The sequence below is a fragment of the Nelumbo nucifera genome, chromosome 6, assembly GCF_055504915.1.
Source record: "Nelumbo nucifera cultivar China Antique chromosome 6, China Antique-T2T, whole genome shotgun sequence".
Taxonomy (NCBI): Eukaryota; Viridiplantae; Streptophyta; class Magnoliopsida; order Proteales; family Nelumbonaceae; genus Nelumbo; species Nelumbo nucifera.
The window spans coordinates 5,976,862-6,048,950 of record NC_142654.1 but is presented as its reverse complement, the minus strand read 5'-3'; the positions used below and the strand labels follow the sequence as shown (position 1 = coordinate 6,048,950).

The following is a 72,089-nucleotide window of genomic DNA, read 5'->3' as shown; positions in this document are numbered from 1 at the left end:
TGGCCCGACCATTCGGGTCAAGGTGATTTGAAAACCATGGATCAAACACCAAATTCATAATTCTTTTTTGTGGACCAACTATAGAAAATGTTGCCTTTGTGGGTTACCCTGAATCCCATTTCTAGTGAACTCATGGTTTTTTAGAAATGCTTTTTTTTTTTATTTGTATGATACGAAAAAGCTTTTGGGTTAGAAAAAATTGTGCAGTATAACCAGCTTTGGCTATACATTTAGGCTGTGTTTGGTTTGATGGGAAAGGTAGGAAAACCTATGCATACCTTGAATAGATTTCCTATCTTTTCTTTCAAACCAAACACAGCCTTAGAGGGTGTTCTTAGAACATGAATGTTTTTTTTTTTCTTTTTTTTTTTGTTTTGAAAAGTAAAATCAAGTTGGTTTTGTTTCAGTAAACAATTCAACTACACTATATAATGTCTATCTTTATTTTTCTCTTCCCATCTATATTCATGCATTCAATTAGTGGTTCAAAAGCAACAGAATGATGGTTTAAAACAAAAATAAATTTTGTAATACAGATATTATATGATTTATGGAATATGATATTAGATAATTAGACGAAGAACATGCTTATTCAAGAACAAACCTTTCAAATTAGGTGGCTTTGAAACTCACAATAAGATGGTTTTGATTTGTTTTTGGAACTCACAACAGGAAAACCAATTCACATCGGATACCCCCGCCCCCCTAATTAAAAACTTGCATGAAAATGGTATGTCATTATTATAAAAAAAAGTTTTGACTAAAGTATTTTTTGTCGATATTCATGGGAAGATGTTTTCAATGTACAGCTGTAGTATCGTGTGAGTAGACATTGTGAGCAGAAAATCTAAATTCCAAGTTGCCTGACCAAATTTCCAAGCTCTTTAATTACCACAAGAGAAAAACTCCAATCTCTTTAGTTTACTGTAGATTTTATAGAAGAAAACAGCCTGATTTCCAAGGAATTCGTATCAAATTCCAAGTGGAAAATATAATAGAGGGAAAACTGAAAAGATCCATAGCTTGTGCCTTAGCCTGTTCAAAATTCAAAGACAAATTGAATATTCCCACACTGGCACATATAACACACTATTAACTGTAAGCCAAGTGTGGACTCTACGGCTCTACCACTGCCCCCGTCCCTAGAACCAAATCTTCAAAACAAAATGTCGGTTCAATCAGCTTAGTGCTATGAGAATGAATCAATATTCACAAGCACACCAGTGACTTGGGCGCAATTACCTTCGAAACCTGATGTCCACGCCACCTATTAACACACTAGCCCTGTGCTGTTTGCTGTGTGTAAGTTGCAAGTATTCCATACATACGATAATAATATTGTGGGTTGTATTTATTCACAGACATATTCACTCGTGATTGGTTACATATAGCTGGTTGTATATAATATTACAAGAACTAGGTTCTCTTCCTCACAGCCACATTGGGGATAATGACATCTCCCATGAATAAATAATTACAAGTACAGCAGATATTCCCGAAGTGCGACTGTAAGGTCAGTTTGAAGAACGCTCTGTGTGGAATAGATCCAGACTCGCGCATCACGAGCAAGAGATCCCAACTCCAAAGGGAAAAAGAAAAGAGCTCATCCAGTTCCACATGGCAAAATATTGTGGAGTGGGAGAAGATGTGGTTGTCAAGATGAAGAGGTCCAAGCGTCCAGAAGCCAGTAGTGAATAATAAATTATAAATATGATGTGGACTGACATCTATAGAGATTATCCAAGCGTCCCGCCCTGTCTTGGGCACATCGACACATCCAATCTAGCTGAACCTGACCCTTTTTTGGATGACTTCTTCTTTTAGGCCTTAGCCATGTTACTCATGTCAATGTGGGGTATAAGCCCAATTGAATTAACGCACAATCCATCTACCGACAACCCTCCCCTGTATGGGAAAGGAGAGGTGGGTTTAGGGTTGGACACGACACTCATAAGTTCTGTCCCCCCTGGACCGCACCACTCTTTGCTTTTACAGTTCAAACCCAAAACTTTGTGAGGGACTGGGGGGCTGCATCTGTTGCATTGTTCCAGGTTCCTCGCAAGTCGCAATACATCTGTTTGCTTTGTTTTGGGCAAACAGATTCGACCAACCAACCCAACTCACTGCTCGTGCCTAAGATTTGAACCCATTACCAATAGTAATCAGTCCTGATTTTTCTCTGCAATGGAAACAGTCCCCATCCTCCTCCTACTCTTACCTATCTTCCCTTACCCTAAAGAAGTGGGGAAAAAAATCTGACTTATCTTGACCAACATGTATGCTGAATCATCCAAACTCCAACCCATCCATCTGGAGGCGATGTGCTAGTCGTTTCTCTTGATAGACAATTTTATTCTGTCTTAATTCACTTGGGTCATCAAGAAACTATGTGTCTACAGTTATGAACATTGTATGGGACGATTACAACAAGAGAAAGCTCCAAACATACATTGAATTATGGTGGTGAAGTGAAGCAAAGGAACAGTCCAATTTTCTGGACCACAAAGTGTGATCTGGTCTATAGTTTGAGTTTGTGTTACTGTAATCAATAATTGAGGTTATGTGCATTGCTCCTGACAGCATATACATACACTCATTTTTAAAGGGAAACCAACGAAATGGGCTATTAGATGGGTCGTCCAATCGGGCCGAGGCTGACCCGATCCGATATTGATAAGACTGAGATTTGGTAATTGGTACCCTGAACCAGAACATGGAAGATAAAACTAGCTCTACTTTCCAACCAAGTGGTCTGTCCTTTTTTCTCAGATTTCAAATATTCTATCAGGTTTTTATCCCAGGCAAGAAAAGCGCTATTTACCAAACTGACATGGACGCTTTTTTTTTTTTTTTATCCGTAAAGATTCATTAAAGGAAATCAAGGGAACATTTGGGTCCCTTTCTACAAGATTCCAAAAAAAGATGAGTTAGGGTCATCTTGCTGGCAGTACTATTTACAAAAGACTTTCTATGCCTAGCTTGTTTTGCCAGATCATGGGCTGGTTTTACTAAGTTCCTGTTTACATACAGAATTATAATATTATCAAAAAATGAGAGAAGTTCAGATGTATGATCATATAAGGCTTGTAGACCCCATGTAATATGCATGTCTGTTCCTTTCACCTTCATTAAAACCTCCTTGGCATCCGAGAGCAAAAAACATGCTTTAACACTCATACAAAAAAACTTGCGTAAGCCTCTAATCGCTACTCAGAGCTCAGCTGCTACTGGTGATCTTGCCAAAAATGGTTGTCCTTCTGCAATGATAAGAGGAGACCTTCGAGAGAACATATATATGCCAGTGGATATAGTTTGTGTGGTGGCACACCAAAAACCATCCACTAAGATGATAGGGAGGTTTGTAAGGAGAGCTTGTTGCAAATCTCAATCTGATTGCAGATGCGGTGAATTCGAGATTTTGAGCTCGGTTTCTTTATAGATATAGTAACCTTCAACCTTTCTTAGAATTTGAAGAGGGTGTGGGTTTTCTTTGTTAAAAATTTGATCATTTTTTGCATTCCATAAACTTCTGAAAATGGCACATATTTTTGCAATATAGTTATACTTTAGAACTTTGTTCTGCAAGCGAGAATTATGTTGCCACCTCCATTGGATCATATCCTCTTGTCCAGAGTTAAGAAAATACTCCGGAACAAGACCAATCTGGGCATGCATCCAAACAGCCCTTGAAAGAGGGTATTCCAAGAATAGGTGCTCTTGGGGTCTCTAGAGATTCCTTACAGAATGTGCACCAAGTGTCTTCTTTTCTTCTATAGATCCATATTTCTATTTTTATTCGAACAACTTTATGGAGAAACTTCTACATGAAGATTTGACATCTATGGGAGCATGGGCTTTTCCAGATTCTGGGCCAACTCACTATACTTGATTGTATTTGAGGTGGGATTTCTAAGAGTGAATGGTAAGCTGAGTTCACAGTGAATTCCCCATTGCTTGTGTTCTTCTAGAGAAGCCTATCAGGCTGTTATAGAGTCCTTAAGAGAATTGCTCCCGACAGCATATACATACACTCATTTTTAAGGGAAACCAATGAAATGGGCTATTAGATGGGTCGTCCAATCGGGCCGAGGCTGACCCGATCTGATATTGATAAGACTGAGATTTGGTAATTGGTACCCTGGACCTGAACATGGAAGATAAAACTAGTTCTACTTTCCAACCAAGTGGTCGGTCCTTCTCTCTCAGCTTTCAAATATTCTATCAGGTTTTATCCCCAAGGCAAGAAAAGCACTATTTACCAAACTGACATGGACGCTTGTGATATGAGTTAAGATACATTTTTCCAAAATTCATCATCTATTGGAGTTGGAGCACTGTTAATCAGCCCCCCATAACGTCTCACAATACATTTCCGCTATGTATTGGAAATATCTCTCAATGATGACATCCTCATTGGGAGATGTTTGCAATATACGGCGAGGATGTATTGTGGAACGTTGTGGGAGGCTGATTTAAACTCTTAATAACGATGGATAGAAGTTGTCAATGTAAAAAAATTTACCAACTTTTTAGCAGAGTGACGATAACTTCTTCTTAATCCCTCCGATTCCCCCACCTGTTTTTTTCCTTCTCTTGTTGCATCGAGTCGTCAAGTTCATCCATACGTGACCTTGTATCCCCGTGAAACAACTTCTGGTATTAATTCCCAACTGGCCAATACAAAGTGTCAAACTCTAATTTCTAATGCCTGCTTGCCAATGGAAGGAAAAATAATGAGAATGTAAACTTGCAAACTGCAGTTGGAGAGTTCCGTGAAACCCTAGACCTGTCAATGTCCCTCCTCTGCTCCATCTTCTTTCTGGCTCTAGCTCTGGGGTTTTCAGGTGTGATTTCATCACTCGTTTTGGGCGGTTGTGTCCCAGAAAGAATTCTCGCTAGTGCTTCATGTCCCTTGAACTTGGATGTTCTCCGGAATCTTGTCCAACGCTTCAAGCGACCTCCGCTTCTCGATGCATCCACTCAATGTCGATGCATATTCCAAGGAATTCGATCATCTGGTTTAATCCGTCTATCTTCAGACTTCTAGGCTCTTCCTCTATGCGTTGAATGCCTTGGGCAATGATTTTATTCCAAATTTTGACATCCACACTCAGTAAACAAGCCGAGGCATTTTTTTATGCCTCTAAAAACTTAAGAAACATCAGAGACAAAAGTCTGGAGTAGATGACCTTGATGGCAATCCTGATGCTAAACGCTTGAAGGCACCAAAGCAGGAACCACCTTGTTAAAAGCGAACTGTATCACATCACATTTTAGATTCCGATTCATCTATGGATGTGGAAAAACAAAAGTCACAGCCAAACGGCCCAAAGCAGATAGGCAGTGGAAACTTTAACAAAGGGTAAAATTGTAATGACTGAGGTGGTGGTTTTTGGACGTTTTAAAAAGTAATCGTGAATAGGCCCCGTTGGTTTGCAACAGTACAGATTACATGTAAGTGCACTTACTCATTTTTATTTTATTTCTAGGATTCCCAAATAAATAATAAAATGATATTTTTATTCATAAAAAATAACTTTTAAAATAGGTAAAATGGTTCCATCATGTTTTATAAAAGTAATTCTTAAAATGGGTAACTTTATCACTTGGGAGATATACAAGTTTTACCTTGGGAAAATAAGGATATTGTGGGGTACATTGTTTAATGTAAAAACAACATAGAAAAGTAGGTCAACAGGTAAAGTCAATGATAAAAATTTACCGATACATATTTACTTGCAAAGAAAGGAGGCCTAAGAAAAAAGCTAAAAAGTTGTGATGAGTTTTAGACAATTTCCCTCCAAACATAGGTGGGTATTATATGAATTTCCGGTAACGTTTCTAGTTGCCGGCAATTGAAGTGAAAAACCATTACTTGGGAGGGTGGAGGGATCCCCAGCCAATCAGCGACTTTTGTATTCATTCTCTCTCGATCAGGAGCTGCGAAGTTGTGGGGGGATGAACCTCATCATCAAAGCCAAAGGTGGGTTTCCATTTAAGTACGGCAATGCGATTACTCCTCCGTATGAAGATGTATCCACGTTTTCCGGGGAGAAGGAAAGCCTAAACAGAAGCTCTACGTTTGTGCTGTTGCCGAATTCATTGAACTTCCGTTGTTCTCGGACCAAATTGCATACTCGCGTTAACGCAACGCCTTAATTATGCAACGTTTTATCCCAAACATATTTGCTATTGACATCTGCTGGCCACACAATTCAATGTGTATTATAGTTTTATTCCACATGATAGATCTGTTGCAGTTGCAGCAGAGTCCGGATCTCCTCCTCAGAGAGCGCTTTTCGATCCATTTTTCCTGCAAATTTTAAACAACTAGTTGAAATGAATATCTCGAATTGGGCTTCTGAATAGGCAATAAATTTGAATAAATTAATCTCACGATATCATTCAATCCTCAAGCATACATTTCTTCACCGAAAAGTTCATTGGGCTTGAAGCATCGACAAACACAGTCCGCCATTTATATTTTGTACTAAAAATTAATTAATTATAATAAAGGTGCTAAGGATCAAACGCTAGACCATTTAGTCAAACAAAAACTTTGAATACAGAATGTCCTCCATAAGTATTTATTCTCTAACAATTAAAAAAAAAAATCTACATTTTAGATTGCTTTCCCGCTGGGTGAGAGAGCAACTTGTTTGATTTTGGGGTGCGTGTAATATCTTCAATTCATCCAGGCATGGATCTTTGCCAATTATATCATTCTTTTTTATTTTCTTTGATTTTTTAAAAAGGGAAAGTGGATAATCTCAATCTTTTCTTTTCCATGTTTTTTCCCACCTTTTCTAGTAGAAGAATGAGATCATTCCCCACCTTTTCTGATAGAAAGTGTACAACTTAATAAACAATTCAAAACTAATAAATTAGAAAAGCAGGAAGTTCCCACTAGAAATATTCTGTTTTCTTTTCTGGTAGTCTTTTTCTTGTTTTATATATTTTGCTAGTTTCCAAAATTATTAGTTCTGCAACAACTAGAACAACATTGTATTTAGCGGTGTCAATTGGGTTGGATTTGGTACAATCCGATCCAGTCAAATGTGAGTCCATTATAAATGGATCAGGTCCAATCCAATTTAATGAATATTTTGGATCAGTCCAATTCAATGTCTGGACCGTTCAATCTGTTCAAATTTGTTTTGATTTAGATTAGTTTCAACCCAAATCCAGTTTATTGACACTTATATATTCTTATCTTAGATCAATGTATCAGATATTTGCTTAATGAGAAAGGAAATCTCAGTCAAATTGTTAACTTCTCGTTTAATTGTCATATCAAAAGTTGATAAAATAATTTTGGTCCATTGCGTGGATTTTGTCCCTCAATTATTCTTTCTATCATGCCACATGCTTTTTGTTAAAAAACAAGCTAACTGATCTGTTCGTATGTCTTAATTCTGTCTTTCTGGCTCTTTAGCTAGTTTTTGAATTTGCAAAAGAAATTAAAAAATATATTTATTCTGATTATAAGTGCATTCATTTGTCTTCACTTACATGACACCAGAAAATCAAAATTTACTTCCCCATCATTTATAATTTTATCCATCCAAATATTTAAACCATATTTAATATGACTGTTATTTGTCAAGTAAATGTATCGTATATAACTAGACAGAAAGAAGATCCAATAATTGATTTGATGAAATATTTGCCAAAAATCTATTAATTTGTGTGAAAGAATCGTTGAAATTTGAAAACCCACACAAAAAAAAAATGCTCAGTGTCAATTAATTAAAGCAAGCATTCTTGAAGCCAAAGAAATAAATATTTATCAACCATAAATATTTATTTCTTTATTTCAAGAAGACAAGGTAGTTTTTGAAGAAATTCATTTTCTTTCATATTAACTATTAAAATTGTATTATATATGAAGGCATACATGACACTGTAGATTGATGTTCTCATGAAATAGTTATAATAAAGGAAAATCATATCTCAGATTATATCAATAATGTATTAATTATCTCTCCTGTTGGGCATTGTTTATCTTCGTATTTCTTTCATGCTATTTTTGGTTCTCTTTGTCGAAACTATGGTTATTGGTTCACAGGTTTGAATTTATTTCAAATCATTTTTAGTGCTAGAGTTATAAAAGGAAACTTGGGTTTCATTTCTGAAGATCAAACAATGGGTGCTTTCATGGTATCCTCTCCCAGTTATATAGGCTGTGTTTGGTTGCAATGCAAATAAATTTGCACTGGTGCAAAACTATAGCAGCATAAATGCTTTGGGTGTAAATAAAATTACACCCCAACCAAATACAGTCATAAGATTTTGTTTTGGAAAATGGTATGATCAATATCTAGTTAATATGCTTGGGTAGTTTCATATTTTGGTTGGTCTATACAGTTGGGATCAGTTTATTTCATTATTATCAACTTTATTATATTAGTAATTTAGTAGTAGCGTAGTACCATTGATCATTCTCTAAATCTTTATTCTTTTATTCCCATTTAATTTTATATATACTTGTCTTCTTGCATTGAAGAAAAAATTAATTAATTAACTTAGCTTAAACTAATACAACAAGAAAAAAAAAAAAACAAAATGAGAAAATTAATTCTTGACGTAGGTCTACTGTGTCATTAAAAGTACTTCTCATCAGTCCACCCCATCAATTCCTCCATACTATTGATTTATTTTCAAGGCACGTTTTAATTAATTAATATAAATGCATTCAGTTGAAGATACTTGTCAAAGCATGAACCAACAGAAAATTAAAATTTTTCACACAAGCAGTTCGCCAGAAATTAAACTTAATTATATTGCCATCCTTCCTTCAATTCATAGTTCGAACACTTGGTTTCCTGTTGAGATGAATGCAAGACACGATAAGGGATTCAAAAACGGGTTCAGAAAGATGTAAAGCAAGTCATGAGAGGTGGAATACTCAATACTGGAATGATCAGTTCCAGTTAAGAGTAAAACTAGGGATTAGTTTGTGGTAATGAAACCAAAACTAATTATCCATTTCGGAGTAATTATCACGTTAGGCTTAGAAAGAAACGTTTTCAACTCACTGTTGACTCGATTGGTTCAGGATTCTGGGTGTGGTTCAGTCAAAATTCGTTAGATGGTCAAAAACTGTTTGACCCAGTTGGTTCAACCGTTAATCATTCCACCCGGTCATCAGGTCGCGGATTATCACATTCAATACATGCAAAACTTTCTAAGATCATAAATTAAATATAGAATAAAACATATAACATATTGGAAATATATTTATATATTATTTATTATTAAAAAAAAATATATATATATATATACACTAATATATACTTAACACATATATGCACTTACATGACACGATCTGAACTGTTCGACCTGATAAGTTGAACAGGTGACCCACGACCCGGAGGCAAAAACAGTTCGACCTCCCAATCGGATTTTAAAACATTGCTAATAAGTCTTAACTAGAAGTTATTGGCATGTAGAAATGGAAGAGTTGGCAGCTCTGAATGCCTGAAGGCTGAAACAGCGAATTAACCGGATTCAGTTCGATGAAGATCCAAATACGTACCGTGCAAATAGAAGGTTTAGAAATACCTTATATAACGTTTGGCACTGCACGCATTTGTATTAGTACTTTCTTAATGGGAAGATTGATGCATCAGTAGCGGCTAAAACGGCCCTCTGTTTTATGGTTAATTTGGAAAGGATATAAATTCATTATACTTTGGTTGGATCCGTAACGGGGATCATCGTCATCTCACAGAGAGAGAAAGAGAGAGAGAGAGAGACAACAGGCCCAACACCAACTGTGCCCATTCCCTTCAAAGCCCAGCGTCCCCGAGACCGATCCAAGCGTAGGCTGAGCCTCTCTGAAGGGCCTCAACTAAATGAGTAGCAACAGCAATACCGCCATACCGGGGCTCTCCTCATAAAGAAGGAATTCGGATTAGCTGAACGCTTTGGCTGTTCAGCCGGCTGTGGAACCAGTGATAAGGTTTTTTTTTTTTTTAATGCAAACTACAACAGAAAAAAGGGGAGGGGTTTGGATAGAGTACAAATCCAAATATGTATAATGCAAATACAAGGTTTGCACTGACATAACAGAGAGTGCAAATACAAATAAAGGTACAAATATTCACAACAAAAGCTGTTTTGCCAACACCTTGGAAAATAGCATATGAAATAAAATGCCCATTATGGGAATCTGTGTTGGTCAAGAGAAATCAATTCTCAGCTAAAGGAATTCGTCAATCTCCAAGGCTGTGTTGGGCTTTGAAAAAAAAAAGGGTAGGGAAAGGTAGGAAAACCTGGTACAATGCTTCCCTACCATGTTGTAGTCCTAGCAGTAGAGCTCTTACGGCCAGCAATCCTACAATTGGTAGCCTATGTGGCTGCTCAGGCCCAATTCTCTTTCCTTGAAAAATTCTGCAGGAATCTCTTTCTTGCATTGATTTTCTTAAATTTCGATCCCATTATATATGCCAATAGGAACAAAGTTAGTAACCAGTGGAGTTGTATTGGGAACATTTATCAAGCAGTTTGTGGCTAATCCAGAGACTTATTTCAATAACTATCACTGGCAGTGGCAAGCAGATCATCACCAGATTAGAGCCTTGGGAATGTACACAACCTGCCAGTTTAATTCATTGCTTATCAATATATGACCCGGGTTCTTCTCCAACAGGACCCACTCACTGGACTTAATCAAGGATACCCAAAGAAACAGGCCTACATGTGGACCACAAGCACAAAGTCGCTTAGCATTTCTAGGACCATCAAAGCCTCTCAGTCCCAACATTCCAGGCCCTTCCCACGGCCCTAAACTCGGCCCAAGATGTACAAAATCCTAAGTTATTAAAGCTTAACGTGTTCTATTATTAATTCCTTAATTGTTTGCATACTTGTAACTCACGCTTGCTAGCCCTAAATTTTATCTTTCGTACAGATCAATGGCCTCAGTCTTCACAAATTGTGGATCCAAAGAGAAAAGGCAAAACTAGAACACTGCATGTCCATATGTCACTATTGTCACGATGGAGTCATCCTTAGACTAGTTAATCTGTCCTTTTTGGGGGTTCATTTGTTAATTAACAGCTGAAATGGCTGAAGTGAATTTCTTATTAAGGATGAGAATAGACTAATTAATTGTTGAAGGTGAAGCTAAATTGATTATTAAGGTTGCCTTTGGATAAGCTTTAGGATTTGTTTCTTTTAAAGCCGGAAAGCATAAAATCCCAACTTTAGGGCTTAAAAGTGTTTTAACTTCAGATCGTTGCGCTTTTTAAAAGAAGTCTTATCAAATGCTGGAAACATTTTTTTGATTGATTTTTGTTTCCCATGATTCAATTCAAATCTCAAAAGCAAAAAATGTACCCAGATGGAGCCTAATTTACTGTACTTTGAATGATGTAGTATTAATTATTATTTTATCATGAAAAAGATTAAAAGTCATTCAGTTCAACCTCATATGATCTCTGGCGTTAATAGGGAAGAAGTTGGCGTGGTCATAATGAAGGATATCAATTGAAAAGTTCCAATCCTACAGAGATTTGGCTTAATTGATCAGAAGTATAACGTCAGTCACTTCTCTTGAGGTGAGGGGATGACACAGTCATAGCTCAGACTCGACTCAGACTCAGACTCGAGAGGGTTCTAAAAAGTAAAATGAGTGAGAAAAATGATGGAACAAGTAAACAAAAGCCATGTTACATAGTCATCGATCAATGACACAATCTCTAGATAATATTGACGGGGTCGTCTGGTCAGCTGGTGCTCAACTCAAGAGCTTTAGCTTGCCGATCAGGATTCAGTCTTTCTGGAATTAATCATAACACACCTTCTGGGAGGGTGTTGTCCAAGTCCATCCATTGCTTTATTAATGCCATGCACCCACCCTCGTTAATTTCATCCCTAAATCATGGCTTTGAACGTATATTTAATTAAAACCTTTATTAATAAAACAATTAAGAGATAACGTATCAATAATAAGCTCATATTTTATTTTTATTTGACTTGTTATTTTTTCTATAAAAAAATTATTGTTAATTTTTGTTCTAGAAACGTGACGCGTGGCTAGTTTTTCTTGATGGTGCATAACTGCATATAACAAAACACCCAATACGTACCCACGTGAGACGCGGGTGACGTTGCTCTATATGCACCATTGAAAGGAGCATCTGCTCCTTTTCATCAGGAACAAAAGTTTTTTTTTTTTTTTTTTTTTACTTACTTATAATGTAGACATCTGATCTAGCGTATGTTCTCAATGACATGTTTATGATATCCACAGTTCCTCACTTCTCAGAAACCTATTCTGGGTAAGGTGGCTTTCGTTTTTATTTTTCATAATAATTAGTTATATGTCATGTTTTGCTAAAAGAGGAAATAGTTATCGAATTGAAAATCGTATTGACAAACGGTATATCTTTTGAAGCCCAGCCCAAGCCATGATCACCCCCTACTCAAAGAGTGTATTATAAGGCCCAAATCCAATGATATCAAGTTAACTCATTCAGTTGTGATTTGGCATTTTGTGGGTAAAGAAATTTACCAATAATACCTTAAAGGCATAATACTAAAAAGAGTTTTGATCAATCAAAACCTCACAAAATGAATTTTTATGAATACCACCTTAGTTTAAATGAATTGGCATGATATCATTGGCCCAGTAGAAACAGCCTGGACTGTTCGGAATGTTTATGGGTGACAAATTTTCATGGATATTGAATAAAAGAGTAATTGCAATCAATATTTTTTTAGCCAAAAAGACAAGTGATGAAGGGAAATTTGGCCCGACCTCGCGATCGCCCGACGCGTGGCAAAGGCAAGCAGCTCGGGACAGTAGAGCACCCAAAGCGAACATCGGAAGCAAGTCTAAACTCACTACCGAGCCTCAACTCCAGATCGCTGTGTTTAGTCCGAGCTCCTTGTTAAGAGCGAACTCCCCGTTGAAGGTCCAAGCTCCCTAAAACCCGATCTCCCCAAGTCCTAGCTCGGTACTAGGAGCCCGAGCTCCCTAAAGAACCCTAACTAAAGAACCCGAGCTCCCTAAAGAACCTGAGCTTCCTAAGTCTGAGCTCCCTACTAGGAGCCCGAGCTCCCTGATAAGAGCGAGCTCCCTCTTGAGAACCCGAGCTCCCTGCGAGGAGCACGAACTGTACTGGGCCCCAAGCCTCACGAAGCTGACCCGGGCTGACCCGTGGCAGCTCGAAACATTCCAAACCGAACTCAAGGCACCTCGCTCGCCACTCCAACACTTCACTTCCAAAACACCAGGCCCGCCAGACGTACCCGATGCCAAGGACGTCCCTATCCAAGGGCGGCATACCTGACTGATTTGGGATCTGACGCCTGACAGCCGCATTTCAAACGGCTTCCTGCCACCGCCACCTGCAACCGTCGTCACTAGCCGCAGAGACGGCTTCGACAGAAGGAACAGTGGCGGTTCTGTCCGACCAGAGGAAGTGACGCCCGAACTGGCAGGAGTTCAGAAGTAATCATGTCCGACCTGACGGAGGCCTGGAAGTGAGTGCGCGAAGTGGTTATAAAAGGCTTCTACCCCCCCAGGAAGGAGGTATGCTAACTTCCGCGCTATCTGGTTATTCTTGCCTTTGAAGGATTCTAACTTGAGCTTCGAAGCCCTTACGCCGGGTTCTCCCCGGAGCTTCTCTTCTCCTCCCGTTTCTGGTCCCCGTTACCCATTTCAGAGGCAAGATTATCAACAGCTAAGACTGGCCAGATCGTGCATCATCAACAAGTAAGGGACTGAGTGGGTAGATGTATTGGGCATTTAGGTCTTTTACCCACAGGACCCTACCCATAAGACATTATAGCTGCACGTTGACAACATCTTCCTTATTTGCATGTTACCATTTATTGGAAGATATTCCTAATATACAGTTGTAGTGTCTTATGGGTAGGGGATACGGAATAGATGTATTGGCCCCCACACCAAAAGTTTTCTCGGAGGATGTGGAGCCAGTAGTAATACCTTAGGAGGCTAGGGTCGTTTTTGGTATAATACTGCAGAAACATTTCTTTATGTCAATGTGGAACAGAAATGCGTTGGAAACACATGTAGAATGAGAAATAGCCTGGTTATTTGGCATTACATTTTGTCCACTTCTGATTTATGGAATGAATATATATATGTGTGATGGACAAGGCTTGTAATACAAAAATTGCAGAGTTCAAACTAAGATAGCATCAAGGAATTGAGCACAGCTACGTGAATACAAAAGGTTGACGAGTAAATTGATGTGATGATATGACATTACTTATTGTTTGGATTTTTCTTACGAGTAGGGCCTTGATAATTTGTTTCTCTGATTCACAAAATGAGAGACATGTCTCTCAGCCGAACCTAAATTAAGGGTTTTATTGCAGGGTGGGTGGGATCCTAAATCCTCTCTCACAAAATATATTTACAACAGAATTTGGATTGGACAAGTTCAAAGTATGACTTTAAAATTATAGTTGACCTGGGTGGTCGAACCATTCGATTTGGTTTCACTTTTTGTTCAGCCTGTATGTTTTTTTCCCCATAAAAACCATTGGATCAGTCAATAAATTGCTGATTCAGACGGTTGCACGAACCATTAAGTCTACCAATCCCGACAATAATTTTTGGGTCATTTTTTATTTTTAAAAATATCACGGGATGGGAGCATTTGAACCCAATGGTCTGCCCATTTGACCCAAAGAGGTTCCGTTTCAAAATGGGTCTTTAAAACCTTAATTAAAAAGATAGAATTTAGATAACAAATTAATTAATGCAAGTTGCATGACATGAAAACATTATTTTGTATGTTTCATACGCTATCTCATGGAGAAACCCTTGGCCTCCCCTATTCCCTTTAATCTTGATTTATGGGAATTGGTAGTAAATTTTCGTTCTTGTGGGAGATTTTCTCATTTCAACTTTCTTTGTTTGAGGCAGATGCCCTCCCTTTTATTTGGCGTTCTCCATTTGCTGACTTCGTATGCAGAGGGTTCATGAGTTTTCTCTCCCGATGCTCAATATCTGATTCTTCAGCATTTTGTTTGCTACTTAGTGATAGGTTTTTCTTATTATTTACTAGTCACTTTGTACTGATGACTTACTTGAAGTTTGTTACTTCATGGTTGTATTACGAGCATTTGCCTGAATGGAATTTGCCTTATCAGACTTCAAAAAAAAAAAAAAACTCCCATATAATAGAAAAAACTTGGACAATAAATAAATTGCTAATGATATATACTTTTTTTGGAGTGTATTTGGTAATACACCGAAATTCCCTCCACAGCACTAATAATTCCCCCCTAAAGTTGATGGTAGTGATAATTGAATCACACATCTCTATTATAGACTTTAATTCGAGCCATCACCATCAATTGTTGAGTGATGGTGATGATCAAAATTGAGAGTCGAAAACTCCCTAGTCTCCGTTTTCCATCAGCAGCCCCACCCCCGGTTGGTAGCTGACTCTAGCTGCCGCTCCTTGATTGGACATATACGTTTTGCAATTTGGAAGTATTAGCCAGCCCCCAGCCACAGTGGTCTTACTCTCCATCTTTGTCATTCTCCTGCCACCCAAAAACAAACAAATAAATCAAAAACATAAAAAACAAACCTTAATTGTGTATATTGTATTTTGTCGGCATATGTTATATAAGTATTATAGCATACATAGATTCAATAATGCTGGACTTCGATGCCTGCGCTGAGATTTGTCGTGTCAAGAAGTGACATGGATTATTTATATTCAGACCATTTTCTACTATAATACTAGCCATTTATTCATATGAGTTAAATCACATTACTTGCATTCATATAAATTAGTCTTACACATGTATTATTAGTGCAGTTTCGATTTCCAACCCACAAAACCCTACCCCCACTTATCAACGTTTCACTATAGTTGTACATTTAGAATATCTCCCATGTTTGCATGTTAAACATATCATAATAGATGGAGAGATATTCCTAATATGCATCTGTAATATCATGTGGGTAAGTTTGTGGGCAGGAGATCTGAATTGCTACTAGTATGCCTATATTTGATTTGAGTTTAGATGCAGCTTAAAAAAGGTAAATCAAACCATATCATATAAGGTTAATAGTAATATATTAATATCTTTGTCATTTTATCTTTATATATACATGTGACAAATATTTGGAATATGAGAACTCGTAATCACCAAAAACCAACATTAAATCATATGGTTTGGATGAGATCTTAAGATGAGTACTAGACTAATTATTCTTTAAGGTGGGGTGCAATTTTGTGTTTTTGTCCCCAAACCCAAGAATGCATTTTTGTTGGGAATGTGGGGAGTCAAGGTTTCTTTGCACCCACAAACTGACAAAAGGATCAATATAAAATTTGAAGTGATTATACTTTACTCAATCCTTGAAACTCCCGAAAGAAAGAAGAAGAGGAGGAAGAGGTAAAGGAGACGGCAATTAGAAAACAACCTTCGACCTAACTACTCTATAGACTACGTGAGGCCACGCCGTCGTCAAAAGTTGCAGAATCTTCATCAGTAGTTTGGATTGATGTTAGGCGGCATATAACTTGAACCATGGAAAAGGTCAATTGCCAAATCGCTAATACATTGTCAAATCCCTCTCTCAAGTAGAAAACTTGTGCCCACAGATAGAATCGGTCTGTACTTCAAAGTGGGTAACATATTAGATCATCTAAATATTCAATATTGACTACACGTCAGCCATACAAGAGTAGTTCTTTCTTCAAAGGAAGTCACGAGTTGTAGAGAGAAAAACTAAGTAAGAGAAAAACTAACAGGAGTAAATGGACAAGTCATAAGAACTAAAACTTAATTTGACATTTAATCTATCACGATAATGACCTTCCCTAATATAAAACCTGCCTTAGATGACCTTTGTATAGTCAAACAATGACTAGTGTTGTCATTTTGTTTTTTCTTTCAACCTTATAACTAAAATTTTTTCAGGCTCAAATATTTCATCTTATTTCCTCTCTTTTTATGGAGAAAAAAAAAAACCCCATTAGATTTGTTTTGATGTAAATAGGGCAACTAAAACAACATTTTCATTGTGAAAAGGGATGGAAATGTAATTTAGATTTTTCAAATTTAATTTTTCCTTATATTTTAGACCTTTAGTAAAACGGAAATGCAATTTTTAATTTCTTCTTTTTAGTGTTTATGAGCTAAAAATGGACAAAAAAGAGAAGAAAAAGGCAAAGTAATTTGTTAATTATTAATTAAAATTTACAAAATAATTTAAAGGAGTTAAAGATTCTAATAATTAAAAGACAAAAGAAGAAACAAAAACAAAACAGGCGCAAATAAACAAAGAAAGACCCCACACTTTATCGAATCTTGCAAAGCACGCCGCCCACGTTGTGTACTCTGAACCTCAGTATGAATGTATTCTTCCGAATCCAAAGTCACCTGTCAAAAAGGGTCCCCCGCCCTCCCCCCGATTGCTATTCTAAGGGACTGTTTGGAAAGACAGGTTGAAAATTCCAGTAAATTATTCAAAAAGGTTGATGCAAACGGTCCTGACTGACATTTGATTTGGGCTCTGTGGATTTTTTACCAAACATAGTTTATCGGCTGTCCATGTGAGCCCCATCTCAGAAAGCTAGAATTAGGGCTGCAACTTGGGCCGGGTTGGCCCGAGCCCAACTCGAAAAAGTTGGGTTGGGTTGGGCCGGGTTGATCATCGGGTTAGGGTTAGGGTTAGGGTTGAAATTCTTGAACCCAATCTTAATTTGTGTTGGGTAAGGGTTAACCCCTTGGGCAACCCGAAAACGACCCCCTATAGTACTAGACTACTAGTCTACTAGTCTACAACTCTACTACATGTCATATATATAATTATATATATAACATACATTGATTTGTTTAGATGCATGATAGTTGTATAGCCCCCTTTCTTTAAATTATTCACAGGTACTTGACTACTTGTCTTTTCCTTTTTGTCTTGTAATTTTTATGTGTGATCTATCTAACATATTCAAACTATTTGCTTGATCCTATGAACTGTTATTAGTGATTTTATTTCCATAATTTTGTGTTTCATTATTGTTGATTTCATGAATTTATATTTTTGAGAAAAAAACTATCATAAGTCATAACTCACGATAAACAAATACTTATTTTTCTACTAGATTTTAAGGGATGGGAAGGTTGGGTTGGGCCCAAACCCGAGCCCAACCCAATTAGGGTTGAAAGAATTAGTTAGGGTTAGGGTAAGGGTTGGGTAGGTCGAGTTGAAGGTCGGGTTGGGGGTTTAGAACATAGGGTTGGGCTAGGGTTGGCCTCAACCTGACCTAACCCGGCCTGACTTGCAGCCCTAGCTAGAACTCATTGCATTTCAGCCCTCCCAAACGGGCACTAAGTGGCCTGCACTGTCAGAACCAAGTGGGTATGTGTCGTTCACCCTCGGAGTCCCAATAGTATAGTCAAACATAGAAAAAAGAGTTTGAGAGTGAGATTTAGCCATTTGGGACACCTTATGGGCTGGTACATTATAAGTTCGGTGAACAAAATGAAACTTAACATTTGTAAAGATTGTAACTAAGGTTGTGTTTGGAAACGATGCAAATGGAGTGTAAATTCCGGTTCAGGGTAAATTTGCACTTTGGTTCACTTTTGCCTGTATCTAGCAACATTACATTTATGCATTGACAAATGATAGACCAATGTCTATTTACATTGATAATAAGATGTAAAAATACATCAATAAAAAAGAAGTAAATTTGCATTCAAGTGGGCTTTTGATAAAAAAAAAAAAAAGCATATGCTTTATTAAAATTTTTGTTTGCATCCATTACAGCTAAAAGTCTGTTTGGTAAGAAGGTAAATTTTTCAGTGCAAAAATAACTCAACTTTGCAATTTATATGAACCATTTTACACTCTACATATTTGCATTCACACTTATTTGCATCGTTTCCAAACGCAACCTAAGGCTCAGTTTGGAAGGAGTACAAATACAAATATGTAGAGTGTAAAACCATATATTTTGTTCTATTTTGTATGTATGTGCACTGTACATATTTGTATTCGTACTCCTTCCAAACTGAGCCTAAATTCCAAGTCTTTAACAAAAGCCAATGGCCTCTCCTGTAAAATCCATACAACTGTTTGCGCACTAGAGCATATAACTATATCTCCACACCAAGTGAGTATAAGTTGTGATCGGGTTATTCACTTATAGCACGTTGAAGTCAACCCTAACTTGACCCGAACTGTTGAACCCCCAAACCTAAAACTTTGGATTGGATTTGAGTTAGCCCAACTTCACTACTTCCTTTAAACTAGATGTTCTTATTTCTTATATTCAAAGTTTTGAGTTATTCAATTTTAGCATTACCGGTGTGAGGGGGAAGTAAAGGGTAAGATATAAGTTGCGAGCATATAATTAACTTTAACTTTTATGACTTGCACCAAAACCAAGACAAGTATCCACTTTATAATATCATATATCATGTGGAGAAGAATATAATTTGTGAAGAAACTCCCTGATGTACCATTTTATTGTAGTCCTTATTGCATTGTTTCTCTTATTTATTATTATTTTCACTTCAGCCCTGCAAGGGCCTCTCTGTAAATTCTCTAAATTGTGTTGCCCTACAAGGGTCCCTCTGTAATTTCTTTAATTTCACTTTCTATATAAAGGACCCTTGGGGTAGGGTCGAATCATCCATTCTTCATCCCTAGAATTCTGAATTTTGCTTTGGGTCTGTTGACATGGTATCAGAGCATGCTACTCTATAATATCTACTCTTTCCTTGCTCATTCGTTGGGCATATTAGGGTTTTTTTGTTCTCAAGGAGTTTTGTCTGGGTCTTTAAAGCTTCTGTTTAGAAGGATTTCTAACCGGGTGTGCTGCCTAAAACCTTCTTCTTTCTCTCAGAAAATCAGCGGAAACTAACAAATATTGGAGGAGCTCTGGTCTTCTCTCCTAGGCGGCAGCAGATCTATTTTCTTCCTTTGTCTGTGTACTGATTTCTCTAGGGCGGCAACAACTTTTCTCATTGCAGTTAAGTTTTGAACAACCACAAATTAAGGAATCTCAATAGTTTGGCTTCTTCCTCCCTCAACAGCAGCAGTTTTGAACCTAGTTTCTTTTACTTCTGACTAAGGAACTTCAACAGACATCAAGTCCTCTCTTCAAGCTTATTTGGAAAACTACTCATTTCAGGTTGGCGCATCACACTATTGTCATAATCGATTGTTCCCAGTCCTTGGAACCCTAGTTTTTGTGCTGCCCTAGGGTGTTTTCTTCTCTTGGTTATCATTCCTTGGAACCCTAGTTTGTGCTACCATAATTTTGTGGTGTTTATTAGAGGAATTTTTTATTCTTTTCTAAAGTTTCCTATTGAAGTTGCCTTGGATTTGTCTGTATTTCATGCTTCAGCCCTCATTTTTTCTAAAGATTACTGTGTTCGGCTGAAGTAATTTTCTACCTTGTTCATTGCTGATTTGAGTGCTTTTCCAACATCAATGCTACTATTCTGTTTTTTTTTTCTCATTTATGATGGCTAAAAAGGTTGATTTTCTCCCTATAAAATTTGTTGGAACTAACTACAATATCTGGAAGTTCCATTTTGATTTCTATGTTAAGGGAAAGAGACTTGAAGATTACTTGAATGGGGATTGTATGTAAGCCTGATGAAGTTAAGGCTGATAGTAAAACCTATACACAATGGAAGCTAGACAATGGAAAATTAGTCTCCTGGATTTTGAGCTCCATTGTGCCTCACATTAGTGTCCCTATGAGAAGATTGAGGATTGCCTATAAGATGTATGCCTATTTGAAAAAGGTTTATCAGTAGTCCAATATGTCATGACAATACCATAGTGAATTTGAAATCTTTGCTTATTATTTCCAAGGGGACAAAACGATACAAGAATACTATTCAAGCTTTATAGATCTCTAGGCTGAATATGAACTTGTTCATATTGAACGTTCTAATCTCGTTGAATGTGTCAAGTATTTGTAAAAATATTTTGAAAATAGTAAAGTTAAACAGTTTCTCATGAGGCTGAGACCTGAGTATAAAATAATCAGGTCAAATATTTTGAGTAGAGGAACTCTTCCAGACTTAGACTCTGGGATGTTGATGGGAGAGTTGTTAAGGGAAGAAACTAGACTCCTAACTGCTACAAACATAGAAGGGAAACATCCTAATTCAAGGATTAATACTGTTTTTCTTGTACAAGGGAATAAGAAATCTGGTGGAAAATACCCTTCTAAAACTCAATGCTATGAATGTAAAGGATATGGACATATAGCTTCTCATTTCAAAAGGAAGAATGTCTGCACATATTACAAACAACATAGACATATCATTCCAGATTGCCCAATTCGTCCACCCAAGGAACCCATGAAGAAGAATCAACCACGAGCTTATCAGGCGTCTGAGGGATGAGTGTCCAGTACCCCTATTGCCAAGGGAGAATCCTCTACTTCCATGAATAAGGAAGAGATACAACAATTGGTATCCTCTGCCATCTCATCTGCCTTTTCTGCTATCAGCCTATCTGGCAAGTTCTCTGATTATTGGTCTTCTCCCTCTCACATTTGGATAATTGATTTTGGTGCTACAAATCATATGATTAAGGCCTATCCTAAACCTTCAAACAGACTGTCTGAGACCAACCATAGACGTATTGTCACTGTTAATGGTGAAAAACTTGACATCATTGGGAGTGATGACTTGTGTATCAAACATTTCCCCTCAAATTCCTTGTTCCTAAACTTACTTTCAACTTTATTCCAATTGGTCAATTAGTTGATGAAGGTTATATTCTAATTGTTTCCTCCGGTGGTTGTTTATTCAAGACTAGTGCACTAGGAAGGTGAAAGGGAAGGGCCATAGGATGGGCCGCTTGTTTGCATTTAAGTTTGTGAAATCTCCATCAGCATCATCCTCTGCTTTTTTGAGCTCTTTTACATTGAGTCCTATTTTGAGTCAGAGAAACTATGTTTAGTATTTGTGGCATAAATGCTTAGGCCATCCAAATTCTGAAAAACTTAAATACTTATTTGAGTATGGTTTTACTAAAACTAAAATTCCTTCTATGAAATCATTTGATACATCTTGTGTTTCTTGTTGTTTGAGTAAGAGTCATATTTTACCGTTCACTCACCGAGCTGAACATGTTATTTCGCCCTTTGAAATTATTCATAGTGATGTTCGGACTTCTTCTGTTGTTTATCAGATAGGATACAAGTAATTTGCGCTATTCATTGATGATTGTATCAGGTACACTTGGATCTACTTTTTCAAACACAAATCATAAGTTTTTCCAACCTTTAGGTTGTTTCATAACATAGTTCAAATTCGTTTCTAAGTGAATGTGCAAGCCTTACGCTCAAACATAGGGGAAGAATACAGTGACGGAGAATTTTTGGCCTACCTAAAACAACATGGCATACAAGTCCAATGATGTTGCCTAGACACTCCTCAGCAAAATGGTGTGGAAGAAAAATAGAATGGTCACATTCTCAATGTTGTAAGGACTCTCATACAAGAATCACATGTGCCTCCCACATTCTGGGTTGAGGCCGTTGTGCAGTATATCTGATCAATTGTATCCCATCTTTTGTGCTTGCTAACATTTCTCCTCATCAAAAGATGTTTGGATCCCCCAGGTCTTTCCCATCTTCATGTCTTTAGGTCCCTATGCTTTGTTCATCTTTCTCCTTGTGAACATTTAAAGCTTTTAGCTCAGTCTGTCATGTACGCTTTTGTGGGGTATAGCCCTAACCACAAAGGATTCATTTGTTACGATCCCTCAGCATGTTGTATTCGTATTTCTCGAAATGTGATTTTTTTTTAGCATATCTTCTTTTTTTTTTAGGAATTGCCAAGTTATTTGCACCCTCTGTATCAGTTTTGCATGATTTTGAACAACAGGTTACTCCATCACCCACTGCTAAAAATGAACTTCTCGTCTTCTCTTGCAAGCGGGTTCATGGTCTAGCTCCTACGCCTACGACCCCTCTTCCTCCAAGTCTGGATCCCTCGCCCATTACAGACAACCCTGTAAGTGATGCCCCAATTTTAGATTCCTTAATTATTCCTCCTATTCTTTTACAACGTTCTGCTCGTAACTCTAGACCACCTGACCAATATGGTTTTCCTTCAAACAATAGTTCATTCTCTACTGTTTTGACCTCTACAGATATTCCCCGTTCTTACCAATAGGCTAGTAACAACCCTCAATGGTAAGAAGCCATGGATGCGGAGATTCAAGTTTTGCATGAGAAGGACACCTGGAACTTTGTCCTGGCACCTTCAGATGGCTCTATTATTGGGAGAAAATGGGTCTATTCCATCAAGCTAAAATCTGATGGGTCTCTGGACCATTACAAATCCAAACTTAAGGCACAGGGATATAAGCAAGAGTATGACATTGACTATGAAGAGACTTTTGCTCCAATAGCCAAGATTACTACAGCCCGTGTCCTTTTAGCCCTCTTTCTTGCTCACTCTTGGATGATCTTTCAACTGGATGTGAAAAATGCCTTTTACATGGGCATCTAAAGGAAACATTATATATGAAACCTTCTCTAGCTTGGTTTAAAAAATTCAGAGATGTTGTCATGCAAGCCGGATATAGTCAAAGTACATCGAACTACTCTCTCTTTGTTCAAAAAAGACCCCAGGGCCTTACCATTCTCTTAGTATATGTGGATGATATATTGTTGACTGGAGATGATATAGAAGGAATCCAGGACCTCAAGTCTCTTCTCCATAGTTCATTTCACATGAAAGATCTCGTCCCTCTTAACTATTTCTTGGGATTTGAAGTCCAACGGAGCTCCCGAGGTTATTTTGTCTGCCAACACAAGTATCCCTCTGATCTTGTTAAGTTGGCCAACCTCACTGATAATAAACAGGTTGATGCTCCCTTGGAGTTAAATGTCAAATTATCCAAATCAGAAGGCTCCCTACTTCTTGATGCTTCCCTCTATTGGCAACTTGTAGGGTCTCTCATCTATTTGACCATGACTCGTCCTGACATCTCACATGCAATTCAAGTTGTTAGTTAGTTTGTCTCTGCACCTCGTCAACCTCATTTGACTGCGGTGCATCGAATCATCCACTATATTCGAGGCTCTTTATCATAGGGTCTTTTTTTCTCTTCATCTTCTTTAACGAATTGAAGGCCTATGCTGATGCAGATGGGGTTGGAAGCCCCGACACACGACGCTCCACTACCGGGTGGTGTGTCTTCATGGGTGATTCTCTCATATCATGGAAGTGCAAGAAACACCAGACTATTTCCAAGTTCTCTACAGAAGCAATGTACAAGGCAATGTCATCTATTTGTAGTGAAGTTGTTTAACTCCAATCTTTATTTCAGGAGTTGGGACATTCCTCTCCTACGTCCATTCCTCTATATGCGGATAACACTAATGCTAGTAAGATTGCCTCTAATCCTCTCCTACGTCCATTCCTACGTCCATTTCTTGCAAACTCTATCTCCCTCCCTCATGTTGCCTCTGATATGCAAGTTGCTGACATCTTCACAAAGGCCATGACGAGATCCCGACACTTATTTCTAGTAAGCAAATTGATGCTCACGCCTCTGCATCAATTTAAGGGGGAGTGTGAAGAAACTCCCTAATGTACCATTTTATTGTAATCTTTATTGTATTGATTCTCTTATTTATTGTTATTTTCACTTCAGCCCTACAAGGGCCTCTTTGTAAATTCTCTAAATTGTGTTACCCTACAAGGGCCTCTCTATAATTTCTTTAATTTCACCTTCTATATAAAGGACCCTTGGGGTAGGGTTGAATCATCCATTCTTCATTCCTAGAATTTTGTATTCTACTTTGGGTCTGTTAACATAATTATTATGTTTTAGAAAATTTTGCCTTTAATATACTTGCAATGAAAATATGTCACTACCCCCAAAGTATAGGATTCCTCTTTATAATTTTTTCTACATATAACACCTCGTTCGCTTTTCGAGAAGTGGGGGCAGGTAAGTTGGCGAGTCCTATGAAAAAGAAATAAACCCTTGTTCGTATTTCAATATTAGTGCGTATGATGGAAAAGAATGATTCCGAAGTGGCTCATTTACTTGAACAAGTAATACCCTCTTGAGATTTGGGTAAATCAATTACCCATTTTCACCAAAAGTTATTAATACGTGATGGGACAATATTTTCCTTTCAATAATGTCACTGTTTTGAATAAAACAATCATTGTACAACTTTATTTGAGGAATAAAAGAACACTAGTAAGAGCACTTGCTTGGGTTATCCAAGTAAATGACTTATCAGAACGTGAACGAGACCTAATTATGAAATTAAGTTAGGTTTGGGCTGAGTCAGGTGGTCAATGTGTCAACCTTAACCCAACAAGAAGTTCAATTGAATTCGCACTTTTCAAACATAACCCTAAGTCTCTAACCCAACCTGACTTTTTTAGGTTGGGTTCAAGCTAACCCAACCTATGTTACAGCCCTAAATAAGATGGAAACATAAAATTGAAGGAAAATTATTATGGAATTTCACACTCCAACCTCTCTTGTATTTTGTCAATGCAAACGCAAGTCTAGACATCACTAAACTATGATTAACAATCACCAAATCACCCAGTTATCAAATATCCCCACCACTTTAGCCTAGATCTTCCATTTAGTCATTTCTCCATTCCCTATGTGCATTTGGATGCCATACTCTCAGGGTGTTTGCAAGATATTTGCTTTCAATAAATCCCACCTCCCTTACATCATTAGTTAAATTTGTTATATACACTCACACTCATACACACAAATTAAGATTATCAATGGATTCTGAAAGTTCAATATCTAGTTTGACTCAGTCTCATTATCTGGGATTTAGATGTCAAAAATTGTGCCTGATAATAATCAGATTAGATTATGAATTTAATCTCATCTGATCTTTTTAAAATCCAAGTTCAATAAAAAAATATTGTATGTATGTATGAATGAATGAATGATTATATAAAGTTTATAGTTAATAAATTTAATACTTTATATTTATATACACTTATTATAGATAAAAAGAATTAGATTTTTTGAACTTTGTTAAATTTTTAGTCATTTTAAACACAATAAGATGGTTGGGGATTAAATTTGATATTCTGATCCAAAACCCAACATGATAATCAGATGCAAATGTAAATCTAAAGGTTTCATAATTAGATATGGATGAAGATGCAATTGGATCCAATCTAAATCCAATCTGCTTATAGCCCTAACACAAACACATACACACATGATGTGATCATTAATCAAGTTTGAATTAGACTGCCATGTGGACCAACTAAAAGCAATCAACTCGCCTAATTAAGGATTGCCATGTGGTTAAGAGCTCGAGTGGACTAAGGAACAGTGACGTGACATCCTTTGAAACCTCTAACATAGCTGACAAGTTAGTATTGAAAAACGAGGTGGGACACATGGCAAACCCTAGTTGAGCCCTAACTAGGCGACCAATCGCATTGACTCCCAACCTCATGTCTTACAACAACTCGGATGGTAATCACCCCAGAAGGGAGATCAGCTTCCATCAGGGCAAACCTGTGCTCACACTATTCCAACAGCCTTCCCCAACCTTGCATTGGAAATATCTCCTCATGAAATAAAGCACATAAGTATGGAGGTTTCCTCAATGCAAGACAGTAAAGGCTGCTTGAACGGGATTTGACCTGACTGAAGTCGAACTCCCCGAAAGGTAATGTTTATCCCACAAATGAGGAGCATGGCTTTTTTGGACGTACGCCTATATAAAAGCACAACACCCAAGGTGAGATCTTGTTCGTGTTCTTGCTACTCAAACTCACCAGGCCGAGCTGTGTTGAACAAGCTTATCTAATCGTATAAGCTGATGATAAGTCGAAGCTTAGAAGTACTCATTCTAATAACTACTTATGAGTGTTTTGTGAAAAAAACACTTATTTTAAAAAGGTGTAGTATAAGTATTTAGAAAATGATGTGGCTAAAATTATTGATTAAGTGTTTATTTTCTTTCTAGCCAGCCAAAAAGAAAATTAGCATTAATTGAATAAATACTTAAAGATAAGCCTAAAATTTGAACTTTTCAAATAAGTATTTATTCTCAAGATAAGTTCTTATTTTAAGCTTATTTCCCAAACACAAATAAATTGGTACTGTCCCATGAAACCCACGTGAAAACTCCTAGACGTGGTCCTCACACAAGATTCATCCTTAGTATTCACTTGCGGGTCACTCAAAGGTCAGTATCACGGTCGGGTCCCATACATGTGCGGCACATCCTACCTAGATGTATATCTGTCTGTCGGGTCCGGAAAACAAATTGACCAGTTTCACGGATGCTATACGGACCTCTATTGTTCCAAAACTCCAATAGAACCCCTAGTGCAAGTTATGGACGGGCGTTCCACATCCAGGATATAATTAGGTGGGACCTACACCAGATGGGTCCAACGCAGCAGATGGTACACGTAGATCAGCCTAAATATTGAACGGGGATGGGCTACTTGTTGTGTAGCCGCATGAAGCCAAAAAAATAAATAAATAAATACTCTGAATGTGGCTTTAATAACGGTCAAAGGCCGCTATAACGGCCTCTATCAGTTAAATAGCCATTTGGCACTGCCAACCTCTGCAGACTGCAGGGCTCGTCCAGTTCTACGCCTATTTAGGCTCCGTTTGGTTGCAGGTAACATGAAATGGTAGTCATTTTTAAGTGTTTTGCATGTAAAATAACGATGATTTAAAAATTAAAAAAAAAATGATTGGTAGATGTATGGAAACGACATTTCTTTTGACTCTGGATCTATGCTCACAAGAATTTTGTCCACGTCTATCCAAAACACACTATCTATCTCCCCGCGCATAATACTATGTAAGTGTGCAACTTGGGTGGGTCCAACTCGAGCCTGAACCGGCCCAGCCCAAAATTTTACATGGGTTGGGCTTGGACTTTTGGTCCCAGGTTGGGTGCGGGCCCAATAAATCAGGTATTTTTATTATTAGGTTGGGCTAGGTCTAGCCCGAACCCGGCCCAACTATACACATGTATATATCTTAATTTTGCATGCATATTTGAATATATTTACATTTGTATACATATTTGCATATATATGTATAATTTTTGAGTGTTCATTGACCAACTCGAGCTTGGCCCAGGCCCAAACCCAACCCGAGTGCATCAAATTACAATGCGGGTTGGGAAAATCAGGCTTGACCTTGGGCTCGGTCCGGGCTTGGGACTTAAGCCCAAATTTTAGGGCCAGGCCCAAGTTGACCATAAACCCAGCCCAACCCGCTCGACTTGCACCCCTAATACTATGTAGGAATATGTGATGTTCCCCATGTGTGGCCAGGGGCAGAACCAGGGGGACCCAGGGGAGCCATGACCCCCCTATGGTCTCAAAAATCCCCACTTGTGATACACTGTTCCATATACATTTCCCCATCCCCTCACTCTTCACCCGAATGGGTCGGCCCCCCCTATGACAATCCATATTTATCCCCCCCCCCTCCCCAATTCACCTTAGGTTTTGGCCCCCCACATGAAAATTTCCTAACTCCGCCCCTATGTGTGGCTGCAATGTTATGTGGGTAAAGTTCTTGTGGGTAAAAGATCAGGAATCATTTCTTTTTTATAATTGATTTGATAGAAAACAAGAGAGAAACAGAAAGTTGAGGGATCAACTTTTTTATTAACCAAACACAGCCATAATTTTTGCAGCAGAGGGTACGTTGCCATTGTTTGTTTATAGAATATTCAGCCTTTTGAATTAAAGAATATGAAAATAAAGAAAATTAATCAATATTTTTATTAAATATCATTTTTTTAAATATATATAATTTGTTTTCCTTCTTTTGAACAAGCAACCAATTGCAGCCTCAATGAAGAGTTCAATTTGGCTACTTGCATTAAGTATACAAGCCTCCTAGAACACCCATGGAAGGAATGCCCACTCAAAATGAACAGCTTAATGAAGGTCTTGTTCACCCAACCAAGGATTAATTAAAATATAGTATTGGGTTTCTATCAAAAGAAAATATCGTATTTGATGTATCTCTATATGACATTAGTATCAGTACATTCAAATACACAAGGATGTATTTGATGTATCTCTATATGACATTAGTATCAGTGCATCCAAATACATAAGTATGCATTAATAAAAGGATTTTTCAAAATATTTAAAACCTCAAATAATAGGAGGAAAACTCTAATACCTATATCTAGAGTTTTATAGTGCATGTGAATTTCCCACCCTGTGGTTTTCCACTTGCTTTTTGGTCTAAGAAAAGCCTGTTTATAGCTCTTTTTTTTTCAAATGGTTTTCCACTTGCTTTTGGCTTCAAAAATGCAATAAGCTAGAAAATCCCACTGGGAACCCCCCCCCCCCCCAAATACAGCTCAAGTTTTTAACATGTATTGGTTTCATTTTCGAGCAAAATTGAAATGAACCAGTTTTGAGTTATTATATTCTAGATGAAATTTTGATTCTACTAATTTGGATTGAACTTAAGGCCTTTTTTTTATAAAAATAAGAAAAAATATCATTTGCTTAGTTTTTCTTACTCTTATTCTTGTGGTAACAGTGGTTTCTTTGTCTTTCCACTTGGGGTGTGTTCAAAATTCATCTCCTTTTTCAAAGAAAAAAAAATTGACCGACTATTCACATAGTTCGGTTCAACCACATGAATACATAAAGTATGGTAGTAGTATTTCTCTATAGATTTATCACCATATTTGTTATAGCAACTCACAGCATGCCTTCTATTTCCACTTGGAATTTGCTACTCACCTTGCTGTGTGTTAAACTCACAACACATTTACATACGTACAGCATGGTACCGGTGCTACTAGGGAAATTGTCTGTGTCTATGCATTTGGTACGAGGGCAAATTATACCTTGGTAACCCTAAAGGATTTTCACAGAAAATGTCAAATTTTTCAGTGTCTTGAGTTAATGTGAGGATCAGCCCCATCGGTATTATTGCAAGGACACAGATACACAAGAATCAGAATCTAGCACGTGTCTAGGAGTCGAACTTAGAAGAAAAAAACAAAAACTCACGGAAATGTCTACAGAAAAGTATAAATACTAATCAGTCTATATTTTTATTAGTTCTAATGTTATATACCCAAAAAAGCCTAGAACTTTGTTTCTGTTAATTGGTTTTTGTCAACAGTTACAATTTTGTTTTTCAAAGCAAAAGCAATTGATATATAGTTGATACATCAGCAAATTCATATTTGCTTTTGTTTTGAAAAAGCAAATTCGTACATATTGCCAAACACCCTCTTAATAATATTTCCTAGAGAAAAAATGGCATTCATCCTACTATATATTATTAGCTTTTCATTTATTTAAAATGAGAAAGCAAAAGGAAGGAAAAATGCAAAGGAAAAAGTCTGTCTTCATTACTATTTACTAGAGTGGTGGAATCCAAAGCTTAGGAGAGTCCATGCAGCACTACGGATCAGATGACAGAATATCTGGCAGGATTAGATCAGATCGTTGATCCTGAAAATCTCATCAGAGGACCCATTCTATTTGGAATAAGATTAGGACGTTGAATCCTCTATAGGATTGCCACGTGTGATTATCAAAGTACTTATCTAGGCTATATAGGTTTCTTCTATTATATTATTATAAACTAATTAATCTAAGTTTTACCTGTTAGTACTGTACTGCTTCCCGGCAGGATTGAAGATTTCAAACTTCACCAAAAGCCATTTTTGAATGTTCCCAAGCTTTTTTTTTTTAAACGGGGAAAAGCTCGAGAGATCATCCCCTTGCGAGATATCGTGAGATGGAATTAGTTTTTTCTCCAAGAATAAGAATGTTCTTCTGCAGTTTGAAATCTATTCTAGACAAATTCCTTTTCTTTACAGTAAGAAACCCTGCAAGTTGAATTAAACCACCCCCATTTCAGAAATGAGTCCATTAATGTAACAAGCAAAACGTAATTGGGCTTTTTGGGTTGATTTTTCTAGCACTGAATCTCACATGAAAAGTTCAGTGAATATATAAACTCGATCAGATTGGTTTTAACTTTGAAAGATAAATATAAATTCGACTTGAATTTGCAGAATTACTGGATGATCAGTTGATGATTATTATTTTAACACTAATAACTATGTATGGATGTGGTAAAAGTAGAGTGAGTAATTTGTTCAAGTATTGATGAACCAAGGTTGACCGGGCCTCCCTTGGCCTACAAGCTATTAAAATAAAAGAAATAAAATAATAGGGTGGCCAGTACGTAGTCAAGCTTCTTAAATCTTTAAAAACAGTCGCCGTTGCTTTGCATTTCTCTTCAGAGTCCAGACAGAAAAGGATTTAAGATTAAGAGGAGCTCTCTGCTTTACATCGGATACCAGTGAGTGAGAGAATATGGGGAGAGCTCCTTGCTGCGACAAAGCCAACGTGAAAAGAGGACCATGGTCCCCTGAAGAAGACACAGCTCTCAAGAACTACGTCGAGAAGCACGGTACTGGTGGAAACTGGATCGCTTTGCCCCATAAAGCAGGTCTCCCTCTCTCTCTCTCTCTCTCTCTCATTAATCTAATCCTTTCTCACCCTGAGCTACACGAAATGGCGTGTTCCTTTTCATCCTCTATATTTTGTCTGAATTTCACACCGACTTTTCCCCTTTTCAATCAAAACAACAAGACAATGGAGTGTTTTATTTTCCATTTTTTAGACACTTCCCATGTATGCGATTCTTAATTTCGCTATTTTTTTTTTCTAAAATCCAAACAGGAGTGAGTTCTTTCTGCTTTCATTTCAATCAGAAAACTTGATTTTTCAAATGGAAAAGAAAAGGAAAAGGATCAGTACCCATTTCATCATTAATACTTTTCGTTTTCCTGATTGAAAGGGGCAAAAGATTTGATTTATATTAATTGATAATAATCCATTTTCCCGATACTCAGTTCTAGATTGTTGATGGCTTCGGGTGGGTTGAGATCATTTATTACTGGCCTTTCCCATGTCCTCCCAGTGCTTTTATTTCCATATAATCGTCCCAGATAGATATCAAACAATTAATTTCCTGTCTCTACTTTTCATCAGTTTCTGAATAACTATGGCATTTATTTTTATTATTTTTGTTCACAGCCACAGAAATTTGTAATCCTTTTTTTTTTTTTGGATCTAGTATCGAAAAGCCTAATTTCTGCGTTTGATCAAACATGGCTACCCAGTTCATAAATGTTGTATTTTTATCTCAAATAGGGTGTTTTCTTTCACTTTTCTCTAGTTCCAGTTTTTCTTAGCAAAATTACTTGGTTATCTAATTCCAGGCCTCAAACGTTGTGGTAAGAGCTGTCGACTGAGATGGCTCAATTATCTGAGACCAGATATCAAACACGGAGGTTTTACTGAGGAGGAAGATAACATAATATGTAATCTCTACAAAACCATAGGGAGCAGGCAAGTTGAATTCAGTCCTTTTATTGCTTAATTTTCTCCTTCTTTTTCGTCCTTCAAATGTCGTTGCTAGCGAACATAAATTGATTAACTAATCTATTTTCATCTGGGTTTCGATCAGGTGGTCTGTGATAGCCTCCCATCTACCAGGAAGAACAGACAATGATGTGAAGAATTACTGGAACACCAAGTTGAAGAAGAAGATGATGGGAAAGAACACCCTCACAAGCACGAACAACAGCAGCAGCAGCAGTATTTCCATCAACGACAATATCCAATTCAATTCCACACCTTCTCATCCTGTTTGTCCAACTAAAGCGGAAATCGTCGATTATGACTTCTCAAGTTTTCTGATCAACACCAACTCCGCAACACAGCCATTGTCGACGGGAGGTGGGTATGGACAGAATGTCGGCTCTAACTCTAACAGACTAGTTTCAGACCCAACCCACTTCTCTCTCCCGGGACTGATGGAACCGTCTGAATTCGGCACAAGCACAAACAACAGTTACAGTGTTTCTTCGTCTCAGGAGTTTTCAGGCCTTTCAGTCTCATCTTCTCTTGGTATGGACAACAGTTATGGCTCATGGTCTGGTAATGGTGGCGATGGTGATGAGAATGGATTCCTTATGGATTTAGGTTTCGGGGTCCCGTATGATCTTCTCAATTTATTTGGCTTTCAAGAGGAAAACAGTGATGTACTGACTCCAAATTTAGCCAAATCTCCATACACTCATCTGTTGGCTAATGTTTGTGAGACAAAACCACAAGGACTGTATCAAAGTGTTACACACTACTAGTTAGACTGTGTCCTTGAAGTAAAAAAAAAAAAAAAAAAGGAAGACAGAGAAGTAGTTCTTGACTTCTTTTTCCTAGATGTTTTTTTTTTTTTAGGTTTTTGCTGTGTTGATAGCTGTAGGATATATGTTAAAAGTGTGAATGAAATTATTAAAATTAATGGAAGTGAATTTTAGATAAACTCTGTTTGGGTTTTTGTTTTTTTTTTTTTTCGTACTGTTATACGGAAATTGTCAGTGGATCTCCATCTGGTTATTATTTTTCTGAATCAGATGCGCATAAATGTGAATTGGATGCTTTCTGCAATTATGGGTTTTATTTATTTGTTTATTTAATTATTATTCTTTTCCTGGCTGGTCAGTGGTCACCAAAGTTGCATGCGACGGCCAATTCAAAGAGGAAGAAAACGTCCCCCTCAGACACCAACTATAAAGGACTCTCTCTCTCTCTCAATGGAGCTTCCCCAGAAAATTCACCTCATTGGTCTTTGGAGAGTCATAGGCACATATTCTGTGTTAACCTCTACTTAATATTAACTTTAATTACATCAACACAATCGTTCTAGATATGTTTAGCTGGTCAATTTCTCATGCATGCAAACGTAGAGATAGAAATCTGTATAACTGTGCATACATACATGCACACATACATGGAATAGAATTGTCATAAGCAACATTCTTTGACCATATGAGGGACAATTGGGAAGCAAATGTGTTGGAAGGTAGGATGTCTTTTCATCACCTCTTAAAATATATACTAATAGAGTAATAGCTAACCCCATCCACCACCAGCCATCTAAATCAACAAATCATATATTGGGAAAGAAGGATATATATATATATATGTTTTTCCTCTTGGGCTGCCTTTGTTTCTCCATAAAACAGATGGAATTTTCAGACTGAAATATATCATCCATTATTTTACAGAAGAATCTTTGATTTCCACCCTTTAATTTGTTTTCTTATATATACAAAGACAAGGGAAAATAAAGCTTTAATTGTAAAATATAATTAAGAGAGGCTAAAATAATTAAACCTCTCAAAATATTCAAGAATGAAAACTGAAAATTTCCATCAATAAACAAATTATTGTATGGTGGGGGTGTCATGTCACCTTTGAAAAATGTCCTAACGACCTGGCCCTTCAAGTCTTAACATCACCCTCTTTTCTGAGAAGAAGGATACATAACAAGATACAAGTAATCTTGAAAGAAAAAAAAAAATGGATAGCGACGCATTTATCTTGTTGAGTTGTATGGCATAGCTTAGAGTAGACACTCTGTCATATGGGTTCCACTCTTACTATAGCCATACCTTACATGACTTACCAACTAAGCAGAAGAAAAAAAAAATTCAGAAATTTGACTAACATCCTTATCCACTACAATGGAACAGACAGGAGGAATCCTTACGAACATCCCTTGATTAATTTATTAACTACTTGTTAGTTAGAATTGAATATTTGAGATTAGAATTGCTTGAAATCTGTTAATTAACCAGCAGAAGAACTGGACCAATCGATGGGTAATTATTTTGAAACATGTATGCCCATAGTTTCACCTCTGAAAATGCATAATTTCACAAGGAAAATGATGACTTTATTAGGACTAGGAGGAGTCTCCAGGCTAGAAAACTAAAATCAAATTTGTTGAAATGATGATCAGAGTGGAAAAATATTGTTGATACAGATTTCAACAAAATCAATAAATGCATCAACTGTGTTTCCATAGATACATGCATTTCATATGGCATGGCATGCTAGGATTGAACATATTACTTTGTTCATAACGAGTCTGCCCAGTTTAGTTGAAATTAATATACTCTTCTTTGGCTTTTTGCATGGACCATCTGACAGGCGGCGGCTTCTCCTTGCCCTCTCTGACCAGTAAATGGATTACAACTTTTCATTGGTTTTTGTTAATCTTTTGATCAACTTTGTGACTAAATGACCTCTGTAATTAATTTTTCTTCAGTTAGAGAGAGAGAGAGAGATTGAAGTATATGGCCACCAAGAAGTGATGATATGGTGAGAACTGAAACATGATTCAACAATCAGAATTTAAGGTCTCAAGGGGTATGCTTGAACAGCTAACTGATTTAGTGACAAAGCAGTTCTTTGATTTTGTTTTTGTTTTTGTTTTTGTTTTTGTTTTTGTTTTTTTTTGTGTGTGTGGGGTGGTCGAGTTGCCTCTTGTGTGACGACAAAAAAGAGTGGTAGCTTTAATTAAAGAAATGTTGCCCTAACAAATGTGGCATGAAGTCAAGGTCTAGTGAACTCCCACGTAAGCTTTACTACCTCGTCCTTTACTTCCTTGAACTTTCTTCCTTTCCAAAGATTCTCCCATTATTGCCCCCCCCCCCCCCATTAAAACATTAATTAATTATTGGGTATGAAAAAAAAAAATATATTTTCAAGCATCACAAATTCAGTTTATACAATTATTGATCATGTTTGAGGCTCTCAAAGCATAGCAAATGGTAATTGACTTCCTGGTCGTGAGAGTGCTATTCACCTATCCTAATCAAGTCTGAACCCTTTGGACAGTTTAAAGCAAGAGTTAGGGTTTAGGGTTTCTCTATTTGGGTGGGATAATATATAAGAATTAAGAAAGCTCTTTTAGACCTTGTTAAGCAAATTAAAGGATGCCTGGCTACCAAAACCAGCAGGGAATTTGTTCCCTTAAATACCCAAAAATTGAAATTGAGAGATCTGCATGGGTTTCTGTGGCTTACCTTCTAGCTCATCGATATTCTTTTTGATCAATGAAATGCATTAATAGATTTCAAACATAGGGATCGAAAGAGCTTAATTATGATACAAATAAGCCTAATTGGATGGTTAAATTGATAGATTTGATTCTTTTCTGGCTTGTGACTTTGTGAATTTCTTAATTATTAACTGCTCCTCGGCAACCAGTAGGAAATAGATTCTCAAAAGAAGTTTAGTTCATCAGTCATGACATCACTAGATTTGACTCTCAAGAACCGAGAGGAGCCTCATTGGACCAACAACAGCTCGGTGCGCAAGAGAGAGAAGTAAAAAAGCCCCAGTTGCTTTATCCGACCACCGTATCAACAGACCAGGACCCAATTTGCATCTTTAGAAAATAAGAGAAAAGGTTTGTAGAAAAGTTGTTCACAAGTTCATAAAAAAAAAAAAAAGTCTATTACGTAAGCATCTATGGAATAATCAAAATTTATTAAAAACAATCCAATTAAAACATGACTTCCATGAGCCCCTCAGTACCTTTACAAAGGTAATTAGTTACCCACCTTAAAAGTCAATATTGACAGAACTCTGGTTATAATAATGGAGGTTGTCTTAGATGTGGAGCCATTAGCCATAGCACCGTTGATGGGCCTTAGCCCATAACTAGCTATCAGGATCTACTATTAAATGGGTCCCACCTAAGAGATGGCAAATGTCCATGATAGATGAATCCTAGCTAAAATGATCATTGATTTTCATACACCCTTCAAATAAATAAACAGTTCAAACTTCAAAGTCAATGTATGTATACAAAAAAAAATGGTATGTATACAATAATCCTCTTCTAAATATCTAACCTAACGATACAATCACTCAACCTCCAGAAATCAATAATTATCGTTCTAATTAAGATGTATTAACTATAATAATATGAAATTTTTTGTTAAAAAAAAAAGAAAAAAAACGTATTATTAATAATCAAAATAGAAAGCCCACTTTACTATCCTTTAAAATTAAGAAAAAAACCATTTATTAACTTATTCATATAGAATAAATCCAATCTGATTATGTAAACAAATTATCGGATTGGATGTCAGATCGGGTGGTGAGTCATGACAGCCCTAATATTCATGTAAGGCTTAATTTAGAAAGAGTATATATATATATAATGCAGATATGAGGTTTAAAATACAAAATATAAGGTTTTGCATTGTACGTATTTATATTTATATTCTTCTCAAATTAAACCAAATCAAAGGGAAAGAAAACTTTTCAGGACATTGACTTATGCTGTTTGCGCAGCAAATTGTAGTTATCAAGTACATAAAAGAAAAAGGCCCAATCTCAATAATGGTAGCATAAAGCTGGGTGCCAGCATTCCGCATTATACTTTCATATGGACCAACTTCTAGGGTTTCTCTTAGGCTGTGTGAAAAAAAAAAAAAAAAGGATTTTTAGCCATATTTATTTTTTCCCTCAGTTCAGTGTATAATAGAATGGCTTTAGCACTTCTGCCACAACAATCCAAACACACCCCTACTAATTATGCTACAAAATTTGATAGGACCCAAATCTGACCCGAAACCCCTATATCCAATCAAATTTCGTTTTTAAGTCTTCAAAATTTGACCGGATTTGGATGTGGTTAGATCTGATCCAAATCCCACCCGCCTATTAATTACAGCCCTAATGAATATGCATCAAACACTTGCCTTCCTATAAGGGGCAGTTTTGAGGGGTTTTTTTTTTAATCTTTTTGGTTTTGGAAATCCTGTTGATATTTGATAAAGTAGCAACAGATGTTAAGCTTTTCCATCATTTTCATGACACATACAATGTATGAAACAAGGTCGCAGAACATTCCATAGTGAGATCCCACTATCCCACTTGGGTATATCCGGCCGTACGTAGACAAGATTTTAGAAATAACCAAAAAAAAATGTTAAATAGAGTTGAGTTGGTCATGGGTCGTGGCATCATTTTTTTCTAACACTTTCTTTTGTCCAGAACCTTTTTGAAAGCTGATTTCAAATTAGCTATAGTAATAGAACCCAGATTTCTTACTCAATTTTCTTATCCACTCTTTATCTATCGTGAATTGCAAGCACACATCTCTATTAAGAAAAATGAGTAAGAAATCCCGTTTGATAGTAATAGACCAACAACGTAATGGGTCATCTACTCCGAGGTGTGAACTGAAAACTACTCTACCAATTACCTATCATACCCAGGCAACGTTGGATCCTAAAATCAACTTAGATCGATCGAACATTTGATAATTCTTACCCCCAAGTGGTGCTCAAGAAATAATGGTTAATATATACATAGATCGGATCGGCAAAGCTTTTCAAATGTTATTATTATAAAGCCGATTTTCAGAATAGGCAAAGCATCCAAAGATGAGTTCCTATTTATCATATCTACCAAATTACAGCCTACAAATCAAAGCAATGCACGGTTTAAACTGTCTAATGGAATGCAACTCCAGACCATTTTTTAAATGAAAAGATATGTGGTCCTTTCTCTTTGTTACTTCAACGTTGCCCGTGGGATAGTTGGAATGGTGGATGGTCATTCTTCATGTTAAAAACATGTCCCAACAACTTATTAAGTACGATTACTTTTTCATGTATAAAAATTAATGTAAATAATACAGGTTTGTCGATCTGTGGCTTGATTGTCCATGGGTACGGTTCATAGGAATAGCCACCAAATAATACAGGTTTATCATGTACGATTACTTATGTACAGCTCATAGCCCTCCAACAGGAGTTTGATTTTAAGATAGACAGTCACTTTCTACAATGATGTTACTTCAACCAAGTTATCTGTCAAAAAATAATGTTTTCCAACTGTTGTTATACAGACGATTAGACCTTTTGGACTGAAAATTGTTTACGTATTTGGTTCTCTTTTACCAAAAACTGTTGAATTGGTTAACGATCCATTAACCTTGGCAGTTGAATTATCAATTCATTCGATCTGTTCAACAGTTTTTGATTATTTTTTATTTTTTCAATTTTTTAAATTTTTTTTGTTGGAATGGACCATCCATTCAAGCCAGACGGTTAAACCATCGATCCAAAAACCAATGGCCAGAAGAACCTGAGTCAGTTTTTAAAACCTTGGTAAAAAATGAAGCTCTAAAAAAATACTGATTGGGCATTTGGGCTTCAATTTCTCAACACAAAGACACCCCGCCCACTTTGATTGCACAAGCAAAAACAAAGTCCCATTTCCAATTCCTAATGACGATGCCAATGCCTGAATAATATTAATATGGAATGGAGCCGTTGCAATGCACTTACCCCGTCCACATTGAATTTTAGAAAGTAATGGAGTAGTTGGAAATATTCATGAACATTTTACACTGCTTTGGGCTTAGGTTTTGGGCCAGGCCCATCTAAGTTTTGGCAAAAGCTCAACCACCCAAGCCCGAGGAGAAATCAGTTACTCCGCGCTGGGCTAAAATCGTGAAATTACGGCCTTTGATTCATTTCTGTGGGCCATCATCAATACATCAAGGGCCATCATTTACGGTTTTCGCCCAAGTGGAGTAAGCTGATTTTTGAGCGGCCCATCAACAGGTATAGAACTAGTAGGAAGCAATGAGAGAATTGAGATCTGCTCCTCACAGAGGGCGCCTCACACCGACCTCACAGGTACATATGCATCGGGAACATCTCCCGTGAATAAACAGAAATACAGAATGATGGCGGAACGCAGATTGAATGTTAGCCCCGGTGTCTGATCCTGGCCCAGTCCAGCCCATATCCATTTTCCTTAATTCCTAAGGGAATAGCCCAGCCCAACCCAACAATCAGCCAATTCAAAAAATAAAAAACAGAAAACTCTCCTGCCAAGCGAAAACATTTTAAAAGCTCCCGCGCGTTGTTGCCTTTTAGGCTGATGGGCTCTTTCTCTTCCGTAACTACTAACTAACTACCACAAGCAGAGGAAAATATCTCCATCTCTAAGTTCTAACCAACTAAATTGAACTCTCTGGATTTAATTTACAGATAGAACGCAGTTTCATTTGAATTCCTTTTGGATCTAGACTTGAGTCAAGGGCTTTGCCGTTGAAATGGTATTCCGATGCTCTGTAGAGCTAATTATCTGTTTGTTTGATTGAAATCTGCAGAGTAGAATGAATTGGAGGAAATAGGATGATCTTCTCCAATATTGAAACCTGTTTCAGTCTTTCTATTTCTTTGGTTTTCTTTTTCTTCTGCTTATGATCGGGTACTGTAAGTTTGTCCAAAAGTAGATTCAATCTGTAGAAGAAACGTAACGTTACTATTCCCGGCTTTTCTCAATTTCTCTAATGAATTATGTTGGCCGCCCCATAAATTGAGAACCGGTCCGGAGCTCCTCGTTTAGTCCACCCTTTCGAATGATCGGCATATTTGATGAGGAAATCTAATTACTCCTTTTCCTTTTCTCTCTTTGTTTACTGCAATGTCCACGAAAAGGGAGCTATCTTCGGAAGAGAAGCGAGAGCAGATCCTTAAAATCTTTTACGAGTCCCAAGACTTTTTCACTGTGAGTAAGCCATAAATTTGTCTTGAATTCTTAGTTTTCAAGAAGTTCAAATCTTTTTATTTATTTCAATCTGGTCATGTATTAGAGATATTATAATTTCCTTACCGCCCCCAGCATCTCTGTAAATGGTATGCGTCCTAAAATCACATTGCACCTGGAAGACTGTTCTTAACTTGCAAGCTTTAAAGAGCCCAGGCTGTTTTGCAAACAGCCACGCTACACTCGCCTTCTAAATCTCCACCGCTCTGCATAGACGTGAATGCATCATATCGAAAATGCTGCTGTGGGACCCCTCTATTCGCCCCACGACGTTGCTTTTCTTCGCGTGGTCAGATTGTTTCTCTCTCTGTAGCAGCAGCAGCTTCTGACTTCTACAGTTCAAACTAAGGTTGCTTGACTTCTTGAGATGGAAACCGGAAAGCAGCTGTTCTTCATATCATTTAGATGATTCCTAGTTTCATGGAAGATGAGGATACCAAGTTATGTTTCTCTACTGGTGGATCCGAAAGGTAGATCGTGTCCCCGCGGTCTCCTTACAGCTACTTTGATTTGTGTAGCCCTTCTTGATTGGGAGTGCATTCACGGCCAGAGACTCCAAAGATAAATTCTCAAGATGGGGAGTGCACAGAAGGATTTACAAGTTAAAAGGAAGTGGGAAGAGGTGTGATGACAGTAGTACAGCTCCTCCATGCATAGGGTGGGTAGAAATGATGGCACCAGTTTTCTCAAGGGCAGCCTGGCGTTGTGCATGGTATATGGTCCAGAATGACTTAATCCATGATATGCAACTTGGTTACTGTGCTCAGAGTGACCGAACCAAAAATGTTGGGGTGGTACCGTGGTGGACTCAGAGTACATAGTTCGTTTGGATCTCCCTACACTAGGGGTTGTAGACAACAACAAGGCACCACTTGAATCTCATGATCATCGGTTAGAAGACAGCCCTACACTGAATTGGAAATCTTCAGAAGTAGATAGGAAAAAGCAGTAGAGGATGACAAATGTTGGATTGGTCCATTTCAAAAACCAGCAAAACAGGGCAGCCGTTAAAGTGTATGTAAAAGCTCTTTCTTACCTTCCAGACTGACTGTTAGTATAACTCATGAGCATGTTGTTGCTGGTCCACACCCAACTAAATGGATCCATAAGATGGCTAGAATGATTCCGTTGCAGCCAACTGGATTATTTGTCTTCCGTTTCAAAAACAGATTATGTGGATTATTTGTATGCAAATATGTAAATGCTAACTGGGATTTGTCTTCCCTGGATGCCGATGTAGATTCTCATGTTTTATTGTAATATAATACTTTTAATTCTAATCAGATGAACTATAAATGTGTTATTATCATGATGAACTGGGACTTGATAACCTTTTCTTAAGGGGCAACTTGGAATGTCAACAGTATAGTATATGCTTGAAAGTTTCCTCTATATCTATATTGCTTATCATAGTCTTTTGTGCACTCTCTTAAGCGGTCAACATGAAATAGTAATTAGTTATAGGACAGAAAAATCCATTTCATTGTCAGCTTGAAGCAGTACGATGGAATCACATTGTCTTTGGGTTTGAAATTTTGGGAGTTTTAAGGCTGCAAACACCATCCGTTTGCCCCAATTTGAGTCTGATCCATTAAAGGTAATCCAAATATGATCCGTTTATTATTAGATCAATTAGGGTTCCATCTCAATCTGATCTCATGTACATGATACATAAGATTCCCAGTAAAGTTGGTTCCGATGCTTTATGTTTACCAGAAAGCCATGGGTTCAAGTCTCATAGGATTTATTTTTATATCATTTTGTTCATGATATACGACATCAAAGTCATTTCTAATGAAAATGTATGATATGTTGATCAGTTTTGTTCAATCTATTAGTGGTACACAATATCCAAATCCAACCTTAACCCAACATATAAGATTTGATTGAAATCCAAATATTGATGGATCAAATCCAATCTGGTCCTTTTGCAGCCCTGTGAGAGGTTACATCCCTTATGCTTCTTTTGTTTTGTCATTTACAGTATCAAATCCAATCATTTGCTTAATGGGTTCAGAGTGGTATCATTGTAAGCTACTTGCTACCTCTCCCAAGAACAAGTAAAACCACTTTGTTTTGGGAAAAATGTGAGAATGGTCCTTATGGTGATGCCTGCATTACCGTAATGCTTGGATTTTCACTTCTTACCACAGCTTCCCCTCAGACACTTCTTTGTCTGCTTTATCTTCTTTGAGTTTTCCTTTTTTGGGGGTGGGATGGGGGCTGTGGTGATGAAATGTAAAAAGCCTAGGCAAATATGCACTTGGCCGAGATAAACTTTCCTTTGTCTGCATATGGTAATGTTATAGATAAACTTTTCTTTTGTTTATTCTTCCAACTTTCTTCAAGGAAATACTCCTAGAAGCCCCAAGAAGGGTTTTATATATCAGACAGTCTATGAAGGATGTTGTCCAAAGTTTAGTGGATGAGGCCTTGTTTCAAAAGACAAGACAAAGTTCTGTGAGTATATGCCTTCAGAAAACAGTTGCAATAATAAGATTAGATTTTCTTTCCAAGCAAATGACATTAAATGTGTGCTGGTTGAAACTTGGAATTCCTCCATCTGACTTGGATTTTCTCTCATATTATTGTATGTGGGATATTATTTGTGAATTTTGGTTTACTTGGTAAACTTTTTTTGTTTCTCCTCTTTTTCTATAGCTGTAGGCTGTAGGCTGTAGGCATGTGGCTCAATAAAAGCTTGTACTTGTTCTTATCTCCATCTTTGATTATAAATGAGTTTGCTATTTTACAATTGAGAAATGTATACCGCAAAGGCGCAAACCAAAAACAGAAGTTGAAGGCAGAAACGTTTTGCCAAACTTATCAAGCAAAGGATGGCTTAAATAATGATAGTGAGGAATCCGTATGTGTATAAAGCCCCTTTGTTATCCACCCTGTGAATCAAACTTTCCCTCGTAGGTATAAACTATGTGATCTCGTTTTTTAGGGTAGAAATGAGGAGATATGCAGACAATGATCCAGTTGCCTATGAAGCGTTATATCTAGAATTAACACTCCCAATACTGAGAATTTATCAAGATTTTGTATTCATGCTCTTATTTTGTATTCCTTAGGCAGGAAAATGCGTGCTACTTCTCTCAAGTTTCTCTGTCTCTTATACATAATAATCCTTTTTATTTTTCACATGGGCATAGAATCACAATTTCAGTTGCTCTTTGCTGCAGCCAATGGATGGACAGGTCTTACCTTTGACACATCTCTAATTCACTTTCCTTCTGTTTCATCAGTAAATTGAATGCAAGTTCTTAATGTTTTTCATGGTATCTGATTATTATATGTAAACCATCTTACAGGCAACATCTTAACTAACTCCATGGCAGTGGTTGTTCAAACAATTTTCTTAAAGCCAAATAACAACTTGAGCACATGTACAACGCTACAAGGAGGTATTCTATGATTTCTATCCCCTGATTCGTTTGATATGCACGTTGTCCTTAATAATAAAAATCCCACATACAGGATACAGCTATTTGTATACATTATAAGTTTTGATGTTCCACAAGAAGGTAGGAACCATGATCACACTTAACTATTTTCTGTCTCTTCTCTTCCAATGTTTCCGGCCCATGAGAAAACCTAAGCATTTCTCCTTATATTTCATTCTATCAATTTCCCCTGTATTGAATGCAGCTCCATTTACTAGAATGTATGTTATACAATTTCCATTTCTTTATACTCTAGTCTGATGTTTAAACGTGTATTTCTTTTGAGGGTAATCACCTCAGAGCAAAGCTTTTGTTTGAGTAACTTCATCCCCCACCCCAGTTGGTAAATAGATTACAAAGCAAGAACCATCAAAATATAAAGCCATATTTTAATGGTCTGATAATTTTGAGGTCTTCTGCCAACAAAACACGTCCCAACCCTCTAACACCGCATATCTGAGGGTTGGATTATTGTTCAAAAATCAGCTACTTCCAGTGGAGTAGCACTAGGCTAAAATCGTGAATCACAGCCCTCGATGGATTGATATGGCCCCCCACCTTGGGCCACAGCAATGCATCGAAGGCCGTGATTTCACAGTTTTGGAGTGGAGTAGCTGATTTCTCCTCCAATTATTGCTAGTTGATAACCACATGATACGGGCAGAACCAAAGGATACTGGTTCACGTGATATGCTTATGATAAGCTCAATTACAGCGAGCCTCAGAGAGACAGAGCGTACAGTACAGTGATGACAGAATCAACTACTGAGCCTGAGGTACGACGTAACGTCTCCCTTTCTTTTATATCTTTTATCTTTTGGCAAAACCGTCCTACTCAAAGGAATATGAACGATTTCTCCTCCCATGTGGACGGCGGACTCTAAATAGATCCTGATTTGACTTTGACCACTGTTTCATTCAAGTCGATCATTTAACATGGGCCCAACGTTGCCTCATGATCGTATCCGACGGTGCGCGGCAGACATGCGGAAAGTCCGAAGTAGCAGAGATCCATGCCGCCGTTAACGGCCCCAGCAGAATCCGGTTTTTGAAATTTGAAAAACAAAAAAGGCCGGGAACGGGAAGCCAAGGAATAATAATGAATTGAATATTAAAAGGCAATCATTGAGTTGAGGCCTTTTTGGCACTAATTCGATGGATCATTGAGTAGGGCCCCGAGCAACCAGCACAATAATAGCTGAGAACGTGCAACAGATGTCACCCGTACACGTGTCCCACATCTAGCGGTCCATGTGGGTTTCCTAATGCTTGTAGTCTGACAACAGTTGTCAGCCAGACTGGCTCTGCCTTTTCTTCTTCTGAGATTCTCTTTCTCCCCCCCCAACGCTCCTGAATCCTGAGCCAAACAAGGTAATTGGCTTCTCCGAGCGAAGCCAGACGTCTCAGACCCTGCGTTGTGTTGTGTGTGTGTATATATTGGGGGAGTCTGGAGAGGAAGGCACAACGAGACGAGACACGGGAATCAAGTAGAGAGAATAGTGAAGTATCAAAAAGAGGAGTAGAGGCAGAGCCAGTTTTAATAGGGATTCAAATGGAATTGACGAGAGTTTCTTCTGCAACAATGGCCGTTCTGGCTTTCTTCCTGGTCCTGTTGCTCCCTGCCATCAACGCTCAGGGTCCTGCTCCTGCTCCTACAAGCGATGGTTCGTCTTCTCAACCCAAATCCATTTCTTTTCCAATCCTCTCTTGTTTTATTTTTCTCTGTTTTTTTAATCATGAAGGATAATGAATGATCCTTGGAATGGAGCTTCTTCTCCTGGCTCAGTAGGTGAAATTCTTAAGCTTAAATATGACTAGACTCTGGAGGAGTAAAGAAAGAAAACGATTGAATGAGCTTTTGTTAATAATCAATCATATACTGGGTGTTTTTGCAGGAATTGCCATAGACCAAGGAATAGCATATGTGTTGATGTTAGCTGCTCTGGTGCTCACCTATATCATGCACTGAGACTGAGCTCAATAAAGACGGAAAAGGGATGTAAACAGAACGATCTGGGTTTATTTCTTCTAATGGTTATATGATACATTGCTAATTTCTTGTTTTTATGGATTCTAGTTCTCAATTCTTTTTTCCTTCTTCCCTTTCTTTCCACCCATTTCCCATTTTTTTCTTGTTTCATTTCTTTGTTTTCACCACCTCCATTGTCAATCTGTAACCTTGTTTGAGAATTAATTGGAATTGATTTCTGGCTTGGTTGACGGATCTACCATGATTGTGAAACGAGAGTAATTAACTGGTTGATCCAGATCGTTCAAATTGTCAAAAACATCTGGCGGAAACTCTTCCAACAAAAAATTAAAGTGGTATTTGGTACCTTCCATGCGTTTCGGCCTGAAGCACGTACAATACTTTGTACATTAAATGCAAATTCAAGCATGCAACGCCGGAATGCCAAACATCGGTTCAGACTATTTAAGTTAAATGGATAGTAAAGTAAAATCCTAAGCAAAGGTGAACTAGAATTTACACCTTTTTTTTTTTATTTGTACATCAATGCAATTGTATTAGTGCAAATAAAATTGTAATGAAAACAAACAAAGCCTTAGGAAATATTAACAATTTCAACTGTTAATATAATAATATTCATCCTAACAAATATGACAAAATCCAACTGTAAATATCAAACCGAAAGAAATATGTAGTATATCAACCATTATAAACGTACAATACACAATTTTTTTTATCCGTGTGTGGATATTTTAAACCTGGATGGAAAATCACTATTTGGGTTGGAATTGAAAGGTTAATCCTAAGCTGAGTCAACAATTCTAGATCGAGGAATTGGCCCCTCAAGTCAATGATGGAAGAGGAAGTTCTGGTATCCTGTCTCACAAGCGCTCGAAATATAACTCATCCCTAATATTTAATAGTCATACTATTTATATAAAGAACTGCCACTTGGTTTTTTTTTTTTTTTTCGGGGGGGTTAGAAAGGATTTTAACAAAGAAAACAAACAAACAAATACAGAGAAAACAAGACAAAGACTAACAAAGCAAAGAAAACAACTACCAAAAACAAAGAAAGCATCAACCTAATAAACAAACTACTCAAGCCATTAGGAAGACAGAAAACTAAGCCATCCCCACACACCACAGTGCCAAGATGGGAGATCGACAAGGTGGATTCAATACCCAATAAGCATTTGGAAGGCAGCAAATGAGCAACTGAGTTTGCCTCCCTGCCAACATAAACTGGAACTTGCCATTGGAATTCATTAAACAATAAAATATAATCCAAAAGCAGCCAGACATCTGTAGAACAACCAAAAGATATCGTAACTAAAGGTTTTACTACTGACTACTGAGAGGGGGAGTCACATTCTATTATCAGCCTACTTGGGTCTCAGTCTTTGAGATTAATCGAACCCTCCCCCAAAAAGTAAAGGATGCGTTTGCAATTATTACTTAGAAGGTCTGGTCCAAATTTTATTTGGAATTGCCTAGGCCTAGCTGTCTGTCTACTTCTTTAGTGTCTACTATTACCCCTTCAAATGTAAGAGTGGTCTGGTGCCACTTTCCATGTGTACTAATTGAAAGGATGAAAGATCCATCATATGGATAGCTGAACCTTGTAGGTAGGTTGTGCGAAATTTCAAAAATTTATCTCTCTCTCTCATGTGGGAATAACATTCCCTGTTTTAAAAAACTGCATTTTCAGGGATCAATCTTGAATCCTAAACCAGACCAGATCTGAAACCAAAAGGTAGGAGAGGGAAATACCTAATACAAAGTAGTAGTAACTCCCAATGAAAGTGTTCACGCCCAAGGAGATCACCAAAGACTACTCCCACTGAAGATGACACAGTGTAGGGTGGAGCAGAATCAGCAGGGTGGTTCTTTTGCAAGAACTTGATTCTTTCACTAAGAATCTGATGGAGGGCGAGTGAGCACGACTTCAGATTAGTTTTTCTCCAAAAACCGATATCAATAACCTTTCTTGATCGCTCCTACAGGTAGAGATCGAACTGGCAATGGCGGCAGTAACAGGAGAAGGCAAGAGCAGAAGATGGCGTCAGTCCAACTGCAGTTGTCTTCTCTCTTGTATCAGTAATCTGATTGGTGAACTGGGGTTCGCCCTTCTCCTCTATTTATAACCTTAAAGAAATGTTCTCCTAATCCCATTAGAAGTTTTCTAATCCAAATCTTGTATTTGGATCTGGACTCTCTTTAAGAGATAAGGATAATCCCTTATCTTATCTACAGATAAAGATCAGTCCTCCTAATCTGATTAGGAGTTTCCTGATCCAAATCTCTATTTGGATCTGGACTCTCTGAGTGGATAGGGACAATCCCTTATCCTATCTGGTGATCTAAATCCCAGAACCACCCCTCTTTAATTAATCACATTAAACTAGTTCGAATTGGGCTTTAGGCCCATTAAGTCCATGTGCTCTCTTATCCTCCAAATTACTGCCCATTTGGGTATCCTTGTATGGCGTGGGACCCAAACATTGATCTATACATCAATCACATGAGTTCAGCCCAGCCTCTGTTACAAGGCTTGGCCGAATTCACTGTAGGAAATAGTGAACCCCTAAGTCCATCACCATGGGCTCTTAATGGGCCTAACATTTACACTAAATGGTCCCTAGGTCAAGCCACCTTATAAAAACCCAAGGACTGTGGGCAGATGCAAGATTAGCCCATCAAGTATTACCCTCAATGGTCTTACACTTAACCTCTCAGCCCATAATGATCAAACACTGCCCGACAAGAAAGGACCTCTCCCTCGGCTGCAAAGAATAGTGTTGCACTCTCTACTCACATGGATCTTGGGAATTAAAACATTTTGCAAACATTTTGAAACCATAATATATATATATATATGATATAATATAATATATATATATGTATATCTCTATATAAATATATTTTGCAAAACAAATTTCAATGGTTGAAATCGGCTGCCGGCAGCTTTGGTTTCCATCAGAGAGAGTGCATCCCCGATTATTCACTTTGTTCGACAAAGGGGTTGATTCTGTCACTATGATCACCCACTCAGATGAATTCTCGGACTGTCCCAACATACCCAGGTTTTGACCCCCTCTAAGGATCTCACTGATTGGCACATCAAAGACAACCCAATCCGACACCTAGTGCAGTATCATAATCGAGTCTAGGGGTCAAGTGTAACATTCCAGTTTTGCCCATCAATCTCCAAGGTCCAGGGCAATACTAGAATTCTGGTCCGATTCAAGGTTTCAAGAAAACTCACACTGCATGTATCTCAAGTCTCACCCTAACAGCTGAGACAAGCCACCCCAACCAACTTGGCGGCACATCAGTGTCAGCCTTGGCAGGGTAAATCTCCCTAGATCTATCCAACGGTTGTAAAGATTCTAAACTAACACGAGTCTCATATGTGTCCAATTTAAGGATATTACACAGAAACACATCATAATAACATAAATCAAATATATACTTTATTCATTTATATTAAATGTAATAAGGTACATCATTCTAATTGAAGATAAAGACATACACTCTCTAACACGAATGTCCTCTCTGAAACCATTCACCATTCAATTATGCAGTTGCTATGAAAATCCTTAAAAAGTGTTCGGAGGATATACAACACAAAATTCACTTTTGATACATCACAGATCACCCATGTAAAGATAAAGAGCCGTCAATGTGTCAGGTCCGGGCTGGATCATGATGGGCCCAGATCTATGCTGATAAGAAAGCACACCGACCCAGACCCAACCAAGACCCATAACGTCACCTGAAACCAACCCTATTTATTAATGGGGCTTGTTGGGGTCACTACTCGTGGTTATGCTTGACAGGCTTTTAGCTTGTCATACATTAATTTACCCGAATAACCTTTTCCAAAGTTCATTGGACTATGGTATAGCTTTTCTTTGTTGTTTGGGCTAGAAGAAGCCCAAGAAGGGAAATTCATTCATTAAGTTCCGTTCTCCAACAAAACAGAGGTGGAGCAATCCTCTTTTAAGCACAGACAAGCTACAATCAGGAGAGACTCTCCAAACACTTGAGCCGAAAGATGTAAAGCTAACTGTCTGTGCAACAGAGTGAGCCACTGCCACTCTACTAGCTTCACGTGATATATATGGGGTTCCCTGATCGCTGCCATACTCTAATTCAATAGAAATGGGAGCACTTATGATCCTTTTTTCAACAAATCGATGTCTTAGACAGGGAGATCCTCTCTCCCCATATTTGTTTATTATTAGAATACAGGTCCACTCAGCAATTATTAAAAAAAGAAGGGAGCATGAATGCAATTCATGAGTAAAACTGGCAAAGGAAGCAGAGCATGTTACTCACCTTCTCTTTGCAGATGACTGCCTCATTATGAGCAAAATGGATCCTCACTCTTTTCAGACTTTGAAGCTGGCTCTAGAGCAATTGTTAGGACAGAAGAAAAACTATGGCATATCAGGCACCCTCTTCTGTAGGAATACATATAGAACCCACCAGAAATTTTTGTGTAAAATCAAGGGAATGAAATATATGAGTTTCCAATGGAAGTACCTTGGTTCTTGGCCGGCAGAGAGCAAGATGTAAGAGTAGAAGCTACAAAGAGCTACAGAGAAGAGTGGATAACAAATTTGGCACGTGCCAGGTTAAGATTATCTAAGGCTGGAAGAACAACTATGATTAAGGGACTGTTTGGCCAGTCTTTTTTGAAAGACCTTCTGGAAGCTGACAGTCAAAAGACAGTGAGCTTTTGCATTAAGATCTTAACAGCCTAAAAGGCCATTTGGTTAATGTGTGTCTTTCTACATGTCTTTCCACACAGACAAATTGAAAGAAAAAAAAAAACCCGAAAAACTCCATTTGGAACTTCCCAAAAATCACCTAAAACAGGAAAAGATGAAGACACGACTAGATCTTTTCCCAACCAAATGGGAAAAGATGAAAACGCAAGTTTCTGGGCTTCTAAAAAGCCAACAGCCCGCTCGAAAAAACACACCAAACAGGGCCTAAGTCAATGTCCCATAGCATTCCTTCCTATGTGATATTAACAAATCTGATCCCAAGAAAAGTTACAGACAAGATGGAGCAAGCCCAGAAAAATTTTTGGTGGAAGGGTGATAAGCAGAAAAAATTTGGTTATAATATCTCTTGGCAAAAGCTTTGTAGGATGACCAATGAAGGTGATCTAGGATTTTGAACGATGCATGCTATGAATAAAGCTCTATTTTCAAAACAGATCTAGAAGTTGATAAGCGGCTGTAATGAGCTTTGGGCTCAGCTAATCAAAAGTAAATATCTAAAGGAGGACTGCTTTAGTTGGAGGAGGAGGGCTACAGATTCTTGGTGGTGGAAGCGTGTTTAAGCTTCAAAAGAAGGTGAGTAAAATTTTGTGTAGGATGGCAGGGGGAGGTAACCAGATTTTTGCTTTACAAGATCCATGGATCCCATGGACTTTGGACAATAAACCAAGGCTTAAGCCTGATGTCAGATTACGGATCCCTTATTGAAAATTAGGTTGCTGATCTCATTATAGATGAAGGGGAGTGGAATGTAGCTCTGTTGCATGATATATTCGAGGAAGCCAAAGTTGAAACTATTAAAAATATCCCCTTACTAACAGGTGGAAATATGGACAAAACGATGTGGAAAGAAAGATAGCAAGGGTGGTAATTTTTCTGTAAAATCTACTTATAGAACCTAGAGCAAACTTGTCTGAAATCTCAAGCACAACAATTAAATGGACACGGAAGCCAGACGATTTGGTCTCTACTCATTCCCCATAGGTGTCAACTGTCAACTATTTTACTGTAAGTATGTTTTAGGAGATGTAAGAACCAAAGATTTCATATGGAGTCTCACAATAGAGTCCGGACATGCTAATCACAAAATATTGCTTGTCATATTCATCCTACCGCACATCAAGAATATCAGTGGTATAAAGTACAAGAGATGTTTCCAATGTGTGGCTGACAATGTATTGTGGTCAGCAAATTCAAACTCCACAGAACAAGGGGTGATGTGTAATACACTTTTTGTAAGAATAAGCATAAAGCCCAATTGCACTTGTTTTTTCGAGTGCAGCTTCACGAAGGCATTTTGGTTACAAGCTCAAGTGGGCATTAACACAGATAAGCTGATCCAAAGCAATGAAGTAGATTGTCTTTTGAGTGGTGCGACAAGCACAATGAGGGAGATAAATACAATTACGTGTTTTATGGAAAGAATTGTTGCAATAATTAGAAGCATTTGGGATGTGAAGAATGCAATGCAGTTTAAAGGAGTGACACCAAACCTTTTGGATGTCTGTAGTCAAGGGGATGCTTACAATAGGCTGGATTTTAGTATCTTGAATGCTTGGACAGTACGAGTCTATATCAGAACTCAAACATGTGGTTCTACAATACCTCCAGTCCCTATAGTTGATAGCTCTTTCGACAGTAGCACACACAGTGTCCACTAGTCTTTTACTTGATTCTCACTTAAATAATCACTTGATTGCAGCTTGCAGGACAACCTTGTATAGCCAACACCCCTGCAGTAGCTGAAGCCCTAGCAATCATCCAAGGCTTAAATATCTTTGGGACTCTCAAGGGTTTTTCTGATGGTAAAAAAGGTTATTCTCAAAGTGAAAAGAACCTCAAGAAACATCATTTGGCATGAAGATGGCATGAACAGGCGCTTATTGACCATATTCTTGTTTTGATTTTCTATATTATTAGCGTATGTTAATATATCTGAAGTAGAACCAGCTCATGTAACGGCAAACAGAACCAGGTCTTTGAATTCTTTTGTTTCTTTTGCACCCCCCGAATCTCTGTTCAGGCAGTTGAGTTCTTGAAGAAAGAGGGTTATTTTGTATCCTTTATGTTTTCAGTGGTTCCTTTTTTTCTTTGCCCGAAAAAGAAATGGTTATAGCATTTGCCATCCCATACATCAGCTGAAAACCACTTGCTGAAATTTGCCTTCAATGATTAGTTCTACTTTAGTTAGAGGAGCTGAGTTTTGAAACACAGGGCCCAAGTACTAATCAATTCACTTATCAAAAATAAATAAATAAAAATAATCAACCCATTCTCTCCGGTCAAGGCACAGGCTGAAGAAAAATAGGTCAAGTCTACAATTTTAGACCATTTTATCAGATTATCTACATCAAATGACCTTACTCTAGATTATAGAACCTTGAACTTTTAATTGAAGAAAGTGAGCCAATAAAATTCTCCATTTGAATCCAAAACAACCCTAGATGGAAACTTAATATCACCCATCTCCAAGAAAAAAGAAAAAAAAAAAAGAAAGAGAATAGGAAAATAATAATCCACACTCCACAATTTAAGTATGCGCATTCATCTATATTGACGCCGTAGTGTAATTGATTTCAACGAGCGCCAGACATTAAATATAAACTTGCAAAAAAGATACTCGAATAAAGCAGCTAACTTCTTAAAAGATCCTAAATGATACATATTTTCGGAGGGTTGTTACTTTATGCCACCTATACAATATGTCTTCTTACCAGCGAATGCACACTGAGAAAAATGTAATATCTAGATGGATTATCAGCTCAAGCAATAATCGCCACAATATGGTACAACCAAACTTTACATGATCTCAGTTTACTCCATGAGCTGATAACTGCACAAGACAAAAGCAACACAAACAGCAGACAACACTTCAGTTAGTGCATACATGTTTCCATTTAGAAGATTTTAACTAAATTATCTTGAAACATTTTAATTTTTTTATCAAAACATTTTAAACATTGACAACAAAAAATGGCTGAATCTATCTGACCCCAGACTGTACCTTGTAAATAACCAACATTTCTAGGTGCACCTAGAATAAACAATTTCTGCATTTTATTAAGCGTTACTTTGCATTTTATGGCATTAATTCGCCATATAAAGGAGCTACATGCGTATGTTAAAGAAGGTGAAATGAGGACATATCAGGATTTGAAAAAACGAGCTAATTTGTAACTTACCTAACAACAGGAAATGACCCTATTTTGGAAATTAAAATGAAATGCTTTGGTTTCACTAATGCAGCCTAGTAAATAAGCCAATGGATAAACCACAAGATATGAAGCATGAACAAAATGAATTTGCCAAACTACTGCTTCCTAAGCCTTGTCCCAACTATATGAGGTCAGTTACACAAATCCTGTTTCACCATTCTGTTCTTTTCAGTGTCATATCCATTGTTAAATTAGGAGCACTAAAATCATTTCTTACTACAACCCCCCTTTAGGTCTCTGCCCCTAGCCCTTTTATCCCCTTCAACTTGCAACAGATTGCTTCGTTTTACAGGTGCTACAAATATTATGATAAGATACACAAATGCATATTATATAATATTTTATATTTAAGTGTATATATATACACATATGTAATATAATATAAAATGTTATTATATAATATGGAAAAACCTATAGTGCATCCACTACACAGTGCAGCAAAATATGTGATTGGTTGAACGTGCTGGTAAATACACTTTGTTAAATGTGAAAATACACTTTGTGAAACATGAACCAATGAAGTAAGCAGACTTTAGCATCATTGGTTGAAATCTGGATTTAACGTGCAGCCAATATTAGTGAATGCACCATAGTTGAACTCATAGTATTTATATTTTTAAGGTTGTAGGCCTAGAAGCCTGACCTGGGTCTAGGCCCAGGCTGTGCCCCTTATTATAGGTGCTAAGCGCAGCCTGGCCCAGCCAAGTTCATAATCACCCCTATTCCTAATCGATAAGAATCTCCGTTATAATTTTCAAAACAAAATCATAAGTTCTGTTCAGTAAACAAAAGCATGAACAAAAGGAAGAGATACCTGTTTAAAGAGCCATTTCTGCCTGCAATGCAGCGAGCTCATCTTCCTCAGCTGTGTTCTTCCGAGGGGCAGGGCGAGTTGGTTGCCTACCTGCTGGAACATGTACCGGAGCTGCAGGAGCAGTTGTAGCAGGTTGAAGAAGCTGCTCCTCCAGCTCTGCTCCCTCCAGTTCTTCTAATTCTGCTTCCAGTTCATCCTGTAATTTAAATGATTTACACTCAAGTGAATAAAAAGAACCAAGTGGGAGGAGGGGGGAAGCATTTGGAAAGAGGGCAATTACTTCATCAAAATCAGCTGCTGCACCAATAGGAGCTGACAAAGCTTCCTGTATCTGTTTCATGTTCTCAGTCTGCTCATTGATCTCATCCATTGTCTTGTCCACATCATCAATATTTCTGTGAAGATTTGGCAAAGTCTATTAGTTATAAACTTATAATAACAATCAGAAATCTGTTTGTTTACAAGTGGATGAGTGCAGAACTGCAGATTTGCTGCTGAAGCTTCAGCAGCAAAACAACAATGCTGAAACACCACCATTGGCTGAGACAGAATTTCTGGGGAATTTTGGTAACCATCATGTAAGAGTACATTGGCCCAAATGCCCTGAGATGCTGCTCCCTTGTGCTTCAGCACTGTCTTTTGCTACTGAAGCTTCAATCACAGATCCATGCTCATTGCTCAATGAGGATACTTGGTTTCTGCAATCTGTAAGTGATATTATTTTCTCATCCATGCGATGTGAAAGTTATTTATATATGAGAGGTAAAGATAATAATAAAAAATTGGGCAAGATCAAATGACAGAAATGCACCATCTCCCATCACCATATGCATTGCATACTTTTGGGACTTCACCGTAAAGATAAAGATAAAGATAAAGATAATCATAATCATAATCATAATAATAATAACAATAACAATAATAAAAATAATAATAACAACAACAACAACAACAACAACAATAACAATAATAATAATAATAATAATAATAATAATAATAATAATAATAATCATAATAACAACAACAATAACAATAATAATAATAATAATAATAATAATAATTTTCAGGTGGCGGATAAAAAGGGGGAAGGACTATGTGGAGAGGACTAAGGGCTGCAGTATGTTGGACACTTTGGGAAGAATGAAATTTCAGGATAGATCTGAGGGCTATCATACATATTAGGGTTGTACAGTGGCTGAAATCTTTGGAGCTATTCACAGATTACACAGTGGATGACATGTTGAGGAAGTGGGGTGAAATTGCATCAGTAATGAGAGTGTCTTGGACCCCTCCACCTGTTAGATTCTTGAAACTAAACTTTGATGGGTGTAGTAGGGGAAATCCAGGACAATCGGGGATTGGGGGTGTTTTTAGGGATGAGAATGGGGTCATTTCTGCCATGTTCTCAGGCCCAATTGGAGTGGGTGACTCCCTTAGAGCTGAGATCTTTGTAGTTATGGAACGAGTCTAGAAAGCTAAGGAGTTGAACATCAGGAAACTCATAATTGAAGGGGATTCAGAGGTGGTGATAGGATGGCTGAATAAAGATAACAATGGCTTATGGAAGTACAACAATGAGAGGAGGAAATTTAAGTGGCTGGTGCGGGAGATGGAAGTTAAGATATGTTGGGTTAAAAGATCGGCTAATTCCCTAGCTGATGGTTTAGCTAAACAAGGGGCAGAAAGGGATTCACTGTTTTGGGCTAAGCTGTAACTTTAGTGTTTTTTCCTTTTCTTTTCCTTTTCTTGAGGTCCTCTGTTGCTCTTGGAAGATAAGTATGTGTGTCTTCCTCTTGTAAATCTTCTACTGATGATTTAATGAAAGTGTTATTGATCAAAAAAAAAATAACAATAACAACAACAACAATAATAATAATAATAATAACAATAACAATGACAATAATCATAATAATAATAAAATGTCAACTGAATAGATCCTTTACAAGTTAGAGTAAATGGAAACAAGCACAACCAAGAATATAGAGAGACAAGGAATATTGAAAAAAAGGAACTTTTTCTAATAAAGGAAGATGCTTTATTCTGTGAATTTTCTCGGTGTTGTTCATCATTTTTCAGGGTATCAACACTACTGGACATAAAGCAAACACCTGGTAAAATCAAAGCAGCAGTTGTCTTGAGGAAACAGGCAGGTGCATTGTAATGTTTTATTGTTGAACAACATTTTCAAGAAGCTAATGACACATGGGTGAATAGTGCATCGGGTGGAGAAAGCTAAAGAGTTAGGGATCAACAGATTGATTATTGAAGGTGATTCCAAAATTATTGTGGACTGGCTGAAAAAGGGGGAAGGAGTAATATGGAAGTTAAAGAATGAATTCAGATGTTTCAAGCAGGTTTCTAAGGATATGATAATCCAAGTAAAGTGGATTAGAAGATCCGCAAACAGTGTGGCAGATGGGTTAGCTAAACATGGAATTCAGAGACAGTCCACGCTTTGGGCTGTTTTGTAAATATTGATAGTGGTTTTGGGCTTGATCTTTGCCCACAACTCCTTATTGTACTCCTTTTTATAATTAATAATAAATTTTTTCTTGTGTTTCTGATAAAAAAAATGACACATGGGTAAATATTTAAGTAATGAACTCAACACAGCAAGGCCTTATCTACCAAATATTTTGGGGCCAGCCATGCAATTACCGTTCCACAATTCCACCCATCAGATGCCATATATACTCTCCTAGGTCTCTTAAAACCCTCAACTTGTACAAGATCTTTTCATCTTAATGGTGTGGCAGACCTTCTTATATGCTTGTGACCAAACATCTTAATCAATTTTCCCTCAGAAACAATGCCTAATAGTTCCATAAAAATAATCTTATGAAATGTAAAGCTTTGAAAATTTTGGATACGATATTTATCAAAAAAATTGGACACGATGCATATTGAAGCATGGAATTCATTTTTTAGTTGTTAATAAACAAAATTTTATTGATTCTATAAATAAAATGTGTGAAGCATGAAATTTATGTTCCTTGCACTCTGTTCTATGATTGTTATTTTTCAGCTCCAAACAGCAGCTAAATGCCTAGCCAAATATATAGGAACATTCTGGTGATAAGGGCACTGAGGTCCAATAAGAATAGATAAACAATCCAGAAGCATAATACATGCGACACTAAAAACAGTTGCAATTGAAGTAGAGATGGGAGATTAGACTAGTAAGTTGGACCAGTTAATTTGCAGGTTCGCTTGGCTAAGAGTGTGAACTGTGCTGAAGCACCACTCTCCCAAGGTTGTTTTGTTTTTTGTTCATGATTTGATTGTGGATTTCCTACTCTTATTTGCCTTGTTGGTGAGGCTCTGTTTTTGGTCTTTCCATACCTCTCTAAAGGGGATAGTGATTGTGTATCTCTTTCATATATCTATTAGTAAAACCTTTTTCTCCCAATTAATGTATCAGTGATGACCAGAAAAATAGCAGGAACAAGAACTTGAAGATGGGATGGGAGTTAATTAACTCAATGCATGGTACAGGAAGTATAGTGCACTTACGTCGCTTTCTGCATAGCCTTCATTGCAGATGCTCCAGTTCTCAATGCATCAACTGTCTCAGTTGTAGCTTTTGCACCTTCTAACATTATCATCTGAAATGTCAATACCAAATGACACAATTCAGAAAATTTCACATCAGATAACATACAAGGAAGTCACTAAAATCTTCTTGAAACAAGTATAAAACTTTATCTAATGTTATCAACGCACCTGATCATGAATCCGCAATTGGAAATTCCCAAGCTGCTCAATTTGTTGTTCATATAGTTTTTTCCTCTTCAAGCATTGTATTGCCGCTACATTACAAAAGCGAAGTAGAAAATCAACCAGGGAACATCAAAATTAGCAGGAGCAGGTTACTTTACAGCATATTTTGGAGTTTGTTAGTGTTAGTGGTGTTAGTGAAGGGGTATTTTGGTCTTTGCACTTGTTGAGAATGTTGATGTGTACTGTTATGTTAGTTCGAGTGCCTCTTACTTAAATAAGGGCACTTAAGTCTTTTCCAATAAGTTAATAATATAATAACAGGTCTGGCCGAATCTAGGGATAACTTTTTCTCTAATTCGAACCAGACCTTCTCTCTTTTCTCTCTTCTTCTTTCCTCTCCTACTTCTACTTCTTGCTGTTCACTTTACTTTACTTTACAGTCAACGAACAAGACAGAATTCTAGGGCAGGTCGAACTTCAACATGGTATCAGAGCCACATTGAACAAATCAGACTTGCTAGAATTCTGTCTTCTGCGCATTCGAACTAGGGTTTCTCTTTGGTTTCTCAGCTGTGAGTTGGAGACTAGGAAAAGGGCTGAAAAGGAGTGATCGCCCTCTTCCCTTGGAGGTTCCTATGCCTCCGATTGTGTCATTGGTGATTTGGTTGCTGTGGTTTCTAAACCCTAATTAGGGCTGGTACGTGTGGTGCAGTGGTGTCTCAGTCCTTCGTGTGGTTGGCCTTCAGGCGATGAGGTAAAGTTTTTCTTTATGCATATTTTCTGTTATGGAATACATGGGAGGTGTAGTACAGTTCGTAAGATGGGTTTTCAGATTGCAGTATGCTAGGGTTTATTCTGGTTTGTGTGTGATTCGAAGGGCAATAGTGTCTACTTAATGGTGAAACTTCCGGTAGCTGTGGATTAGGGTTTGTGGTGTTACAAGTGTGGTTTTTCAGCATTTAATATTGCTGAAAGCAGGGTGCAGATTTCGGTGAGTAGGGTTTGTGGTGTTGCAGTTATCAGCATTTATTACTATTGAAATCAGTGTGCAGATTTCGGTGAAGTGTGCAGTGTGTAGTGCTCAGAATTCAGTGATAAGGGAGTTCGGCAATGGCAGATAACAATGATAGTAAACCTAGTGTCATGATATCTACTGACTACCTGAATGTCCAAATGACCTCCATTAAACTGAATGGAGAGAACTATGTCCCTTGGGCCAAGTCTGTAGAGGTTTTTCTAAAGGCGAAGAAGAAAGTGAAGCACATAAGAGAGGAGAACCCCCCACTAATTCTCAGGAGTATGAAGACTGGGAACAGAAAGATGCACAGATCATCACATGGTTGTGGAACAGTATGGAACCCAGAATCAGTGTGAACTTCATGTTTCTTGACACAGCCAAAGAGGTGTGGGATCATGCTAAGAAACTGTATTCAGGTCAGGATAATACCACTAGGGTATATCAACTGTATCAGGAATACTTCAATCTGCAACAGGGAAATCAGAGCCTTGAGGAGTACTATGCCAGTGTGAGAAATATCCGTAATGAGTTAAACGTCTATCATCCTCTCACTTCTGATGTCAAAGTTCAACAGCAACGGCGAGAGCAGCTTGATGTGACACGGTTTCTAGTGGGGCTGAAGTCTGAGTATGAACCAGTACGAGCCCAGATACTAGGGGGATCTGCTCTTCCATCTTTAGAGGTGTTTGCTCGTCTTCGAAGGGCTTCCATTGGATCTATGGATTCTAATGTCTCAGATAAATCAGCATTTGCAGTATCGAGAGGTCGAGGTGGCAGAAGTGGGGCTCGAGGAGCCCAGCCTGGCAGGAGTGGTAGTGGTGGACCTACACATACACTTGGTGGTGGTCGTACTGGAGGCAGAGATTCAGGGGGAGCTCGTGGTAGAGGACGTGGCTCGGGTCCACGGAAGTGTACTCATTGTGGTTTGAATGGACATACTATTAACTACTGCTATGACTTACATGGTCCTCCCTCGACGTGAGCCAACCATGCCATGACTAGTGACACCAGTTTCAGCTCTAGACAGGAGAACCGGTCAGCTGACCCGATGCCTTCTACTCCCTCAGATGGTCCAGGCAAGGAGATGGTGAGTGTTCCTCGGGATGAGTATGAAAGGTTTGTTCAATCCAAGTCGCAGCAGAACACAGCTACCTTTGCACACTCAGGTATGGCTTGTTTGGCATCCACACCCAACCCCTGGATTATTGACTCTGGAGCCTCCGATCACATGACGGGAACTCCAGGTGTGTTTTCATCTCTCACCCATTGCTCAACATCACAATCTGTTACCCTTGCTAATGGCTCCACATCATCTATCTGTGGTGTTGGTAATGTTGACCTAGACCCTGTATCCCTATCCTCTGTTTTATTTGTACCTAAGCTTCCATTTAATCTTATGTCTGTTAGTAAGCTGACCAAGTCCCTTAAGTGCTCCATCACATTTTACCCCTCTATGTGTGTTTTTCAGGATCTCAAGACGGGGATGAAGATTGGTGGAGGGCATGAAGCCGGTGGACTGTATTATCTTGATGGTGGTGGAAGAACGTCAACGGCCCTTCAGTCATCCATTTCTCCTCTCCAGTGGCATTGTAGATTTGGTCATCCTTCGCTGAAAGTGTTGCAGTCCTTAGTCCCTTCATTGAGTCAACTTTCTGTTTTAGATTGTGAGTCATGTCAATTTGGGAAACACCATCGTGTTCCCTTTCGTTCTAGGGTCGATAACCATGTGTCGAGTCTTTTTTCTTTAATTCATTCAGATGTTTGGGGTCCTTATAAAGTGATGTCATATAATGGATACAGATATTTTGTTATTTTTGTTGATGACTGTTCAAGAATGACGTGGCTCTATTTAATGAAAGAAAGAAGTGAATCATTTGCCATCTTCCAGAAATTTTATGCTGAGATCCGCAATCAATTTGGCGTTCACATCAAAATTTTCCGTTTTGATAATGGTTGTGAATATTTGTCTTCATCTTTTCAAGAATACTTGGACCAACATGGCATTATACACCAAACTTCTTGTGCCTATACTCCGCAACAAAATGGGGTTGCTGAGAGAAGAACCGACATCTTGTAGAAACGGCACGCTCCCTCATGCACTACATGAATGTTCCCAAAACCTTTTGGAGCGATGCAATGCTCACCTCTTGTTTCTTAATTAATCGGATGCCCACGTCTATTCTTGATGGTCGTTCTCCTTTTAGTGTCTTATTCCCCAACATGTCTCCGTTTCCGCTTCCTCCTTGGGTATTTGGGTGTGTCTGCTTCGTTCATAATTTGGGTCCCGGGACTAACAAGTTAGATGCACGTTCCCTGAAGTGTATCTTCCTTGGCTATTCCCGAACTCAGAAAGGGTACAAGTGTTATCATCCCAGTTCTCGTCGTTCCTTGGTATGTGCTGATGTTACATTCTTCGAGTCTACTCCGTTCTTCGTGGGGTCCGGTGATGCTGCTTCCTCCACATCACCACCTCCTCTTCCTCTTCCTGTGGCTGATCCACCTCCTCTGGTTCCAGTCATGCTTACGTCCTTGCCTCCGGTGCCACCGTCTATTGACCGTCCACCCATCCGTCACGTGTATACACATCGCCCGCGTGTACCGGCTGCAGCTCCTCCGGCTTCATCACTGTCGACAGCTCCAGCTCCAGCTCCGACACCAGCTTCCGACCTAGATCTTCCTATTGCCTTCCGGAAAGGTAAACATACCTGCACCCTTCACCCTATTTCCAATTTTGTTTCACTTACTCGCCTCTCCGCCTCCCATCGCCAGTTCATCTCTTTGTTATCCTCCGTGGTTGTTCCTAAGGATGTCCAGGAAGCCCTTACCTCTCCAGAGTGGTGTCGTGCTATGGAAGAAGAGCTCTCTGCTCTGCATCATAATCACACTTGGGACCTCACCGCTCTTCCTCCTGGGAAGCAGGCTGTCGGTTGTAAGTGGGTGTATAGTGTTAAGTACTTACCAGATGGTCGTGTTGAGTGCCTGAAGGCGCGGCTGGTTGCCAAAGGGTACTCCCAAACCTATGGCATTGACTACACAGAGACATTATCCCCGGTTGCTAAGATAGGGTCAGTTCGTGTCGTCATCTCCCTTGCAGCTATGTATGATTGGCCTCTACATCAGCTAGATATCAAAAATGCCTTTTTGCATGGTGATTTGCTCGAGGAGATCTACATGGAGCAATCACCAGGGTTTGTTGCTCAGGGGGAGGATGGTAAGGTATGCAGACTTAAGAAAGCTATATATAGACTTAAACAGTCCCCTCGAGCATGGTTTGGTAGGTTCAGTGAGGTGGTCAAGAAGTTTGGTATGAAACAGTGCCAAGTTGATCATTCTGTCTTCAATCTTGACTCTTCGGCAGGCAAAATAATATTGGTGGTGTATGTGGATGATATCGTTGTGACTGGGAATGATAAAATGGGCATTGACAGATTGAAGGCATTCCTACAGGAACACTTTCAGACAAAGGACCTTGGCAAGTTGAAATACTTTTTGGGCATAGAGGTAAAAAGATCTAAGCATGCCATTAATTTGTGTCAGAGGAAATATGTGTGCTTGATTTACTGGAAGAAGCAGGGTTGTTGGGTACTAAACCGACTGAGACACCTATGGAAACAAATACGAGGCTGAGCAGTGATATAGGTGAAGTATTTGAAGACCCTGGCAGATACCGACGACTTGTAGGCAAACTAAACTATCTAACCATTACTCGGCCAGATATTTCATTTGTGGTTAGTGTGGTGAGTCAGTTCATGCAGAAACCTTTGGTCCCACATTGGAATGCAGTGCTAAGGATTGTGAGGTATCTAAAAGGAGCTCCTGGTCGTGGTTTGCTGTACAAGAGTGGTGGAAAACTAGCAGTAGAAGGGTACACTGATGCTGATTGGGCAAGTTCTATGTCTGATAGACGATCTACCACAGGCTATTGCACCTTTCTGGGGGGTAACCTGGTAACGTGGAAAAGTAAGAAGCAAACAGTTGTGGCAAGAAGCAGTGCAGAAGCAGAATATAGGGCCATGGCACATACTGCTTGTGAATTTGTGTGGCTAAGGAACCTTCTACAGGAGATAGGATATGACATCAGTACTCCAATGAAGCTCTATTGTGACAATCAGGCAGCGGTTCATATCTCTTCCAATCCGGTGTTTCATGAAAGAACCAAGCACATCGAAGTTGACTGTCATTTTGTGAGAGAGAAGGTGCTGAATGGAGTGATAGAAACTGCATATGTTAGTACGGTAAACCAGTGGGCAGACTTGTTTACAAAAGGTTTGAGTCGGGGGAGAGTGGACTACATATGTAACAAGTTGGGATTATATGATATATACTCACCAGCTTGAAGGGGAGTGTTAGTGGTGTTAGTGAAGGGGTATTTTGGTCTTTGCACTTGTTGAGAATGTTGATGTGTACTGTTATGTAAGTTCGAGTGCCTCTTACTTAAATAAGGGCACTTAAGTCTTTTCCAATAAGTTAATAATATAATAACAGGTCTGGCCGAATCTAGGGATAACTTTTTCTCTAATTCGAACCAGACCTTCTCTCTTCTTCTTTCCTCTCCTACTTCTACCTCTTGCTGTTCACTTTACTTTACTTTACAGTCAACGAACAAGACAGAATTCTAGGACAGGTCGAACTTCAACAGTTAGGAACTTGCCTAACTCAAGGCTCTTCGAGGGGCCAACCTCCTGAATTCTTGGAAGAAGAGAGAGGAAAAAGAGAGAGAGAGAGAGAGAGAGAGAGGGAGGGAGGGAGGGAGAGAGAGTTTAATGCTGAAAGAATCAATGCCCTATTCCTTTTCTGCTCTACTACTTATAGTTTTACAATCTTGATTGTCTTTCTGTTACAGTTGTTACAAGTGGATGGTTAGTTGTGCTGACGTGGCCTCCTCTTGTAAAACTGATTAACTGCCTTCTGTTGGTCTGTTCCAGCAGTCTTGACAGAGTTCAGAATCCAAACTAGCCAAAAAGAGCAGTTCCAGAGCTGTGGATGGCTGCTGCTATCTAACTTATTTATTGCATCTAGGGAACATTAAATACCAATATCAAGGTAATAGATAAACTGTATGCAGTTAACAAAAATATATGCAGAAATACATGTCCATCAAAAATCAGGGTAGTATATAAACAGTATACATCAAATGATTGAGGTAACCAAAGAAAGAATTTTTCTTAAAAGATAGCACACTTACCCCTTTTGTTCTTTGCTCTAGTAAATTCCTTGGCCTTTTCAACCTCTGAAGCAGCCTTTTTAAGAAGGACGTTCTCCTTTTTTTCAAGCATTTCAAGTGTCTAAAATGAACATTAAGTAGCAAGTTAGGCTTAAATATAGCATCAACAGTAACAAACACTATATTGTTATGATATCATACAAAGTATTGAGAGTATAGAATAAAAAAATGACTGCTTTTAATATCAGTATGTGAACAATACAAAGATTAGAGATTCTTCTAGTACATAAAGCACATATAGATACTCTCAATACTTTGAGAGATCAAGCATAGCTAAAAATTATATGCAACTCATAAGCATAAAAAATTACATGGCCAGAACATTTGAAACTATAATGGTTTATTTGTTTCTAGAAAACTTCTCCTTGAATAAAAGATTGGCTGGATTTGGATCTTCAGAGAATTGCTTGCCTCCAACAAAATAGGGGCTGGCTGATGTGTTGGATCAGAATATTAGGGTATCTGTCCTATGTGTTTGTGTGTGATCAGCAAGAAAATTTAAAATTTAAATTAATATGTGAAACAGAAATTACAGCAGAGTGGTTATCCAACCACCCATAGACATAGTAGGAAGAGGAGGAAGAGAAGAGAGGGAAGAAGGGAAGAAAGGAGTGCCCTCCATGCTAGGGCTGCAAATGGATTGGATTTAATACAATCCGGATTTGAATCCCATTCATTTATGTCAAATTCAAACATCCATTTAGTGGTAACCAGATTGAATTGGATTTGAAACATTGTCCGTTTAGTGGTAATCAGATTGAATTGGATTTGAAACATTGTTCGTTTAGTGGTAATCAGACCAGGCTGGACAGACTGTGAAAACTGGGAACTAGTAGGTATTCTGGTTTTTTAGAACCCTGACTTTTCAAATTTCTAAATAGTGGATGACCCATTGGAAACCAATGTAAAATGTTGAAAACCATCCAGGTTTCAACAACCCAGCCAGTTTTGAATGGCATGCATGGATTATTGATTTATCATAAATTATAAAATGTTAATAACAAGATTTGAACGTTGATCCAACATGCTTTTTGTGTTTGTTTTTGTCTCTTTAATATTTATATTGATCAAATATGTATATATTTTTGAATTGGATGTGAGTTAAAAGACTTGAACCTCGGTCACTTGCATTAGTAACCAAGAATCAAACCATTTAACCACTACATAAACATGTGACATTATACATAATATTTTATATATTGTTTATATGACTTACAGGTCACTGGGTGGACCTAGCAGTCAGAACATTTGACCCATAGCCCAGAAGTCATTCCAGTTTTGTGTCCAATCCAAGTATTACAACGTTGCTTTTTGGTATTAAAAATATTTAGAACTAAGTTGGATTTGGGATTTATCTAAATTTATTTTCTTATTTATAATATATTTTTATCTTATATTTACTTTTATAAGTTTATGTTAATTTTCTATAGATTTACTTTTTTGAGAAAAGGTAACAATTGTATTCAGAAAAGAAAAAAAAGGTGTACATCGAGGATGCACAAAAAATAGGGCTTTGATACCAAAAAGGCCAAAAGCCACTTGAGACAAAGGTAAGCTATTTGCACTATACAAAGGTTTCTCTGTAATCCAGATTTCTAAGGAATCAGACATTTGGTTCAACTCTCCTGGAATCCATCTATAACAGCAGCCAAGGCAAGCAGATAGATCTCTAGTTTCATGAAGAAGTTGGCCAGCCTCCAAGGGCCAGTTCCAAAATTATTAGCCCAGCCAATCACATTCCTATGATCCCCCTCCACTAGCAGAGAAGCAGCAGCTTGGGCCTTGGGTAACTTTAGCAAATATGAGGCACTCAAGAAGGGCCCGAACTTTGCTTCAGAAGCACCCTTGCAGTAACAGGACTGCTAAAAACCCAAGTCAGATTACCATCTGATCTAAAGATGAACCCCCGCCCCATTCCAATTCCAGCTTTGATATCATCAGTATTTCTCAAACTGCAAAATTAAGGCAGTAAGAGGTCTTGGATCAAGGTAGATGTTGGGCTGAAGAACCAATAAGGAAGAGTTTAGGACTTTGGCAAGATTTCTATGAAGATAACCATAACTAATGCCATAGAAGCTCTTTACTGGTCAGCATCCAAGAAATTTTCAATGTAAGAATATGCCTTCTAAGGCCTCCCAAGGAGGTGCATTTGTTTTCAAATATTCTTCTATTGTGTTCTCCCCAAATGCCTCACATCACCGCATGGACGATAACTTTCCAGTAAATCCTTCCTCTTTTCCCCATTTTGTTTCCCTTCCATTGATTAATAAAGTCACAAGAGGGAAGCCAAATCTTTCTATTCAGAAAAGAGGAAAAGTGGATCCAGCAATCAAGCAAAGGAAGAAGGATTTGGATGTGAAGGACCAGATTATCTTATCAGGAATAGAAGGTAAAAGAAAGGCATCATTAATAGTGAAGAGAAAACAGATTTACTAATATTTTAATAAAATCGAATTTGGATTGGATATCTGAATATATAAACAAATCTAATTTGAATCTCTGTTTTGAATATACATTGGATATTGAATCAAATTCAGATATCTCGAATTCTTATCAGATTGGATTTCAATAATTACAACCTTTACACCACCCACTCTACAAACATGGCCAATCTCAGAGATCATTGGCTTTCTCTCTCTAATCTCTTATGTTTCTCTTTTGTTTTTAATGGTTTTGACATATTTAGATTTTATATAATAACATATGTATAATACAAATTAAATTTAAAAGGCTTGATCAGTCTAAACCATGAACAGTTTGAAGGACACCAATTTGACCAGTTGGGTCAAAAGTTTTTTGACCAATTCAACAGGTTATTCAAATTTACCACTTTACCAGGTTTAGGGTAAGATGCACCAGCCATCGTCTCCAGGTGACAGGTCAACCAGTCTGACCATCCAGGTCAATGACGGATTGACGGGTTACAAGCATAGTTTTCAATCACATATAACTTCTCCTAGATAAAAGATTGCAACATCTAAAACAATGCACCTATAACTTTTTCTTTTATCAGTAGTGAGATCCAAAAAACTCATTAATAACAAGAATAACACAAATAAATGGGTGTGACAGCCCAATGTCCTAGTGAAGTGACAGAGAATATCACTTTTTTTGGTAAAAAAGTTGAAGAGAGATATGAGAAAGCATGTCAACAGATTAAGCTGATAGAGATAGAATGAAGCATTGATACACCTTTTTTATTTCCAATGTTCGCTTATGCAGAAGCAAAGATGAATACAGACAAAGTATTATGCTGGCATGCAGCACAAATAAGAAAAAATATCTAAAGATGCTGCCAATCAAATAATAATCAGTGAAATATGTTATCTTATGAAAGTAATTGTGTAGTTCAATTCCTCATGACTGTCCAGAAAAGGGAGGCTAGAATGGATATAATGCTAGTTTCCAAAATCTATAGGTGGAAATAAAAGGGGGGAAGAAATATAAGGTGATTCTTCATTTGTTATAACTAGAGATCTGTTTGAGCAACAACTTCCATATTAAGACAAGGGCTTACAAACATAATTTGCTGCTACATCATGCTGAGACAACAAAAAGTAGGACTAGTAATTCTTTTTTATCAGTAACAAGAACAGTTTTATTGATTAACCAGTACAAGTAAAAGAAATACAGACCATGGCACCAATAAATGGACCCAACCTCAGTCTTCCAAGAAGACCATCCAAATGCTATAAATTGATGAAAAAAATGCATAGAATTACCAGCCCCCCCCCCCACCCAAAAAAAAAAAAAAACAATTCCACTTTATTCACCCCTCTCTAAACTTTTGACTAATTCATCAACAGAGGAAAGTTGTGAACATATATATAAAGTAAAAGGTTATGCATACAGAAAGTGAACAAGAAGTTATAAACAGTTCCCATTTTATTTTGTTAGTTGCCCCAAGTGAACAAAACGCATTATGTGCTGGCCAATTTCACCTCTGCTACAGAATATGAGAGTTCATTATGTGTCTTTCCTCTTCCTTTTGGAATATGGCAAGTGGCAACAGACAAGGTATTTGTGATCATCTTCAAAAAAATCGATTGAGAATCCCCAAATTTTCTCTCTCTTTAGTTGATTTCTCCTTAAAATGTGCGTCAATACATGTATGAAATAAGAAATACGCCAATCAACTTTCTATGATCTGTATGGTATAAAAAAGGAATTTGACTTTTTTCCATCTTCTTGTAATTTTTTCTCTAATCAATATCGTCTGAGGCGAATGTGAAACGAATGATAGGTTTTCCGAAGGGCCATCTGGATGATAAAGGCCTTATTTTCTAGAGGACATTCGAACTTAAACTTGATTGCACTGGAGTGGAATTCTTTCTGAAAAGACAAGATGAACCCCAAAAAATCAATTCCTCCTAACCTAATCTTACAAACTTCTGATTATTAAGAGAATTTAAGTTTTTGTAGGATAGAAAAGATAAACTGATGATTCATTGGACTGGTTGTCACTGAATAACAAATCTCACGAATTAATAGGAAAAATACAATGGATCGAAACAAACTAGGAAAAAAAAAAACTAATAGTAGATAAAAAGATAAAGGGAACAAGCAAAGAGATTGTTAAAAAAAACAAAATATCAGAAGCCGTTAGAACATCATACCTCGTTCAGCTTGTCTAACGTTTCAAGGGCATTGGTTTCCTGTTTGGGTTTGCCGAAAAGCCTGGTAAACATGATTGATCCCCTGCGTCGAAACTCACCACTCTGTTGGAAATAAAAAGAAACCGAATGGAATTATTCGAAACCCTAAGACGAACTGCACAGACCTTTCCGATCGATCTGTCAGGAAGAAAAGAAAAGTCCTCTCTTTAACAATAAAGCAGGGTATCGAACAAATACCGACCTGTAATTGTAAATCGAAATTGACAGTAGGGTTTGAGAAACAGCGATAGCGAAGTCCAATCGAGGTCGCTTTGACTAAGAGAGGAGAAGCGAGAGAGGGGGATGAAGGTCAATCTACAGAAGAGACCTTCTGCGTAGAAATCAGTAAGAAGCAAAACCAAAATAAGATAAAATGAGGGCGAAAAAAACAACTAAAATAAGAAGTGATCGATCAGTCGATTGGGAGTCTGTCCGTCGAAGGTCGAAGCTTGTAATCATAAATTTGCTGCGGTTTCCTGCTTCGATTTGGTGGTGATGGAAAAGCAGGTGCCTTGCGTTTTCCCGGAAAAAACCCGTTAATGTGAACAATAAGTCGTCATTATTCGTATGTCGTCTACGTCAGAAACACTGGATTGAACAGTTGGACCAACTTGATACAGACTCCGGTCGGATCAGGATCGATGCCTTTCTCAACCCGACCCGACCCAGGTTGGCGGTGATGGAAAAACAGCTTGTAATCATAAAGTGTATGAACGATAAAACTAAATCTAAACTATATTAGGGCTCTATGGGCGGGTTAGGGTTTGGACAACCCAACCCGACCCAGATTGCACCCTTATTTTTTTTTATTTATCTTTTGGGTTAGAGCACCCCTGGGTAAAATGCTACAAATGTTAATATAGTATGATGTCTTACTATCATTTTCGTATATATATAACATGTGTGCTCCATGAACTTAATAGTGTTTGTAAATTTTTTGATAGGCAAAGTTTCAAATTATTTAGTGATTTAACCCAAAATCATGGTCAGGTTGGATTAGGGTTGAAGACCTTGGACGAAGGATGGGTTAGGGAAGTCCAAGCTAATTTGGACCAATTTGCACTCTCAAAAAGTTATTAGGTCCCATCTGGTTCAAAAGAATAGGGTTTGGAATTGAGCCATTCAGATTCTAACTATTTGGTTGGGTGGAATCACAATTCAATTCTCATTTTCCCTTGGGAATAGCATTTTTCTATCTAAGAGAATGATTATTCTTTCCTTTTCCCTTGGGAATGAAACCACATTCTAGCTGATTTCAATTTTAATTCTAATTTATGTCTGAAACAAACAAATTATAGGAATAGACCATTCTAATTCTGATTTTAAAGGATTTCAATTCTGATAAAGAATAATATTTTCTTTTAGGGTATGTAGAGAAAATGAAACAAGCAGCAATTTATAATATAATGACCTCTTGGGTCAAGGATGAGCTAAAGTCGCACTCACTTTCCAATGGTCGTCCTTAGTGGAATGATTAGTGGAATGAGCGGCAATGTGATGAGCTAAAGTCGCACTAGCTTTTTCGAATCTCACTTAGCAATCAAAGCTGAGATTCCTGCTTCGGCCCCTCTTCTCAAAAATAGAGTTTTTAGCAAGGTTCTAAATATTGATACGCCCAATACACCGGTAGGGGCGTATCAGGCAGTACCGATACTTTTTTTTTTAGTTTTTTTTTAAACCGGTTCAGAGGGGTGATTTAAGGTTCTTCCGCCCCCTGAACCAGTCAGAACCCCGATACACTCTCTGTAGGAGCGTATCGAGGTGCTCCCAATACAATATGTATCGAACGATACATGTCGATTTTTTGAACCTTGGCTTTTAGCATGAGAATCAATGGAGAAAAGATCTTAGCCCTCCAACATCAACTAAACTTCCTGATGCAAAGTTATAGTGTTTAGGATTATCATATTTAAGATATGTTAGAAAACTTTTGCCGTTAAAACTTAAAATTATTCATACATACATACATACATATATACATGCATATAAGTACATACACCTATACTATATAAAGCAAATGCTTGCTTATAACATGAGTCAGAAAACTTAATTAAATCCAAATACTATATATCATGTATGCAACGTGCATCCCTAAAAAAATTCTTGCACACGTGCATATCAATATATTTATATATATATATATATATATATATATATATATATAAAGCATGAAGGCACACTCACCCCTACAAGTTAAACCCAAATGAAGCCTTGTCAAGCATTACTAGCCTTAGTTTGACAATTATATATAAAGAGATAAAAACTGCAACTTGGTTAGTGTTAAACTGTTAGCCCAACCCAAGTTGCATTACCGTCATATATGCTAAGGCTTCCTGGTTTGGTAGCCAGCTCAATTACAAAATGTCGAGCCTTTCTGATTGTAACCAATGTTTTCTAATCATTGTTGATTCAGATGGTCAGACCGTTTGGACTGGAAATTGTTTAGGTGATCGGTTTCGTTTTACCCCAAACCCGGTCTCTGGTCAAAACCCGTTGAATTAGTCAGTGAACCGTTGACCTGAACAGTTTGTGGTTTATTAACTTGTCACAACAAAATGAAAAGGGAAGAAGATCTCTCAGATCTGAGATCTACTGAGAGAGATGTGTGAAACAATGAGAGAGATCTCACATTTAGAGATCTAAGAGAGAAGTTGACTCTAGATGACAGATTTGCGAGAGAGAGAGAGAGAGAGAGATCTAAGACTGAGAAATCTCAAATTGATTCCAGTTTTTCACCATCATCGCCACTGTAAGTTGTTGGC

At 37.9% G+C, this 72,089-nt stretch overlaps 2 protein-coding genes and 2 long non-coding RNA genes across 4 annotated transcripts; 3 read left to right on the top strand and 1 right to left on the bottom strand.

Annotated features, from left to right (window-relative positions):
• The first annotated feature begins 31,244 nt into the window (after positions 1-31,244).
• LOC104604454 (transcription repressor MYB6-like) lies at positions 31,245-33,358 on the top strand. The gene is made up of 3 exons (XM_010268787.3): positions 31,245-31,477; positions 32,253-32,382; positions 32,501-33,358. The coding sequence occupies exons 1-3, from the start codon at positions 31,342-31,344 to the stop codon at positions 33,177-33,179; spliced, it is 945 nt and encodes a 314-aa protein (XP_010267089.1). The 5' UTR covers positions 31,245-31,341; the 3' UTR covers positions 33,180-33,358.
• An 8,657-nt stretch (positions 33,359-42,015) lies between these two features.
• LOC104604452 (uncharacterized) lies at positions 42,016-45,435 on the top strand. The gene is made up of 3 exons (XR_016077245.1): positions 42,016-43,670; positions 43,785-43,877; positions 44,557-45,435. It is a non-coding gene; the product is annotated as an uncharacterized LOC104604452 (long non-coding RNA).
• Positions 45,436-45,441: 6 nt separating this feature from the next.
• On the top strand, positions 45,442-46,144 carry LOC148790577 (uncharacterized). Its single transcript, XR_016077243.1, has 3 exons — positions 45,442-45,580; positions 45,659-45,705; positions 45,812-46,144. It is a non-coding gene; the product is annotated as an uncharacterized LOC148790577 (long non-coding RNA).
• Positions 46,145-53,051: 6,907 nt separating this feature from the next.
• Positions 53,052-69,877, bottom strand: LOC104604451 (vacuolar protein sorting-associated protein 32 homolog 1-like). Its single transcript, XM_010268785.3, has 8 exons — positions 69,530-69,877; positions 69,289-69,390; positions 64,634-64,733; positions 58,434-58,519; positions 58,224-58,315; positions 54,991-55,105; positions 54,711-54,906; positions 53,052-53,514 (listed from the first exon to the last, which is right to left on the bottom strand). The coding sequence occupies exons 2-7, from the start codon at positions 69,358-69,360 to the stop codon at positions 54,715-54,717; spliced, it is 657 nt and encodes a 218-aa protein (XP_010267087.1). The 5' UTR covers positions 69,361-69,390; positions 69,530-69,877; the 3' UTR covers positions 53,052-53,514; positions 54,711-54,714.
• Positions 69,878-72,089: the final 2,212 nt, after the last annotated feature.

Bases quoted from the DNA above. Each gene is read 5' to 3' on its own strand.
- LOC104604454 (XM_010268787.3), top strand. From the start codon at position 31,342: ATGGGGAGAGCTCCTTGCTGCGACAAAGCCAACGTGAAAAGAGGACCA. The intron at 31,478-32,252 runs GTCTCCCTCTCT...ATCTAATTCCAG, and splicing joins CGCTTTGCCCCATAAAGCAG to GCCTCAAACGTTGTGGTAAG. The intron at 32,383-32,500 runs GCAAGTTGAATT...GGTTTCGATCAG, and splicing joins TACAAAACCATAGGGAGCAG to GTGGTCTGTGATAGCCTCCC.
- LOC104604451 (XM_010268785.3), bottom strand. From the start codon at position 69,360: ATGTTTACCAGGCTTTTCGGCAAACCCAAACAGGAAACCAATGCCCTT. The intron at 58,520-64,633 runs GTAAGTGTGCTA...TTTGTAATGTAG, and splicing joins TAGAGCAAAGAACAAAAGGG to CGGCAATACAATGCTTGAAG. The intron at 55,106-58,223 runs GTAAGTGCACTA...AAATCTTCACAG, and splicing joins AAGGCTATGCAGAAAGCGAC to AAATATTGATGATGTGGACA.